The sequence below is a fragment of the Nuphar pumila genome, chromosome 6 (genome assembly GCF_984573655.1).
Source record: "Nuphar pumila chromosome 6, dmNupPumi1.hap1.1, whole genome shotgun sequence".
NCBI classification, from domain to species: domain Eukaryota; kingdom Viridiplantae; phylum Streptophyta; class Magnoliopsida; order Nymphaeales; family Nymphaeaceae; genus Nuphar; species Nuphar pumila.
The window spans coordinates 29,949,906-30,021,994 of record NC_143254.1 but is presented as its reverse complement, the minus strand read 5'-3'; the positions used below and the strand labels follow the sequence as shown (position 1 = coordinate 30,021,994).

The window sequence follows — 72,089 nt, the reverse complement described above, 5'->3', positions numbered from 1 at the left end:
ATTTCTTTACAGGATAACAAGGATACACCCAAGTAGAATCATTGTCTTACTGACTCATGAAAAGAAATAGGAATTCATGAATTTAGAACTAAAAGGTTCCTTCATCTTCACATCATGATTGGTGTGTGGGAAGTGAATATTAGGGAGGTTGGCAAAGGGGTGAAAGGAGCTTTCGGAAAAAGCCAAGCCACCCCCATCCATTCATCACCACTCTTTTTCGTTTCATGGTCTTTTTCTTTTATCATTTCTTTTGCTTTCCTTCACTGTTCATGATGTGAACGCTTAACCATGCAGCAGGAGTTGTTCATCAAAGAGTAAAGCACCCCCTTCAAGACACATGACTAGTCATAGATTTGCTACCATTTGCACTAGGGGGGCTCACATTGGCTTTACTTAGCAAAAAAAACCATATTTAATCTCATACTAAGAAGCGAAAGGTCATGAATGAGGAGAAAAGGTAAAGAGGCTGACGTGTACCCACTTGGGGATGAGGTGGAGATGGGCCCACAAGCAACTGCTACAACCTTGGATCAATGCACATTCTTTTTAGATTTTGGGCTTAAAGCTTAAGGAGGACAAGATAACATGAGCACAAAGCTTATGCATCTTGGAAGGGATCATGATCTGGACCATCAACTTTGAAAATCTAAGTGCCCATACTCAATCACTTTTTGTCAGGACCACATTTACCCCCATATGCACATGCTATATATAAGATTATATCTTATTCTTAACCTAAAAATCACGTTCTTTAAGATCAATCAAAGATCTTGTCTTTCCATTCTGGGGATGAAGAATAGAAAATAGAAGGAATAATCTTTGTTTTTTCATTCTTCTCTGTCTTTCAAGAATATGAGATCATCACAAAAACTTTAATGTTGTTGGCTTAGCTCATCTAATGTTAGCAAGAGTTAGGCCCACGGAATTTTACACTGCCAAGATAGTGATCCTAAGTACAGTGGGCAGAGCCAGCGCGGTTAGGTCTCTGATCTTTGGGGCCGTTTCTCCATGTAAATATAAAAAAAAAATGAATAGTTGTAACAAGTAGAGTGTATGTGCATACACAATAGGTGTGAACTATGTGCAGGGACGTGAAAAAAAAGAAAAAAGAAAAACAACCTTAAGCCATAGTTTCGACGGTCATTAAAGGTCGTTTTTTTAATCAATGGCTGTTGTGTGTCCGCACCTAGTTCTCACTTGTGGTGCTCGTATTTACACCCTACTCTAAATGTAACTATCTAAATATATAGTTAGACCAGCAAACAATCTACATCTTGGTGCAATGGTTCTTGGTTATACACTTTTCTACCAATGGACATACAGGAATTTGATAGCATAAAATCCATTGGATGGATCCAAATTAGATTTTGATGCAATCGATTAATTGCAATATACAATTTCAAGACTTTATTACATTGTGTTATTCAGTTTAACATGGTCTCTACCTAATCAAACAAGAACAGCAACAACACCAACAACTTTGTGACGGATTAAAATTAAACAGGAAAAGAGAAATGGCCAAAGGAGAATGAGGACTCTTGAAGAAGAAAAAGAAGATTAAATCAGAGAAGATGTCCTTATTCAAGGTTAGAAGGAGAGGGGATCTTGAAATAGGGGTATGCATGCTTGGTTTTGGAGGGTGGGGGGCCCACGCAAGCGCTTTTGTGTAGGCTCGTGATATTGTTAGTTTGTTAGCAGACAAAAGTAGTAGAGAAGCTTCTTATCCCCCCCCCCCCCCAATGGTGGGGCTTCCATCAAACGTTTGCGAGAATCTACAAAAGGAAAGTGACAACCTCGAGGTTACAACCCTACACCATATTCTCTATAAGGCTATGCCCTTGTTTCTTCATCTCTTCACATAACTATCCCTTTCATTTGGAGTTCATCGTTAGTAGTACATGTCCAGCCAGGGCTTGTTTTTAAATTAATAAAACATAAAATAGATATAAAACTGTAAAAATATGCAACATAAAAATATGAATTAAAATAGCTTTTTGTCTTGTGCTATGTCGGGATAAAATCACGATATTTTCAAAGTAGATAATGTTTTTAAAGTGTCTTATTTTTTTTTTTGGAAAATTTTCAGCCTTTGAAAAAAAAAAAATCGCAATATGTTCAAAATGTCACGGGCAATTGTGATATATGGCTTGGACCTAGTCAAGAAAGTCAGGTTGAACCACTAGGTCAAGTGGATCTCAATGGTCCTTCCACTCTAAGCCAGAAGAATTAAACTTCAAAATAATATGATATTATTATTGAACAAAATTCTCATGATTTTATTGCAATATTTACAATTTTTTGAAAAAAAATAGTATATGTTATTTTCTTTTTAATTATTTCTCAATTTTTGGTTAGTTTTATATATATATCTTTTTGATAAAAACAAAAGGAAATAACCTGGATTCCACTCAAGAAATTGGCTGCTGTTATTTTGTATTTTTCAACTTTTGCCATCACCCAGTTCCACAAAAAAAGAAAAACCAAAAACTAAAGGTACCATCATAGTTTTTCGAAGAAGTAAGGGCAAATTCAAGTCATCAACTCAGGCCACCCTTATCAACGCCTACACACCACCACCATCCTCCACTTTATAACTCTCTCTCTCTCTCTCTCTCTCTCTCTCTCTCTCTCTCTCTCTCTCGTGCAGGCACTAATGTCTCCCATCACTCTTCCACCGGGCTTTCGTTTCCACCCAACAGACGAGGAGTTGGTTGCATACTACCTTGACAGGAAGATCCATGGACTGTCCATCGACCTCGAGATCATCCCGGAGGTCGATCTCTACAAATGCGAGCCGTGGGAGCTACCTGGTACAATCCCCAATATCTCTCCCAAAGCCAGCCATTACTGTCATATTGTACATAGATGATCATCGATTATATTTATTGCACGCCGCATATCTCATTTGAGAACCGGGCATCTTACTTGGGATATGCGAAAGCAGGGCCGCTACCTATGCCTCCATCAAGTGAGATGAGGGGTGGTGATGGAATATAATCAGTCATTTGGTTATATACATTATGACCGGTAACTGTTTTCCAAACAACCAACGTAAAAGTTTGCATTCTTTTGAATGCAGCACAGTAATCAACAGTGCATCTCGATATGGACAGACATGTCACATGATGACTCTGTTGAAACAATGATTGTGCAAATATGGCACTTCATTTTTGAGATGGACAATTTGGCTATCGTTCTTATTTATTCATATAAAAAGAAAATCATGGCATCTTGAAAAGCAAACACCAACAATTATTTTCCTGTTCATTTCTATCAAAAAAAGTTTGTACAGATCTCACAAATGGTTTGTTGGTACAAAAGAGCCTTCCAACTTGTAAAACTTTGAGTATCCACTGTTTGGAGATAACTATATGTAAGTTTTGTTAATTGAAGACGTACTTGGATATGTAGCATTATTTGTATCTACGTCATTGTGCAGACAAGTCATTCTTGCCCGGGCGAGATCTAGAATGGTTCTTTTTCAGCCCCAGAGATCGAAAATACCCCAATGGTTCAAGGACAAACCGTGCTACTAGGGCTGGATACTGGAAAGCCACAGGCAAGGATCGTAAGGTTGCTTCTCAATCCCTCCCACATACATGTCCAACCTCAATCGGCATGAAGAAGACATTGGTCTATTATAAAGGGCGCGCGCCGCACGGTATTCGCACAGGTTGGGTAATGCACGAGTATCTCCTCATCGATCACGAATGCCATATTAGCTCTTGCTTGCAGGTAATTGAACAGTGTAATAGTGGTAATTAAATAGTGTATAGTGGTTCTAATAGTGCATTGTTTACAGTTTCTTTGATTTTCTAATACTGAATCATGAATTATTCTTTTTCGTATCCATGTCTAGTACCAGAACATGTTTTCAGGTGCTAAGTTTTTGGTTTTAAGCTTCTAATAGATTGATGGTGATTATGCAGGAATCATATGCACTCTGCAGAGTTTTTAAGAAGAGTGCCTTGAATCCTAAAGCTGGAGAGCAACATGGTGAGCCTTTTGAAGAAGGGTCATCTTGGATTGGTGATGAATATCTGCTAGAAAATTCTGTTGGTAGAGACATAAATAATGAGTACTACTGCTCCCCAGTATTGCAAAGCCCTGTCCATAAATTTGCAGTGAATCACCTATCTGATGCCTCTTCATCAGAAAACATCAAAGGGTGTTTCGGAGAATATGATAAAGGGCCATCTTATGCGGTAGATGAGGCAACCAGTTGTTCTACTGATCTAAGAAATTCACCATTATATCAGCAAGAGGTAATGACATTGCATATCCTTAGCTGCTCTCTGTTTCTCTACCCTAAAGCAAAGGTTTGTTTGGTTGCAAAAGCATATTATTACAGGATATTTGCCTCAATTTTTTGCATTCCAATAAGTTTCCTATGAATATATATATAGGGTTTAGATTTTGGTACAATCAATTGTACCTACAATCTAGTTTGAATCTCATGATATGAGTTGTTTTAACACAATCTAACCTCATAGATGTGTTCAACATGCTCAATTTAGTAGGAATAGACTCTTGGGTCATGCTTTTATAAGTCCAGAAAAATTGATGCCTTCATAGCTCTTGATTTTTTTATTGTTGGAAAAGACTGTATACAGGTTGGATTCCGGTGATCCAAAAGCCAGTTCCCACTAAAGAAAACCTGTAGATCACATCTACTGTGTGTGATGTGAGAAAAAAATCCAAACAAGAGGGTCGTTCTGCCCAATTTGCTAGGTCATTTGAATATATATTTATATATATATAGAGAGAGAGAGAGAGACGTGTGCATGGATTTATCTGTGAGCATAGTAAACAAGCTAGCCCATTCTCGCCAAAAATTTTCTTTTCTTTTTTTGTTAATTCGAACCATACAGATGTGTTTTACATGACTGAATTAGTGGGGATCAGCTTTTGGATCATTCGATTCTAACTCTTAATCAGGTATTAAGGGTTGAAAAATCAATCACCAATAAATTTTTAAAATGCAAGACATTAAGAATCATGTTTTCTCATTGAAATGAGTGAAATCAATCCTAAAGCAGTAGGCCAATCATTTGTTATTATCCTATTATCCTTGTTGTAGTACATTGTTAGTTGCATGAACCAACATTTCATTTCTTGGGTTATTGGTGTGTAGTAATTACTAACTCTTTTGCAAATTAATGGGATGTTTCAGTCCAAGATCAGACCAAAAGGAGAATTTTATTATCCACCATTGGAGGTAGAAGACTTTCCCCAGATGGATACAATGGAGTGGAGGCAATCACCCCCGAGGAACATAGAAGAGTACATAATGGATGGAAAGGGCAATGACTGCGTAGACGAATCAAGAATACTGGAAGCGATCTTGCATCTCCCAGCATGCGCCGCTCAAGATGCAACTCACTCAAATTTACTATGCATGTGGAATGAGAGGTATCCTTTGTTGGACAATGATATCAATTCCCCAAACCAGGGACTTGAGCTCAAATTCCATAAGTAGTGGTATATAGGATTGGGATTATATGTGGGCGAAATTAGGTGTGAACTGCATATGTACGGGGCACTTCCGGTTTGCTTTATGCAAATCTAACCCTGCATGTGTTTGATATCGTCAAATTGTTAGGAATCAATACTTGGATTGTATTTTCTCAAAAAAAAAAATACAATTTTTTTTAACCTTAATTATTTATAAAAATGGTGGGCCATTGATTTTTTAACCTTATAAAAAGTCTATGCACATGTTGAAATAATAGTATCCAAGAGTCAATTCCTCTAAAATCAATATATATATATATATATATATATATATATATATATATATATATATATATATATATATATATCACATTTGTATGGTCAGATTTCAAAAAAAAAACATGAAAATATCCCTTCATTTGTTATTGGCACCTAAGTCTGTTCATATCTATACCCTACTCAATACGTGTGTGTGCATTATTGAAGAGAGAGAGAGAGAGAGAGAGAGAGAGAGAGAGAGAGATTTATACAACTGTGCAGAAAGGCAAGAAATGATTTTATTGTTGGAGTCGTTGACTTGAAGGTATTCGCCAGAGAGCTGAAATGAAAGGGATTTGTTAGAGAGAAGGAGAAGCTCGATCAGATGTCCATAATTTTGATCTTTTGTTGTATACTAATCCATCTGTTAATGTTAAAATAATCAACTTTTCCAGCAATTTCCCCCTTGACTGAGTGGTGCAATTTGAATTTGAGAGAGAACAAGCTGCTTAGATTGTGTAGAATGATCAATCCAAGAAAGTTGAGGCAAATCACGGTCATATTGTATACAACCGATCGTGGGTTATACTCGATCCTCACCATTCATTTCACTTGGGAACTGTGAGTGAAAGTGGGCTCCATTCAGACTTCTTTCGAGTGAGATATGCAGTACTGTACTGGTGATGGAATAGGACGTCATATACAGTATGATGTCTCTCGCTGATTCCATTTTCTGAGAATCAATATGTATCACCAATCATTAGGTAGTTGCTTTTTCTCTTATAGACATGTTACCAGTCGTGGCAGTGACATGATTCAGCTGAGCTGAGGGTGCATTAATTTGTACGCACTGCGTGAGCACAGTAAATAAGCCCATCTCCAAGATGGAGGGTGATCAGGTGCAGCGGCACTTACACTAAAAGTGTGCAGTCACATTGCACCTGATCATTAATCCCACCTTAAAATTTTCAAGTAGATGCAAGTTTCACTGAGCTCTGGTCTCCAGTAACTTCCAGAAGATGTGGTTCGGTCAAGTTATGATCCAACGTGCTGATCTAATAAGCTTTACTTTAAGCTTCAGAGGTTTTGATCATGATATGGTCTGTCAGTCAGGATCTCTCTCTGTATCAAAGAGTCTATGCTTGACCGGATCCTAAGGTAGCATGTTTGGACAGTCAAAGCTTGATTTTGGTATATGAAGTGTACTAAAAAAAGATTTGTGATTCCCTATTTCACAAGAACTTTTGACATTGGTGTGCTATTCCACCAATGATGCTTACAAAACATAATGGTCATGCATGCATGGTACTGCTACGGCGATCAACCGTACGCGTCTGAGATGGCTCATGCTTTGTGTTTTACCAGGGCAGTCAGGTGCAATGCGATTGCACACTTCTAACGTGCTACTGCCCTCACACACCTGCTGTTGTGTCCTAAAGATTAGGTTGTCAGGTGTAGCAGTACACTAAAAGTGTCCAATCACATGTAACCTGATCCTCCCTCTGCGTTTTACAATTTGTTAGAATAATTGAGTTGGATTGGACAGGTTTTATCCACACCCAAAATTTATAACATTGTGATGCATGTGTGTGGGGTGGGGGGGGGGGGCAGGGGAGGGTGCATTCTTGTCCAAAACTTTTGTATATGGAGGCATGTCCAGTGACTGGGCTGAGTAGCCAACAAGGTACTGAGGCCCTCGAGATGCAACATGTGTCTCCTGTGCTGCCCGTAGGGATGAAAACAGATCGGATTCCAAACAGCTAAATACATGGGAGAGTTGGATCTGGAGCGGGTTATACAGCCAAAATCAGAAAACCTTAATACTGGATCCGACCCATTTACATCCCTAGCTGGCCCCGCACTGCCCACGTGCTACAAATGTCTTTAATAATATTTTTTACAAGTCACTAAACCTACCGGCGATTCAAAAAATTAGTAAGCATAACAAAAAAAAAATCCTAAAAATTACTAAATGGAAAAGCAGTGGTATATTGTAAACATAACAGCGACCATTTTCCAATAAAAGTCCTTTAACATACCAGCCAATTTAAAATTTCTGGTATGTTCCGCAACTTGCATAAGACATTTTTAACGACATTTAGAGATGGAAACGGTTCTGATTCTGATTGGATGTGGCCAATACCATATTCAACTAATCAGATGTTGGCTAAAGGGATTTGAACCGGGATTCAGGTTTCACTACAAGAAAAATGCTAATTAGTGACGACAATTTGCGACGGATTTTTTTCGTCGCAAATTTGTGACGGATTAGCGAGAGAAAACTATTTGTCGCTAACATTCGAAATATTTGCAAAATTAATGACGAAAATATCTTCGTCGCTAATTAGCGATGGATTAGCGACAACATTTTTCTGTTGCCAAAACACTACAAAAAAATGCTAATTAGCGAGGAAATTTTTATGTTGCTAATCTGTCGCTAATTAGCGACAGTAAAATTTCCACGCTAATTCCATCGCTAATTTTCGATTTTAACCGTCCCACCTGAGGCCTGAAATTTTCCCTCTCCCCGTTCAAATTTCTTCCTCCCTCCGTTTTTCCCTCACCCCGTTCGATTTAAACCATCCCCACCTAAGGCGCTTCTCAGGACGCCAGAAGCTCTGCCCTTCCTCTGACGACGCACAACGGCCTCTCGCACCACAAAGGGCAGTTGGAAGAGGGCGTTGAGCCGACTGAACCACGACGTGGGCAAGAGCAGGGTGGGCCGCTACTTCAAGCTCGAGGAGCACAGGTCCAGCTTCACCACCAAGATCAGAGCGGGGACGACCACGTTCCTCACCATGGCCTACATCCTCACTGTTAATGTCAGCATCCTTACCGACTCCGGTGGGCCTTGCTCTATCTCAGATTGTGTGTCGCTCTGCAGCGATCCCTCTATCTTTGTCTCCTCCTGCTCGGGCACCAACGACACCTCCATCCTTCGCGTTGTCGTCCAGCCTGACGCCTCCTACAAGTTCTCCCCCGTCAACCCTGGCTACGCCGCATGCCTTGACCGCATAAGGAAGGACCTCAGTGTCGCCACCATCGCTTCATCGCTCGTCGACTGCCTCATCATGGGAACCCTCGCCAACCTCCCTCTGGCCCTCGCACCCGACATGGACACCAATGCCTACTTTGCCTACACCGTCGTCAGGTTTCACGACTCTGGTAACATCCCCTACAAGAGCGCCCTGGTCGTCGTCTTCGTCGAGGGTTTGCTCTTCCTCCTCATCACCGCTGTGGGCCTCCGTGCGAGGCTCGCCAAGCTCGTTCCCAGGCTCGTCCGTGTCTCCTCCTCCGCTGAGATCAGCCTCTTCTGGCATGACAATGGCGTCGGCCCCCGGAGATCAACTCTCGTCCGCGTCCGCCGTGACTGGCTCACTGCGAAAGAGCATCCTGATGTCGGAACGCACCGATTATGTGCAAAAAAAATTGCTCCATGCCGGAGAACGAGCCGACAGAGAGCAATTTTTTAAATTTTTTTTTTAAATTTAACGACGGATTAGCGACATATATTATCCATCGCTAATTTAAAATAGTGAAGGACTCGCGATAGATCATGTTTGTCACTAATCCATCGTAAATTAGCGATGAAAGTAGTGGCAGATAAGTTATGACACTACTTAGCGTCGAAAAAATCGCGATGAAAGTTATCCATCGCTAATCTGACGCTAATCTATCACTAAACTGTTTAGTGACAGATTAGCATCAAATTAGTGACGGATTTAGGTCGTCACTAATCCACAGGTTTCTTGTAGTGTTTGGATGGTGAAAACCTCATATCAGTTCATCCTAATATATATATATATATATATATATATATATATATATATATATATATATATATATATATATATATATAATGCTACTGTTCTCCAAGAGCACCTACTGGCACATACTAGAAATCATAGTTGTAGGTTGTATCTTTTCAATCAGGCCTTACCGATGTACTCAGCATAGATTGTTTGATAGGAATCATGCTTTGAATCATGTTTTTTTGACATAAAAAATATGATTTTTTAAGTCTGGAATTTTGATACATTATGAGCCATTGATTTTTAAAGGTCTTAAAAGTGTACATGTATGATATAATCACATGTATCCAAAACTTGTTTTCTACTAAATAATACTTGTATATCATATCTATAGGGTCTGTTCAGGAAAAAAAAGTTTAAGAATTTCGAAAATCTACAGCTTTTATTAGGTGAGGAGCACCTTATCACTACTATATATATATATATATATATATATATATATATATATATATATATATATATATATATATATATATATATGAAAACTGGAATATGTAAACTCATATGAACCGAGATTTTTATAGGGTTTTTGCAAATCTAACACTACAGGTGCATTGGGTATGGTCCATTTGCTTGGATTTGACTATTAGATCATAGTAATCGGATGAAGAAATGTGATTTTTTATGCTTGAATATTTACAAAAATTCTGAGTCGTTGATTTTCAAGTCTTAAAATATCATTTTTGTACATCATAATCAGATGGTTTAAGAGTATGTTTCTATAAAACCAAGCATCTAGATCGCATATGTATGGTGAAATTTAAAAAAAAAAAAACTATGAAAATCTCGATGCATACCAGTTTGCATATTTTGCTGGTTTACATATTTCAATTATCCAATATATATAGTTTAATATTTGATTTTGTTGAAGGCATGAAACAATTGAGCTGAAAATCATGGGTTCAAGCTTTATTGACTCAATCTAACCACATAAATATGTTAAACATGGGTTTTTTTTTGCTAAGGATCTAACCTTGGATTGTGTTATTTATTTTTGTTTTCTATGATGAGCAACTCTCACCAAAGACAGAAAAACCCCAGGTGGGGATCCACGACCATCCTGTTTTGTGTGGCCACCTTTGAAAACTAGGGTGCACACCCATGCACTAGTGGGGTTTGATCTGGTACCTTACCTTAGCACCTTCATAGCCACCTTGCTGGCAACACTGGCCACCCCTACAGTGGTTTGGATTTGTTATTTTCATCTAAAATTTGAATTTTTGAGTCATGAAATTTAGTGCATTTTGGACCATTGATTTTTAAAGCCCTTAGCTTCCTTACATGTCACAATCACATGATTCAAAATTTATTTTCTACTAAAGCAAAAATGTAGATCACATTAAGAGGGTCAGATGAGCAAAAAAGTTGAAAAGAAATGAAAATATTATAGTTTTTTACTAAGTGATTCCTTAACCATGAAGGTAGCAAGCATTATATATATGGACTAGGCCTATGCCTCCTTCGGGCTGGCTCGGGGTCCAGAAGATGGCCCAAACCTGATCCATGGCACACTTAGCATGGGCCAAGACTCAATGGGCCAAATCCTAATGTCTTCTTCTTGTTACCCACGAGTCATCGGGCTCGCTGCCCAAACCAAGCCTAAGCCTGGTTCGAGCAAACTTGATGTCCAAAAATCTTGTCCATATATATATATATATATATATATATATGTGTGTGTGTGTGTGTGTGTGTGTGTGTGTGTGTGTGTGTGTGGAAAAGTGGTAACTGCCACTTTTCTAGCCTAGCCAACCACTTTTATAACCTACTAGGCTTTTGAAGGTATTTTTTCATGTGTTTTATATACTTGATTTTATAAGAATAGACTCTTGGAGAGTCTGATTCTAATATGCAAGTAGGTTTTTATAAAGTTTAAAAAACAACCATCTAAGATTTACATAAATATTAAAGGCTTAAAACATCAAAAATTTTATCAAAAAACATATTCCACGAGTGCAAATTGATCATGTCAAACACATCTATAGGGTCAAATTTGCAAAAATAAAAATCGAATACATTGTTCACTCGTGGTAAGCTAAAAAGTGATAGCTGCCTAATATATATATATATATATATATTGAGAGAGAGAGAGAGTGGTACAATTTCTGCATAAAACCTTTCCTGGCACACTAAAAGTGTGCGCTAGTAAAGGTCAACGACCTTTAGTCGCATACTAAAAGCACTAGTAAAGGTCCCAATTGCACTGCTAAAGGTCTCAGACCTTTACTGGGGCAAACTTTTAGTGCGCCAGTAAAAATATTTTTGCGAAAATTGACGTTAAGCATCCATCGCGTCGTGTGATGGACACTCAGCGTCATCCAACTGGCATTGCACTCCTAGTGATTGTATAACTATGCATCACTATTGATAATGTAAGAAAATGCATTTATTATTATTATTAAATTCATGCATTTATGTATCTTTTATTGTTTTGATGCTCATGTACATGATGTTTCTGGTGTCAAGGAGTCATGGTTCGAATTTCGTTCAATTCAGAACGAAAACACAAAGTTATAGCCATTTTATGGCTTTAGAGTGAATTTCAAGCAGAACCAGTTTCAGATCCAGTCAAAGTGGCATCTTATGGATATTGGATCTGATCCACACATGATTAGCAATCCACTTAACCTATTAACAAAAATTTTAAAATTCCCTCCTCATAGACACTACCTTGTTTTTTGTAATTTAGAATAGACCTAGGTAGTAGTTTGAAATAGTTTTTAAATTAAGAATAGTTTTTGTAATTTTAGTTTTAACCTAAAAGTCTAATATAAGTATTAGTTTGAGAGGGGCATGAATTAGCTTGTCCCTCTCTACAACAGTCGTCCCCCTCTGACTTGTTCCCCTCTTTCTTCCTCACGCAAATCCCAAATCCCCTTCTTTCTTCTTCTTCATCTATCAACATCTTCCTCTTCTTTTCTATTTTCTTTATTCTTCTCTTTTTCTCATTCTTCTTCTTTTCTATTTTTTGCAAGATCAACGTGGGAATCAACTCTAGAGGGCATCTACACAGTTCACGAGGCCATAGCTCGCTCTCTCCTCAACCCAATCTCTTGAGAGATGCCAGATCGGTTGGTTCGGTAGCTCCTTTCCTATTCCCTTCTATCATTAGATATAGTTTTTTTTAATTTCTGTATTTTCTAATTTTTTCTGTGTTGATTAGATTAGGTTTAATTAAATTTATTTTTCCTACATATAATCTGAATGTTTATTTGTGTTTCTTGTTGGAAAAAAAAGAAAAATCGATGGCTTGAATCAGCCACCGTCCAATTCAAGTCGTCGATTGGATCTAGTTAGGCTTCTTTTTGTTTTCTATATTTTATTTTCATATTTTTTTATTCTTTTTATTAATGAGATTGATTCATTTTCAATTTTTGTTAATCTGATTAGTTAGAAGTTAATTTTTTTAGAAAAATTTAATTAGAATAGTTATCGAGTTCTGATTTTTATTTTTATTTTTGATATTGTTCTATGCGTATCTGGAAATTTCAGACACATTTTTTGAATCCATCAATTGGGTTGGATTTCTGAATGATTTACATTATTTTTGCAATTTTTTGTCTGATTCTGAACTCATTTGACAGACTGTCGCACATTTTCTCGAAGTCTGCCCAGAAATGCACTATTTATCGATTTTTGCATTTTCTGTTTAGCGTAGTCATTTTTTGTGATTCATTGAGAGTTTTCCAATTCTGTAAATTGCATTGAAATTCTGAGTGTGTCAAGAACATATCTGCAAATTTTCATTAGGCTCCGACATTGTTTACTTGTCTGTTCGTCTGATTTACGAGAATATATCTAGATGGGAAATCCTCTAAATCTCATAGGACAAAATCATTATTTTAGCAGTTTTTAAGTTTTGTTTTATGAAATGTTTTTGTGGTGTCTTGTCCTAGAATAGAGGATACTCTATTTCAGATCATTACCTCAACCAGATCACGTTGAGGAGTTGTGTCTAGAATTTTTTTTAATTCTTTTATTTTATGTTTACTGCTCTTATTTAGATGTTTTGAACTAACCTAGTCGTGTGGTAGTTGTAGTTTTGTTTGCATGTTTTTACTTGTGAAGGTGGCTGTCATGAGTGAGAAGCAAGGTTAGGGACTTGATATTGAGGTGGATGGATTGAGATTTCTGACACCCTCATATAAGGATCATTGTTCGCAAGCAGAGGCATTTTTATTTACGCTTTTCTTTGTCTTTTCTTTAGTTATGTAGGGTCTTAGGCCACTTTTAATTAGGTTGTATTAATTTTCTTTTTGCTCAAATATCTTGTAATAGGTTTTCGTGCTTGCATGCTATGTTTTTTTAAGGCAATAAAGGTGTGTTTCTGTTTGTAATACTTACATTTCGTTCTTGTTCCCTGAGTTCGATCCGGATCTCACCATTAGTGTGAACCGGTTTTTATTATTTGGTGTTTGTTTTGCGCAAAAGTTTTATTGAAAATGTCCTTTTAAAAATATCTTTTATAAAACTTACACCAAATTTTTGGCACCTTTGTCGGGGAACGCCGCTCAAGAAATAAGTATTCATTTTATTGCTTGGTATTTGTTCACGTGATTTTAGGACTACTAGTTTAATTTTCTGTACTTATTTAGGACTGCTTAGTTTATTTCCTTGCTATCTTTATGTAGGACTATTTAGTTTGCTTTTAAAATTTATTTAAGATTGTTAGGATCGCGTTGTTTGACATCTTTAGAGCTATCTTACTTTTCTTGCCCGGACCACGTAATAGGGTACCCATTTCATAGGTGACCGTGCATCTAGTTTGAATTCTGCAAGATAACTGTTTGGGTGCAAGTGCATGTTTAGTTGTTTGTTTATTTATTTGATTTCACTTACTTGCGTGGTGTGATTTATGCGATTGTACGTTAGGATAGATAGGCAAATCATCCCTTAGGAAGGTATTATTACATGGGTCTCTACACAAGGTGTATGCAAGGACGATGCTCGCAAAACCTTAAGCTTATCAAACCTTTAGAAGGCCCAGAGTCCATCCTTAGGCGAGCCCGCATATTCAGTCACATGGCTGAAGATCAACAGATTACCCATCCTCTTACGGGGCATTTCATTTCTACTGAATATATTCTCACCTTCTGCATCGTGAGACCAGATGTAGGAGCGAAGCAATATGAGATTAAGGTCAGTGTTATCCAGACGCTACCTTCATTTTATGGCCTTAACAACAACGACCCCTATCATTATCTCGATGAATTCTTAGAGATCTGCTCCACAATGTGGATCAATAACTTTAAAAATAACACACTTAGGTTGACCATCTTTTCATTCTCTCTTAAGGACAAAGCTAAGCACTGGCTAAAGTCCTTAGATACGGTAATGATTGCCAAATAGGATCAATAAAAAAAGAAATTTTGAAAAAGTACTTTCTCATTGGCAAGTTGAACCAGTATCAAAAGGTCATTACTAGTTTTAGTCAAATCGAGAGAGAACAATTCCACGAGACCTGGGATAGGCTCAAAGACCTACTTAGGAAGTGTCTCCACCACCAAGTGCTCAAATGGCAGATAGTGCAGTATTTTTATGATGGCCTGACTGAGAAAGATATACAAATGGTTGATTCCTCGTGTGGGGGCACCAATTCACCAGTGTCAGGGGCCATCCAGCAACGTACGACATCTGAGGCACCATCCTTCTGCACTGTTGAGCGTCTGTCAATATACTTTGAACTATGGCCCTTGGTACGTGGCAGGGGGGTGTTAACCCAAATAAGTGGCTCAGTTGTGAGGCTTTGTCCCAAACTATGGTTCTGAAAGAAAGCCCAGCAACGTGAAGACGGGGTAAAGATAGGTGGGGTTGCTTTGAAAATATGATCACATGTAAGAAAACAGAGGGCTCAAAGACCTAAAGGGATACATTTTTGAAAACTTTGAAGAAGCAAACAATGTTTACACACAAATCCTAGATTGAGGAGGGTTGTATGAGACCTAAGTCTAAGTGAGCATTCATGCTTAAGAGCGAGGATGAGGCATGGGCCCTGTTTAAGATATTGAGAGAAAATTTAATGCACCATGAAGCAGCTTCAAGAACAAATTGGGCAACATCTGCGACTAGGGAACCCAAGAAAGGGGGGATATACGAGGTAGGAGCCTCCTTAGAGCTGCATCACAAGGTTGACATGCTGACCCAAAAATTGGATTAGCTTTGTTCTAACTCTTCCCCGGCTCAGTAGGTGTGTGCGTTGTGTGCTAGCCTAGCACACCAAATTATGAACTATCCCGCAGTGCCACAATACCTTAAATTTGCTCAGAAACAAGTTCAAGCGGTGCAAAGTTTTGCTAGGCCTGCCAATAACCCCTTCTCGCAGACCTATAACCTAGGATGGTGCATCCCAATTTTTCGTGGAGAAAATCATAAGGCCCACCCTCTGTTCTTGTTGAGACATAGGCTAGACCGAGTAACTTTCAACAAGGTTACCCAAGGCCCACATTCCCACAGGCTCCACCCCAGTTTAACCAACCTTCTCCACGGGAGCCTAGTGAACCAATTTTTATTATTTGGTGTTGGTTTCGCACAAACGTTTTATAATATGTATACCAGCATAGTTTGTTGGTTTGACCCAATAGGAGTCGTCTGATCTAGAGATCTAATGGCTCATGTTTTTTGTCTTTTTCTTTTTCCCTCCCACCACTACCCCTTCCTCCGCCTCTCTGCAACCCCATTAGACAGTCTCCCCATCATCCCGAAATAGAGGCAGTGGCACCCAACTGGGCACCACCATGCCCACGCCCCTGAACAACCTCAGCTGCAGGTTCCTATCATGGGATAGCTCAAATGGTGCCTAGTCGAGCACCACCATCACCGCGGCTTTGCTTGGCTGACACCCTCACCTGCAACGTATAGTCATGCCCACCATTTCTCACCTTTGCTCGGTTGGTGCACTGCCCAGAGGAACCTCTGACCTGTCATTCGTCCTTGCCTCTGGCACCTCCCGCCTCTGTAAGATCTACCTCAAGGAGCGGCTGGTGGTCCTCTGGAGAGATATATAGAGAGAGAGTTACAGAAGTGATTACATACTTAGAGCCATTTATTTTAAAGTTTTTGACATATAATCAATTTATCTTTCTTGACTCAAACATAACTGTTTGGGTGTTCCATCTCATCTAATCTTTATTATACGCATATGGGATGCATCTCCCATGTCTTTCATCTCGAATTTGAGAGATCAACTATGATTTGATTTTAGCAAGCATTTCATTTTTATTATTAGTAAGGAGAGTTGTCACCCCATACAAGGATAAATATTAGACTTTCTTTTACATTTACAAACATAAACACAATAATTGAATTTATTTGTGATATATTCAATTTTAGTAATAACTTTATGAAATGATAAATAATATTGACATGGTGATTGATTTAAACCATATAACGCTTTATCTTTATGACCCTTAACAACATATCATTTAGGTTGTCCTATAGTGATAATTTCTTTCATGTCACCGTTAGAAAGATTGTTTTAACATTTATTTTATGTAATTTAATATCACAATTAGCAGCTATTGCAAAAATAACCATGATGCATGCAAATTTTTGCTACAAGAGAATAAACATGTGAATAATCTAAGCTTTCCTTTTGTAAGAAATCTTGTGCAATCAACCTGGCTTTGAATTTATCAATGCCACTATCAGACATGAATTTTTTTCTTAAGATTCATTTATATCTAATGGGTTTTCTTCCCTTAGGTAGCTTTGTTAATTTTTAAACAAGGTTGTTAAAGCATCAAGGCAAGGCAAAGCGTTATAGCCTTGATGAAGCAAGACGTAAGTATTAAGGCATTGGAGCACAAGCATTATAACAATGAGTAGTGTAAGATAAAAAGACATGCAACTATATAATAAAATAAAAAATAAACAAATAATTATGTATTTTACCGTAAATAACCTATAAGAATAATATTTTTTCTCTTTTCAAGGATTATCATGGTCTTCTTCTTTACAATGAGCCCAAGTTGTATCTTTTTTTATCATTTTTAAGTCACGAGCAGCACAAAAATAAGAATATAGAATCTAACATAAATTAAATAAAGATGACATCTAAATACAAACACAGAGAACTAACTTCACAACTATGACCTTGATAATATGTCGTGTTAAACTAATTTATTTTTTTCAATTATGCACAACTTTGTTTGTGTGATGTATTGACTCAATACTACTGAGTAATTTGTTTCTTCTTAAATACGAAACATGAACATGTGACATGCTCAACTAATCTAGTTTTTTTATGTGAAATGAGAAGACACATTTTTCATTTTTCTCCTTCTCTGTATGTTTCCTCATTTAGAATTATTGCAAACCTGGTTTTGTTGGGCCAAAATCAACCTTCCACCATGCACGACTCTAGCATTCTGCCCTCCTTCAATTTGTGGCCTAGCAAAGATGCAAAAGAGGTTGCCTAATGAAATAAAAAATAGAAAGAGAAAAAAGATTAACTCGTACCAAAAAAAGTAAAACTAAAAGTCCAATTAGAAAAAAGAATATTAAAAGACAAAAAGCATCTACCTTTTTAGTTTTTACTCTGTTTTTCTTATTTTCTATACTAATGTTTCACTTTTCATTTTAATTTTGTAGACTTTGAGTTAAGTGATGCCAATCGAGACTTCTCATTCTAATTTTACCAACGTGAATAGTATTCACTCAGTGCATGATATGTCAAACTGTCAAATTTTACCTTTTTTATAGACATGTATACGAGAGATGGGCTTCTCCATAAGGCACACACCTTGAGCGAGGCGTGCACCTCACACACTAAGGTGCACGCCTCATATACACTAATGTCTCAATGCTGGGCTTTGAGGCATGATGACTCGCCTTGCACCTAAGTCATAAACTTCAAGCCTAGTCACATAAGTACTTTACAACATTGGTTTTAAACATGGTTTTTTCTTTTTCTTTTCTTTTTATGCAAAAGAGAATGACGAACATTTATGTATATCATTTTTTTTTATTGGCAACAATTATGTATATCTCGTCACGTATTCACAGTGATTTTATAGTATGGAACTAAATATATGCATTGCAAACACATGGGCCCCCATTGCTGGCCTGTGTCATCTTGGAAAACGTGATTGCTTTATGGTTTCCTGCATTGTCACATAAAAAAATTGATAACCACTCGTTCGTTCTTGTAGAAAAAAAGAAAAGTAAACAGTTTGAACTCTCAATGAAAACAGCTTAGTATCGTAATTTGACTTGTGATTTAACATGAGTAATAAACATAAGCCCTTGTTTGGCAGTTTTTAAGAAAACTGAGGTTATATTTGAAATTTCGAAAACATGAAGCCCATATTTGGCATTAGGGCTAAAAGTGTGACCTAAATGATTTTTCTTCTTCTTTTTTTCAGACAGTCAAGTAGCCGTGTCGATGACGAGAGGGTGGTGTATGTTCGCCCCCGATGATTCACTGAATCCCACGTCTGTGTTCGAGGCTTTGAATGAGCACCACGTATACAAGCACATGGGGCTCGTATTCCCGTGTATGTTGACATAACTTTGCATCGGACTCTGGTGTTGTTGCAAAGATTTAACTACCCTTTCTTGCTATTCTTCTCATAAAGTGATGGTTTGAGAAAACGACAAAAATGCCTTTTATTCAAAAAAGAAAAAACAAACAGTTCAAAAAAAGGACAAACATGTCCTCCATCTAGAAAGTCGAGGATGATGTTGACTCTTCAAAGTCTTCTTCTTCTTTCTCCGTAAAACACTGTAAAACCCTCTCTCTCTCGAGAAGAAGAAGAAGAAGAAATCAAGGGAGGCAAAGAGTTCTCCCTGGAGAAAGCCATAAACATCAACCCTCTCACTCTCTCTCCCTTCTCTCTCTACTTTTGTGCACATCCAACAGACGATCCTACATTGCTCTATCGTCATCTTCTTCTTCTTCCTTCTCTGTAAAACACTGTAAAACTCTCTCTCTCTCTCTCTAGAGAAGAAATCAAGGGAGGCAAAGAGTTCTCCCTGGAAAAGGCCATGAACATCAACCCTCTCACTCTCTCCCTTCTCTCTCTACTTCTGTGCACATCCAACAAACGGTCCTACATTGCTCCATCGTCATCTTCTTCTTCTTCCTTCTCCGTAAAACACTGTAAAACCCTCTCTCTCTCTAGAGAAGAAATCAAGGGAGGCAAAGAGTTCCCCCTGGAGAAGGCCATGAACATTAACCCTCTCACTCTTTCTCCCTTCTCTCTCTACTTCTGTGCCTGATTTAGAGTTTTTGCCCTTACAGAAGGGGGGTCCGGGGGCTCCCCCCCGACGCGAATCCCGGACAAAAATACTACCAAATTTTTTTGGGGCCTTCCAACAACGATTTGTAGTATTATCGGGCTTTCCTACAGCAATTTGTAGTATTTTTGGGTCTCCAACGAAACACTATAGTGATTTGCGGAAGATACTACAAATTGCTATAGCGATTTGCGAAAGACACTACAAATCACAAATCGCTATGCGATTTGTAGTGTTTTTCGTAAATCGCTATAGCGATTTGTAGTGTCTTCAGCAAATCGCTATAGCGATTTGTAGTGTCTTCCGCAAATCGCTATAGCGATTTGTAGTGTCTTCCGCAAATCGCTATAGCGATTTGTAGTGTTATTCAGTAAGCAAATCGCTGTAAATTGCTACCCGAATTAGGACAAACTTGTCAGGGCCATATCTCTCTAACCGGAGGTCATATTCCAAATCCGTAAAAAGTGGTGTCTTTGTTATTGAGTCTAGTTTATTTCTGTAAATTTTCAGCGATTTCTATTGTCATTTCATTCCTCATTTTAACTAAAAACCAGACCCCTATTATTTTGTGTTATTAGAGTTGCACAACACCATTCTCGCTTGACATCCACATCTTGATTCTGGCATGCTCCTTGTTGGATTTTCCATTTTTTTCTTCCAATCAGGCTCCACAACAGTCAATGTGCAGGTCAGCCGGTGCTTGATGAAGCAATGTAAGATCTTTTGTTGGATGTGCATAGAAGCAGAAAGAGAAGGGAGAGAGAGAGTAAGAGGGTTGATGTTCATGGCCTCCTCCAGAGGAGATTTCTTTCTCAGATAATCCTGCAGTGCAGAGACTAGGTCTTAAATAATCATCTTCGGGGCACAAAAATATGTCTTTCTCACCACGATACCTTGTGCATTTTTTGACCACGACACCCGGGACCCGTGCCGGGAGGAGCCCCTGGACCCCCCTCCTGTAAGGGCAAAAACTCTAAATCAAGCTCCACAACGAATCAAGTTGAACGATGCTACCCACGCTGGGAGGAGCCCCCAAACCCTCCTCCTATAAGGGTGTGATCATCGCAAAAATTTTTCTCTCGTAATATTCTCTCTCTTCCTTCTCTTTTCCTTTCCAACCCCTTATTTTCCTCCTTTTTGAAGGGAGAAAGATAAAAGACGGAAAGAAAGAGAGAAGAGAAAAGAAAGAAGAGAAGAGAAGAGAAGAGAAGAGGAACTCTTTTGCGGGTCTCACTTGACCTTAATTTTAAAGATATTTTGAAATAACTCGCCTCCGTTTTTGAAATATTCGCGGGAAAACTGGGAGACGGGATCCGCTCGTCGGTACGAGGTTCGACCATTCCTGATGCCTTTACTAGGGGTAATCGAACCAAGGGTCGAATTAATGCCTTTTGCTTTGCTAAGAAATTATCTAAGTATTTATCCTAAGTCTAAAATGCACAATGAATCATGCTTGTGCAAATGCAAAGATGTATGCTCTTTTTGAAAATGTTTTGAAGAAATCCCAAGTGAATCCGATAAAGTAAAGAAACATTTTCTAACTTAGAATTTAAGATTAAAGTTCTAAGTTTTTAGAATAATCAGGAGCTTGGAAAAATAAATCTGGAATTTGGAAAGTGATCTTGAAGTCTTGAAATAAAAAGAGAATGAAGGAAATTTTCAAAGTCATACATGGACTTTGAATTTAGAAGTTTTGAACTTGGATGAATATTTGGAATGGAATTGAATTCCACTTTTGAAGTTTTGATTTTAGAAGGAAATGTGGGAAATCTAAAGGAATTGAGGAATGGGATTTGTAACAGTTGGAATTTCAAGATGAAATCCGAATCCAAGTTCTGGATTTTGAATAGAGTTTTGAGTTGATTTTGGATTTAGGATCTGAAATGGGAACTTGATCTGAAATTTTGGAATGAAATGGAATTGGTTTTAAGAATTGGAATTTAAAGTGAAATTTGGATTTGGAATTTTGAATGGAATCAGATTCAAGATTTGGAATCCAAGATGATATTTGGATCCGAAATCTGAGATCCAAGATAGGGTTGGATTCTGGATCCCAAGATGAAATTGGATCTGAAGTCTGAGATCCAATGTAGGATTGGGTTCTGGATCCTAAAATGGATTTGGATCTAAAGTCTAAGATCCAATGTAGAATTGGTTTCTGGATTTTAAGAATTGGAATTTGGATCTGAATCTGAGATCCAATGGTAGAATGAGGATCTGGATCCTAAAAGAAATTGATTGGAGATCCAAAGTGGAATAAGGATTTGGATCCTAAATGGAATTTTGGATCTGTAACTGGAGATCCAAATGGAAATAAGGATTTGGATCCTAAATGGAATTTGGATCTGTAATTGGAGATCCAAAGTGGAATGGAGTTTTATACTTGGAAATCTGGATCCAAGTTGAGACTAGGATTTGATTTTGGATTTGGTTTATGAAAAATCCAAATAGGACCTTTAAAGATGAATCTGGGTTTTTTGAAACCCAAAATTTAAGTTTTGAGATTTAAATCCAAACCTTGATTGAAGATAAAGGAGGTGAAGTTGACCTTTTTAAAATCAGAAGATAACTTCAAAGTTAAATTGAACTTTGAATTTGAATTTTTGAATTGATTTTGGAAATTTGAACTTTGAATATAAAATGATTTTGGAATTTCAAAGTCGAATTTGGCTTTGAAATTGAATTTTTGAGTATTGAAATGAGATAGAATTGGATTTGGATAAGATTTGATCTGAGAAATGAAGAGGGATAATCACTTGGAATTTTGAAAAGGAAATTTTTGAAAATATGATGCAATTCTATCCTATATGATGAATGAATTTGAATAAGTTTGAATTTGGATTTTGAAAAGCTATTTCATTCTTTAAATGAATTAAAATAAGATTGAAAATATAATACATCCTTGACTATGGTCATTGAATGTATTATATGATAATCTATATTTAAATTCAAAAGAAGAATAAAACACATTTTAGTGCTTTTATAGAATTTAAAATGAAATTAACCCTCAATATACCCTGACAATGGCCATTGGTATATATTTTCAGTTAATTTTAAGTTAAATTCTGATAAAAGAATAAAATATTTTAGGAAAAATATGATGAATTTCTGAAAATGGATCCAGTGTGGATCCAGTGTTATTTTGTAAAAGATAAAAATTCTAAGTTTTGTTTACACCCCGACTATGGTCGTTGATGTAAATCGTCAACTTAGAATTAACTTACCTCTTACAAAATGGTGCACGTGCCATTCGTGTTTAATATTGTGAGAATTTAAGAAATAAAGAAAAAAAATACATGAAAAACCCGCAATTCATGACATTTACCATGCTTATTCATTCTACCTAAAGCAGGAAAATGGAAATTTTCATCATGATCTAGCTATTACATCATTGGAATTCAACTAAAATGATAGAATCCTAAATCAAAAGGGAATTTCAACAATTTGTGCATATTTCCTGTAAAATTAGCAGAAAAAAAAGAATTTCAGAGATTACATGGAAACTAGAGTATACATAATGATATCTGAATAAATAATAAAATATATATATAACAAAAAAAAAGAAAGTATATAGGCAATGCATTATGATGATGAGAAAACACATACTTCAATGTATACATAATATGCTAAACTATTGAGAGAATGAATGCTAACATACATATATAACATCCTAAACTAATGGTGAGAATGAATATTGAATGCATATATTAAATCTTAAACTAAAATACATTCTAAGGTATATAATACACTACCTTGATGAAAAGGCACGTATAATTCATATGGTATAGTGTACATGGCTATGAATGTCATGGAGAAGGCTTGTATATGATATCTGCATTCGACGAAAACATGCTTATGAACATGCATGAGCAAAACTAATGTTGATAGGAAATGCAATGCGAAAACAAAGGTGTAACCATGTGTATAGCACAGAATATTGAAATGGGTGCTGTAAAACAAGGGGTTAAATGAAATGTTTGTGCAGGGGATTGTATATAAGCTGTGAGAGGATGCAGTGGATATGCTGTGGATTTGTGCACGTATAGTGGTGCGAAACATGCAGCCAGAGTGGGTTGATGAACTACTCTTGGCAAAATTGTCTTGCAATAAATTGATTGTTCCCAGCAAGCCAGTCTTTGCAAAATAACATTACTATTATGACATATTATCAATGAAAATGGGATGACAATTACACCTGAAAGCTTCACTTAATGACTCGATGTGCATGGTGAGCAAATAATGAGGGTGATACACAGTCATTATGCAGATAAGCGTAGGCTGCAAGGTGTAGCCGAAACAAGATATGGGAATGGCTATATATAATAACAGAACTATGATGACATGAATGCATAAAACACAATGGAACTGAAAGTAGAAAGGAAAACATATTAACAAACATATCATCCGTAAGGATTGCCAAGAGAATTCTTGGTAAAGAGTATCTGGTAATGCTTTTGCACTTCATGCCATCTCAATTTAGCAGATATTCTTCAGCTGAAACAGATTAATAAGAGATAGATTTGCCGCCTACCAAGAGAAGATGTCACGAAAAGTATATACATATGTACACCGAGCCATGACCACTCGTGGGGTATGTGCAACATATTCCTGTATGACCGCAAGCGGCATCAAGGCAGGAAAAGGTCACCTGATTTGATGTTTTAACTAGGGATCCCAATAGTCACTTGTGCATTTCATACATCCAGTAACACACGATCTGGATCAGGAGCTGTCATAACTATTGGATGAAATGACCTCAAGTCAGGCCCTCCTGGTCTCTCTTGAAATCTCATTCCTTGCTGTCATCATCACCCGCAGCGTCAGTAAGTTGTCCCCAGCTTCTGACCTTAAACTAACTTCATCTACATTCTGCAGTAAACAGAGAATCCGATATCTGGTTAACTCCATACAGCTCATTCAGATTATTTTACCCAACCTGCGATGGTGATTTTGGAGGAGATACGTGAAGATGCTTTTAGCTGCTTCATCAAGATGTTTCTAATCAGTGTATCGAGTCAGCCATATTGAAATGGCTCTGCCCTTCATATCAGATTGTCAAAAATACATGGGGCAATGTGGTTGCCCATAATGAAAGTGCCTCAATGGCACTGTGCTTACAATAGAGATGCAGTGATACAGGGAGAGAGCAGCATACAAAAATGGACTGTGTGCCAGTGCAACAAATGTATAGCTAACTACTATACAGGAAAGAACAATAAATGTAAAATGAGAAAATGCGATGGATGCTGATATATAGTATCATGATTAATATACATAAGAAATGGGTAGTATCAGTGCAGCAACCACGATGTTTCTTAAATACAAAGATGAGGAGTTTGTGCACAGAAAACGCCATCACATCCAGAAAACGATTTCATACGGTTGTGATTGAATCCTATTTGGTATGCCAAAATGGGCAAACAGGGGTTCTTGGACCTATAGGTATGCAACTAACATCCGATCAGAAATGGATTTATTAGATTCACTTGCTACGAAGTATAGGATACACAGATGCAAGGACATTGCATCGATCATTGAAAGCCACCACCTAAATTGCTTTCGTTGGCCTATCGTGAACTGGTTTTAACTGCATTCAACTCCAGCGAGAGGCCAATGCTTAACGGCGGGTATTCATCAAACTATGTGGGTGCGAGATGTGCGTGAAACAGGGTTGCTGATGTGAAACAATACAGAGGAATAACTGGAGTAATAGTAATGAAACAAGATGCATAAGTTGCAGCAACATCCAAAAATCAAAACAAAGCGCAAACAGATGAAGTGAGAGTGGGAATGTTTCTGTGATGCAATTGCAGAAATAACTATGCGATACGATGCAGATAATTGGATAAATAAAAAAAAAGAAAACAAAAGCAACGAGATCCGATGCATATTTCAAAGTGAAGATGCATTATGGCAATACCATCGAATGGTTTTCTCTCTATAACTAACTAAATCTATTAATGGATATGAAAGCAAACGAACAGAATACAACAACGAATAGGATCTTGTACTGATCTCTTTTCCTTTTGCAGAGTATTGAATGGCTCTCCAAAGCCAAGCGTATGAATGAGTATTTATAACCAAATGAAGCAATGATGTTACAAGGATCAAATAGATAAAAAGTAGAGGACAAAATATATTGAAGACATTTATCAAAATTGCAGGTAAACAAGCGAAAAGAAGAATACGAGTTGGAAAATCCAGTCATTAACAGATAGAAGCCGTCAAGACAAAAATAAGAAAATCATATGAGATTTCTAAACATAAAAAGGAATTAAGACCCGCACAAAATGCACATTCATATGACAATCAAAACCAGTAGAAGAATGATATTTTTCAGAAAAAGAGGGTCAGAACATCATCATAAATCGTAATGAACCCAACAATAGATTGTAAACAGGGGAAAGCAAATGTTGGAATGGGGATTTTCCATTAATATCGCACATGGATAGATCGATGTTGCTATGAGCAACTCGATGCTATCCAGAGTGCTTCAGTGGGGCATCAAATAAAGAGAAAGGTAGAAATTACAGAAAGGAGAGAGAGCACTCACCTGCGGTTTGGTTGGAAATCTGCAGCTGGAAGATAATCGGACCGGGCCTTGACAAATTATTTGGAATTCCCGTTTTCTGTAGAGGGTGCTTCCTTACGCTGCAGAGCTTTTCTCCAGTTGGTCGATGGTGAAGAGAAGGAAATCGCTGATCGTTGTGTGATAAAAAGAAAATGGATCCCCCCAATGGCTGGGATGATAGATCGTCTTCCTTCAACTGATCAGAAGGGTGGAAACCAAGATAATGGGAAGAAGAAAAGAGGCAGATTATAGTAATGGTGGGGTGAAAGGCGGTCGTGCATGAAGAAGGGTGCGGGGGTGAGAAGCGGTGCCAGAGAGGGTCTCCCGAGTCCCTTCTTAAGGAGGAAGGAGAAGCTTCAGGAGGGGGTTTGTTAGAGATGAGCGGTTCGGGAAGGTGTGCGATCGGTGGAAACGGAAGGTGGAGATGGAGAGAAGGAGCAGAGAAAGAGAAGGGCGATGAAGAAGGGCGCGGCCATCCTTTTTCCGAGGTTTTCCCCAAGAGAAACCCTAAGAAGGTTTCTTTTGTAAAAAAAAATTTGGTTTTTCCAAAAAGAGGCTCCGTGTAAAAAGATTTTTCATAAAACAGTTTTAAATTGATTTTTTTAGCAAAATTGATTTTAAAACGCTTAAACCCATTTGTTTTTCTCATAACTTTCCTAATTTTCTTGGTTTTTGTGTTATTTTCAATTTTTTTGTATTTTTAGAATAAAATCCTAAGATTTGCGAGAAAACAAAGGTTAAAACTAATTTTTTTGGTGTTTTTGCAAAAATATTTACAAAAGAGAATTTTTTTAAGAATTTTAAAGCCATTTTGAGAAAATTTCTTCAGAAATGAGTTAGGATCCGGGTTTTGAGGAAATATGGATTTAAAGCACCGGATTTGAACCTGAAAACGATTTTGAATGGATCAATATGGTTTTTAATCCAGAAAGTCTGAAGAATTTTGCTTTGATTTCTCAGAAGATGGAGTTAGGGGCAAAAGGGTCATTTTGCAAATCTTTGAAAAATTTGGGGTGTTCACAGATGCCCCTCTTTGCTACTAAGCCGGTTGAAAGCCGAGCTTAGTGGCAAAGACAACACTCCAGATTTTGAAAATGCCCCAGTCGACAGATCTGAACTGGGTGTGGAAGAATTTATTTGGGAAATGTGGCTTCTCAAGCTTTGAAACCTTATCTTGAATGGTTTTGGGGGGGACGAAATCCTCGAAAAATGATATGATTGAGTAGAGAGTGACGAAATCGTGATGGGACTTTGGACAAAAATCCCGAAATGGTGGAAAATCAGAATTTTGATCAGGTCTCATGGGTGAGACGAGATATTCTTTTTGGAATGATTCAGGTTTAGCCCTTAACCTGGATGGGACGAAAATATATCAAGATGAATTTGAAATGAGGAAAGGAATACACGAGGACCTTGATGGGACATTTTGGAAAATGCCTTGTGAAATGAAGCTTAAGTGAAATCCTATCCTGGATGGATATACAAAGCATGGGTTCCTTTATGGGAAGAGCCATGATGGGACTTGGAAGAAAACATCTTGTCAAAATGAGGAATTTCATTGGAATGTGACTCAGGTTTAACCCAACCTGCAAGGAAGATACCTTGCGAAGCGAGGTTCCGGGTTAACTCTTAATCTGGATAGGAAATCTACCATACGAGTTTCTCAAAAATGGAGAAAGCACGATGGGACCTTCGGAATTTGGACGAACAAATCCGATAGGGGTTTTTGCGAAAGGAGGAAATATAGGGTTCCCTAAAGCTTTTGAAAAGGGGAAGAAATTGGGCATCTCATTGCTGAGACTGAAATAGCTTTTGAAATCAAATGATCTTCCGCAAATGGTTCAGGTTTGACCCTTATCCTGAGTGGGGGCACCATACGGAATCTTTGACTGAAGAAACCGCGATGAGATAGGAATAGATACTTCAACTGAATGAGGCAACTCTTCTGGAAGATATAAACAACGCTAGGTTGCATCAGAATGGATATTGAATGTTTATTTCATTCTTGGAATAGCTAGAAAATTTTGCCAATAAGATAAAATCATAGCAGATTCAGATGCTTCTAAATGTGTATGTATGTGAAAAGATATTCCCTCTTTTACCTAGAGTATTTCCTCTAATGAGGTTAGCTCCTCAGTTTTAAGAGTCAAATTCAAAAATTTAGCACTGATGATTTTCTTCAAGGAAGCTATCCATTTCCCTGATATGAGAATAAAAGAAATATTCTTAATTTCATAAAAGCAGGAAGCGAAGAGATATTGATAAAAGAATTTTGCATGAGAAAAGATGACTTCTGGCAATTTTGGCAGTTTGATATCTGGGTGTTTTCCCACGATGATCTTTTTGCACTCTTTTTGAGTCATTGGGCTTTCTCGGATTTTCCTCATTATCCTTCATTTGGATGTCCTGACTTTTTCTCTTTTTTCAGGGAAGGGCACGTCACAAACTCCTTCATCTTGGAGATGCTCCGATCCTTCTTTTATCTCAGGGGTTTTATTGATCTCACTGGCTCAAAAGGTCTTTAGACGATAGCAGAAATCAAATATCTTTTAGGGTTTGTCGATAGGTTCATCACACTCGCCTTCATCTCGACGGTGATCTGAACTTTTCCTGGAAGGATCCGTCACAAACTCCGTCATCTTGGAGATGTTTCAAATCTTCTTTGGCCCCAGGGGTCTACTCGCTTAATTTGCCTTCATCTTGACGACAATTGAGAGATCCCTTTTGCGGATATTTGATTGCAACTTTTTAAATGAAATGAGAAGATATGAGTTGAGTGGATTCTTTTTATAGCTCAAGATATTTCCACTGCCTGATTGCCAGAAAGTCATTTTAAAACACGCGCCATAGCCAAGATCAATATCAATTCGCTTCTGGCATTTCAACATCATTGAAGATTTCTTTTATTGATCATATCGAGGATATTTCTTACATCCTTTTGGTTGATCAACAGGAAAATATTTGAATTTTACCTCTTTTCGCAAAAAGTTTCACCTTTTGAAAGGAAATACAGGAGGTAATCTGAAAATTTCTTTTTGTGTAGTAAGAATATTTAGAATCAACAAATGCTTTTAGCAAATTGGCAAAGTTTTCATGAATTCTTTGTGCAATAATCACTCAATATAGATTTGATGAGACCTTGAGTCGCAATCTCTTGATTTTGGAAATACATGACCAGCGGAAAGCTGGAACCTTTGAAATACATGACCAGTGAAAGCTGGAACCTTTGAAATACATGACCAGCGAAAGCTGGAACCTTTGAAATACATGACCAGCGAAAGCTGGAACCTTTGAAATACATGACCAGCAGAAGCTGGAACCTCCTTGAAATACATGACCAGCGAAAGCTGGAACCTTTGAAATATATGACCAATAGGTTTTTGAAATTTTTTGAAAATGCAATTGGGAGATTATGACCCGAGGGTTGAAAAAATGTTGAAATTTTGAAAATATTTTACCCAGAGGTTTGGAGAATTGAGAGATTTAGAGATATGAAGATTTTGGAAATGATAGATTTGAGAGATTGAAACCCAAAGGTTTGGAAATGAGAGAACGGAGAAATCACACCCTGAAGGTTTGATTTATGGAAATAGGTTGAGTTGGGAGCTCGACAATTTGAGCTGGGACCTTTTGAGATACATGACCAGCGAGAGCTGGGTCTTTTGGAAATACACGACCAAAAGCTGAGTCCTTTTTGGGAATACATGACCAGCAAAGCTGGAACGTTTGAAATGCGTGACCAGCGAAAAGCTGGAACGTTTGAAATACTTGACCAGCGAAAAAGCTGGAACGTTTAAAATACATGACCAACGAGTGTTGGATCTTTTTTTGGAAATACCTGACCAGCGAAAGCTGGAACGTTTGAAATACATGACCAGCAAAATGCTGGAACGTTTGAAATACATGCCCAACGAGTGTTGGATCTTTTGAAATACCTGACCAGCAGAAGCTGGGACGTTTGAAATACCTGACCAACGAGAAGCTGGAACGTTCAAAATATATGACCAACGAGTGTTGGATCCTTTGGAAATACCTGACCAGCAAAAGCTGGAACATTTGAAATACCTGACCAGCAAGAAGCTGGAACGTTTGAAATACATGCCCAACGAGTGTTGGATCTTTTGAAATACCTGACCAGCAAAAGCTGGGACGTTTGGAATACCTGACCAGCGACAAGCTGGAACGTTTGAAATACATGACCAACGAGTGTTGGATCTTTTGGAAATACCTGACCAGCAAAAGCTGGAACGTTTGAAATACTTGACCAGCGAAAAAGCTGGAACGTTTGAAATACATGACCAACGAGTGTTGGATCTTTTTTTGGAAATACCTGACCAGCGAAAGCTGGAACGTTTGAAATACATGACCAGCAAAATGCTGGAACGTTTGAAATACATGCCCAACGAGTGTTGGATCTTTTTAAATACCTGACCAGCAGAAGCTGGGATGTTTGAGATACCTGACCAACGAGAAGCTGGAACGTTCGAAATATATGACCAACGAGTGTTGGATCCTTTGGAAATACCTGACCAGCAAAAGCTGGAACGTTTGAAATACCTGACCAGCAAGAAGCTGGAACGTTTGAAATACATGCCCAACGAGTGTTGGATCTTTTGAAATACCTGACCAGCAAAAGCTGGGACGTTTGAAATACCTGACCAGCGACAAGCTGGAACGTTTGAAATACATGACCAACGAGTGTTGGATCTTTTGGAAATACCTGACCAGCAAAAGCTGGAACGTTTGAAATACATGACCAGCAAGAAGCTGGAACGTTTGAGATACATGCCCAATGAGTGTTGGATCTTTTGGAAATACCTGACCAGCAAAAGCTGGAACGTTTGAAATACATGACCAACAAGAAGCTGGAACGTTTGAGATACATGCCCAACGAGTGTTGGATCTTTTGAAATACCTGACCAGCAAAAGCTGGGACGTTTGAAATACCTGACCAGTGAGAAGCTGGAACTTTTGAAATACATGACCAACGAGTGTTGGATCTTTTGGAAATAAATGACCAGCAAAAGCTGGAACGTTTGAAATACCTGACCAGCAAGAAGCTGGAACGTTTGAAATACCTGACCAGTAAAAACTGGGACGTTTGAAATATATCAGCTTTTGGGAGATTTTAAATCAGAACTTGAATTTTGTAGAAGAAAGGATTTTGATCAAAAGATTGAACGTAGAAAGTTATTGGTGCGAGGACCGGATTTTCTAAATGAGCTCAACATATGATTGAAAATTTTGAGAAATAGCTAGTGCGAGGACTGGGTTGGGAAGATGAGCTAGGAAAGTAAAATTTTGATGAAAGATTCTGAATTCAATGGACTGTCACATCCTAACTGCGTGGTGGTCTGTTTTCAGGATTTATCTCCTTATCCTGAACTGGGAAGGAAGGAAAGAAATACCTCGTTAGCGGGAGGCATCAGGTTTATCCCTTAACCTGAAGGGGGCAACCCGAGCTGGAACTCGATTTTCTAAAGAAACGATTGATTTCCAATGCAAGGATTGGATTAAGAAGGAAGTCCTGGTCGGAACTCAGAACTCCGAATGAAAAATAATGGAAGAAAACCCGAGCTAGAACTCAGATTTCTAAAGAAACGATTGATTTCCAATGCGAGGATTGGATTAAGAAGGAAGTCCTGGTCGGAACTCATAACTTCGAATGAAAAATAATGGAAGAAAACCCGAGCTGGAACTTGGATTTCTAAAGAAATGGTGGATTTCCAATGCGAGGATTGGATTCAAAAGGAAATCCTGGTCGGAACTCAGAATTTTGACTGAAAAATAATAGAAGAAAAACCCGAGCTGGAACTCGGATTTCCAAAGAGATGAAGGATTTCCAATGCGAGGATTGGATTCAAAAGGAAGTCCTGGTCGGAACTCAGAACTTCGACTGAAAATAATAGAAGAAAAACCCGAGCTGGAACTCGGATTTTCAAAGGAATGAAGGATTTCCAATGCAAGGATTGAATTCAAAAGGAAGTCCTGGTCGGAACTCAAAACTTTGACTGAAAATAATAGAAGAAAAACCCGAGCTGGAACTCGGATTTCCAAGGAGATGATGGATTTCCAATGCAAGGATTGGATTCAGAAGGAAGTCCTGGTCGAAACTCAGAACTTCAAACGAAAAATAGAGGAAAAACCCAAGTTGGAACTCGAATTTCTAAAATAATTGATTTCCAATGCGAGGATTGGATTCAGAAGGAAGTCCTGGTCGGAACTCAGAACTTCGAATGAAAGATAATGAAGGAAAAACCCGAGCTGGAACTCGGATTTCTAAAATGATGGATTTCCAATGCGATGATTGGATTCAAAAGGAAGTCCTGGTCGGAACTCAGAACTTCGAATGAAAGAATAAAGGGAGAAGCTCGAGTGAAAACTCGGGTTTTTGACAAGAGATTGAGTTTTGGAAATTTGCCAGTGCGAGGACCGGACCTGAGATTGAGAATAACCATTTAGGGGACTGAATGATCTGATTGCCCCCTTATCTTGATTGGAGAGAAAATAACATTTAAAAGAACAAATGAGAAGAGATAGAAATTGATGGGAGATTTGACGAAAGAGAAGAATCAAGGAATTTTTATGGAAATAATTCTCATAGGTAGTGTTGTTGCTCCTATGAGGGGTTTCAGGATTATCCCTTATCCTGAATGGGAAAAGAATAAAATTTAGGCAAAAAGTTGATGAAAAAGCTTTAATAAAGAATTGGAAGAATTAAAACTTAATTAAGAAATAAAACTGATAAAATTGAATGAAGAAAAAGATTTAGCTTTAAAAAGAAAAAGACATTCAGGACTATCCCTTATCCTGAAGAAAGAAGGACCTCGTAGGATGAGGTTTCAGGTTTATCCCTTAACCTAAAGGGGGGATAAAGAAAGAAGAAAAAAGAAATACCTCATGGGAAAAGAGGCATCAGGTTTATCCCTTAACCTGAAAGGGTAATTTTTGAAATAAGAATCGAGGAGAATTAATAAAATGGATAATAATAAAAATGAATAAAAATTGATAAAACTGATAAAAATGGATAAACAAAAGGTTAATAGAAGTTTGAAAAAAATAATTTGATCCTGCCTGCATGTGGGATCTTTTAAAATGAGAGAAGATGATGAGAAAATGATTCTGGAGGGAAGGATTAACCATGAGGGCTAATCTTTGAAAGGGGATCATTCATGAGAGATCATCATGAGGGCTAATTTTTGAAGCAATGATTTGAAAATCAATTTGTAGAAAATATGATCAACCCGAGGGTTGATATTGGAATGCAATGATTCAAAATCAATTTTTAGAAAATATGATCAACACAGGGGTTGATCTTTGAATGCAATGATTTGAAATCAATTTTTTTTAGAAAACATAATCAACACCAGGATTGATTTTTGAATGCAATGATTTGAAATCAACTTTTTAGATCAATACAAGAGTTGATGTTTGAATGTAATGAAATCAATTTTTTGGAAAATGAGATCAACGCAAGGGTTAATCTTTGAATAAAATGAAATCAAATTTTTGGAAAATGAGATCAATACTAGGGATTGATCTTTGAATGAAATAAAATCAAATTTTTGGAAAATGAGATCAACACAAGGGATTGATCTTTGAATGAAATCAAATTTTTGGAAAACGAGATCAACACAAGGGATTGATCTTTTGAATGAAATGAAATAAAATCAAATTTTTGGAAAATGAGATCAACACAAGGGATTGATCCTTAAATGAAATGAAATCAAATTTTTGGAAAATGAGATCAACACAAGGGATTGATCTTTGAATGAAATGAAATCAGATTTTTAGAAAATGAGATCAACACAAGGGATTGATCTTTTGCAAATGTAATGTTTTGAAGACCAAATTTTTAGAAAATATGATCAACACAAAGGTCGATCTTTGAAATGCAATAATTTCGAAATCAATATGATCAACATAAGGGTTGATCTTTGAAATGCCATGATTCAAAATAAATTTGTAGAAAAATAGGATCAACACAAGGGTTGATCTTTGAAAAAGGTGATAATAAAATATTTGAACTAAGATTTTCATGGGGTTTGAAGAGACCCTCATAGGTAATATCATTTCTCTCATGAATGGTGTCAGGATTGTCCCGAAAAAAAGAAATTTTAATGCCCCAATATAGCAAAAGGAAGAAAGTATTGAATATCAAAGATATAAAGAAAATCGACATTTCATTGATAAGCAAAAGTTGATGACAGAACTGAATATTTACAAGTATTTTAACTAGAAAGAAGTCACAAAGACTGGGCTGACTTGCCCCTACAAAGCGACTGACAGAAAGGGATGAAAGCGAAAAACTCTTGGCATTCTCAATTCTCTGAGTAGTATGAAAATGGTTCGGGCGGAACTGCAGTCTGCTCTTCTCCTTCCTCTGGTACCAGAAGCTCTTTATCAATGTAGTCCTGCACAATGTTTTTGAGGACGAAGCAGCGCTCCGTGTCATGCCCCCTTGCTCGATGAAACTTGCAGAAGTGATCTTTCCATTTCCCCTTGGTGACAGAGGGATCATCCTGCTTTGGGAGTTTGATCATGCCTTTCTCGAGTAGGTATTGGAGAACTTCTTTGATTGGCTGGCCTAGGGGGGTAAGCTGTCGGTCATAACCCCAACCTTCATGCTTTGCTTTCTTAGGCTTGCTTGACTTCCACTGAGTGCGGACCCCTGCCTGATAGCTGGATTGAGCTTGCATGTTTAGGAGATCTGGATGCCTTTCTTCTTCGTTTTTGACAAAGAGATTCTTATTGAGGCAATCTTGAACGATATTCTTGAAGATGAAGCAATGCTCAGTGTCATGCCCTGTTACTTGATGGTATCTGCAGAACTGGTCTATATATTTTCCCATGACTATGGAAGGGCTTACGGCTTTTGGGAGCCTGAGTAATCTGTTGGCCATCATATATTCGAGGATTGTGTCGAGCGGTTGATCTAAAGGAGTGAAATCTCGATCCTTGCTCCAATTCTTGCGCTTTGGTTCTTCCTGCTTCTTGCCTTTCTGCTGAGCACTGTATTGAAGAGGTCTATTATGGTTTTCACAATATTTCCCAATCTGGCTTTTGTGTTCTCCCAAGTAGCTGCCCTGGTTGCCTTGATGGATGATCCTGCTGGCTTTAGAGTTTCCTGCACTGATGTGGCTGTGTTCAGTCAGAGGGAAGGCGACGAGTGTCTTTCCTTCTTCGGGAGCTTTTCCGCAATTGGCTTCAGCTTGTTCAGATAATATCTCCACCATCATCTTTTTGAATAATTGATATATCGCAGGATCGATCTCACTTTTGCTGTCCTGAACCCCTCTTTTGACAAACTTTTGAGAATCCATTCCTTACTCTTTCTGCTTATAACTGGGATGTTAGAGCAGTGTAATCTCCTGAGCTTTGCCAGTCTCAACTGATAACGCTGATACTCTCTGTAGAGCATAAACGGGTCTTTTTAGAGAGGATCCAGGAAGAAATTTTAATAAAGGAGGAAATCATAAAATGAAAACATCCCATTACGAGGGATTGGGTTGTCACCAAAATTTGCGACAACCGCATTTGTTTTTCTGAAAAGGATAGACAAGTAAAATGTGAATAAAGATAAATTTTGAAAAGGACATATCCTGACAAAAAGATGTTTTATTGTAAATGAAGGTAGGGAATGGAATATAGAAAAGAAAATTTTTGAAGAATTGCAGGCAGGATAAAAAAGAATTAGAAGAAATTTAAGAGAAGAAAAGGAAAATACACCTGGGTTTTAAAACAAGGAGGAAATCTTGAATAATATATACCCAGGGTTTTGGAAAATATAGGGAATATAAAATATCATACAATCATAAATATACAAACAAGGATGTACAAACATCAATCCCTAGAGGCTGACTCTAAATGCAATTTTTGAAATGGCTTGTAGGACCTTAATCCTAACTCTAGGGTTCAAATCATCTGATTCCAATCAAGACACGCCGATATACTCAAGCCGAAGCTCGAAGTACGTGGCATAGAAATATTCCTCCGGTTCTAAGGCAATGTCTTCCCAACATCCTTGAGCACCTACCGATATACCTCGGACTATGGCCCTTAGGTACGTGGTAGGGGGGCGCGAACCCAAATAAGTGGTCCAGTTGTGAGGCTCTCTCCCGAACTATGGTTCAGTGAGACAGCCCAGCAACGTGAAGACCGGTCAATATAGGTAAGGAGGTTTTCAAAAATATGTCCAACATGCAAAAAATCAGATGGCTCTAATGCAAGTCCTAAAGAGGTAGATTAAAATGAAGAGAAGCATACACTTGCATACATTGTTTTGCATTCAATCCCTAGAATTGAGGAGAGTTGTATTTCAAACCTAAGTCTAATGTGAACATGGAATAATCTCCTCAATATGGTCCTACCAAACCATACTTAGATCCTATATATAATGATGTCAGCTTTAGGACAAAGTCTAGGCTCCTAAGGTTTGCATGGAAATGAAGCTGGCATTTGAAGAATAAAGACCTAGATAATATCAAAGCAAAAGAAAAGGCATTAAATTCGACCGAACGAAAACGAGTCCCATCACGGTCGCCAAAACTGTGATCATCGCAAAAATTTTCCTCTCGTAATATTCTCTCTCTTCCTTCTCTTTTCCTTTCCAACCCCTTATTTTCCTCCTTTTTGAAGGGAGAAAGATAAAAGACGGAAAGAAAGAGAGAAGAGAAAAGAAAGAAGAGAAGAGAAGAGGAACTCTTTTGCGGGTCTCACTTGACCTTAATTTTAAAGATATTTTGAAATAACTCGCCTCCGTTTTTGAAATATTCGCGGGAAAACTGGGAGACGGGATCCGCTCGTCGGTACGAGGTTCGACCATTCCTGACCCCTTTACAAGGGGTAATCGAACCAAGGGTCGAATTAATGCCTTTTGCTTTGCTAAGAAATTATCTAAGTATTTATCCTAAGTCTAAAATGCACAATGAATCATGCTTGTGCAAATGCAAAGATGTATGCTCTTTTTAAAAATGTTTTGAAGAAATCCCAAGTGAATCCGATAAAGTGAAGAAATGTTTTCTAACTTAGAATTTAAGATTAAAGTTCTAAGTTTTTAGAATAATCAGGAGCTTGGGAAAATAAATCTGGAATTTGGAAATTGATCTTGAAGTCTTGAAATAAAAAGAGAATGAAGGAAATTTTCAAAGTCATACATGGACTTTCAATTTAGAAGTTTTGAACTTGGATGAATATTTAGAATGGAATTGAATTCCACTTTTGAAGTTTTGATTTTAGAAGGAAATGTGGGAAATCTAAAGGAATTGAGGAATGGGATTTGTAATAGTTGGAATTTCAAGATGAAATCCGAATCCAAGTTCTGGATTCTGAATAGAGTTTTGAGTTGATTTTGGATTTAGGATCTGAAATGGGAACTTGATCTGAAATTTTGGAATGAAATGGAATTGGTTTTAAGAATTGGAATTTAAAGTGAAATTTGGATTTGGAATTTTGAATGGAATCGGATTCAAGATTTGGAATCCAAGATGATATTTGGATCCGAAATTTGAGATCCAATATAGGGTTGGACTCTGGATCCCAAGATGGAATTGGATCTGAAGTCTGAGATCCAATGTAGGATTGGGTTCTGGATCCTAGAACGGATTTGGATCTAAAGTTTGAGATCCAATGTAGAATTGGTTTCTGGATCCTAAGAATTGGAATTTGGATCTGAATCTGAGATCCAATGGAAGAATGAGGATCTGGATCCTAAAAGAAATTGATTGGAGATCCAAAGTGGAATAAGGATTTGGATCCTAAATGGAATTTTGGATCTATAACTGGAGATCCAAATGGAAATAAGGATTTGGATCCTAAATAGAATTTGGATCTGTAATTGGAGATCTAAAGTGGAATGGAGTTTTATACTTGGAAATCTGGATCCAAGTTGAGACTAGGATTTGATTTTGCATTTGGTTTATGAAAAATCCAAATAGGACCTTTAAAGATGAATCTGGGTTTTTAGAAACCCAAAATTTAAGTTTTGAGATTTAAATCCAAACCTTGATTGAAGATAAAGGAGGTGAAGTTGACCTTTTTAAAATCAGAAGATAACTTCAAAGTTAAATTGAACTTTGAATTTGAATTTTTGAATTGATTTTGGAAATTTGAAGTTTGAATATAAAATGATTTTGGAATTTCAAAGTCGAATTTGGCTTTGAAATTGAATTTTTGAATATTGAAATGAGATAGAATTGGATTTGGATAAGATTTGATCTGAGAAATGAAGAGGGATAATCACTTGGAATTTTGAAAAGGAAATTTTTGAAAATATGATGCAATTCTATCCTATATGATGAATGAATTTGAATAAGTTTGAATTTGGATTTTGAAAAGCTATTTCATTCTTTAAATGAATTAAAATAAGATTGAAAATATAATACATCTTTAACTATGGTCATTGAATGTATTATATGATAATCTATATTTAAATTCAAAAGAAGAATAAAACACATTTTAGTGCTTTTATAGAATTTAAAATGAAATTAACCCTCAATATACCCTGACTATGGCCATTGGTATATATTTTGAGTTAATTTTAAGTTAAATTCTGATAAAAGAATAAAATATTTTATGAAAAATATGATGAATTTCTGAAAATGAATCCAGTGTGGATCCAGTGTTATTTTGTAAAAGATAAAAATTTTAAGTTTTGTTTACACCCCGACTATGGCCGTTGATGTAAATCGTCAACTTAGAATTAACTTACCTCTTACAAAATGGTGCACGTGCCATTCGTGTTTAACTATTGTGAGAATTTAAGAAATAAAGAAAAAAAATACATGAAAAACCTGCGATTCATGACATTTACCATGCTCATTCATTCTACCTAACGCAGGAAAATGGAAATTTTCATCATGATCTAGCTATTACATCATTGGAATTCAACTAAAATGATAGAATCCTAAATCAAAAGGGAATTTCAACAATTTGTGCATATTTCCTGTAAAATTAGCAGAAAAAAAAGAATTTCAGAGATTACATGGAAACTAGAGTATACATAATGATATCTGAATAAATAATAAAATATATATATAACAAAAAGAAAGAAAGTATATAGGCAATGCATTATGATGATGAGAAAACACATAATTCAATGTATACATAATATGCTAAACTATTGAGAGAATGAATGCTAACATACATATATAACATCCTAAACTAATGGTGAGAATGGATATTGAATGCATATATTAAATCTTAAACTAAAATACATTCTAAGGTATATAATACACTACCTTGATGAAGAGACACGTATAATTCATATGGTATAGTGTACATGGCTATGAATGTCATGGAGAAGGCTTGTATATGATATATGCATTCGACGGAAACATGCTTATGAACATGCATGAGCAAAACTAATGTTGATAGGAAATGCAATGCGAAAACAAAGGTGTAACCATGTGTATAGCACAAAATATTGAAATGGGTGTTTTAAAACAAGGGGTTAAATGAAATGTTTGTGCAAGGGATTGTATATAAGCTGTGAGAGGATGCAGTGGATATGCTGTGGATTTGTGCACGTATAGTGGTGCGAAACATGCAGCCAGAGTGGGTTGATGAACTACTCTTGGCAAAATTGTCTTGCAATAAATTGATTGTTCCCAGCAAGCCAGTCTCTGCAAAATAACATTACTATTATGACATATTATCAATGAAAATGGGATGACAATTACACCTGAAAGCTTCACTTAATGACTCGTCGTGCATGGTGAGCAGATAATGAGGGTGATACACAGTCATTATGCAGATAAGCATAGGCTGCAAGGTGTAGCCGAAACAAGATATGGGAATGGCTATATATAATAACAGAACTATGATGACATGAATGCATAAAACACAATGGAACTAAAAGTAGAAAGGAAAACATATTAACAAACATATCATCCGTAAGGATTGCCAAGAGAATTCTTGGTAAAGAGTATCTGGTAATGCTTTTGCACTTCATGCCATCTCAATTTAGTAGATATTCTTCAGCTGAAACAGATTAATAAGAGATAGATTTGCCGCCTACCAAGAGAAGATGTCACGAAAAGTATATACATATGTACACCGAGCCATGACCACTCGTGGGGTATGTGCAACATATTCCTGTATGACCGCAAGCGGCATCAAGGCAGGAAAAGGTCACCTGATTTGATGTTTTAACTAGGGATCCCAATAGTCACTTGTGCATTTGATACATCCAGTAACACACGATCTGGATTAGGAGCTGTCATAACTATTGGATGAAATGACCTCAAGCCAGGCCCTCCTGGTCTCTCTTGAAATCTCATTCCTTGCTGTCATCATCACCCGCAACGTCAGTAAGTTGTCCCCAGCTTCTGACCTTAAACTAACTTCATCTACATTCTGCAGTAAACAGAGAATCCGATATCTGGTTAACTCCATACAGCTCATTCAGATTATTTTACCCAACCTGCGATGGTGATTTTGGAGGAGATACGTGAAGATGCTTTTAGCTGCTTCATCAAGATGTTTCTAATCAGTGTATCGAGTCAGCCATATTGAAATGGCTCTGCCCTTCATATCAGATTGTCAAAAATACATGGGGCAATGTGGTTGCCCATAATGAAAGTGCCTCAATGGCACTGTGCTTACAATAGAGATGCAGTGATACAGGGAGAGAGCAGCATACAAAAATGGACTGTGTGCCAGTGCAACAAATGTATAGCTAACTACTATACAGGAAAGAACAATAAATGTAAAATGAGAAAATGCGATGGATGCTGATATATAGTATCATGATTAATATACATAAGAAATGGGTAGTATCAGTGCAGCAACCACGATGTTTCTTAAATACAAAGATGAGGAGTTTGTGCACAGAAAACGCCATCACATCCAGAAAACGATTTCATACGGTTGTGATTGAATCCTATTTGGTATGCCAAAATGGGCAAACAGGGGTTCTTGGACCTATAGGTATGCAACTAACATCCGATCAGAAATGGATTTATTAGATTCACTTGCTACGAAGTATAGGATACACAGATGCAAGGACATTGCATCGATCATTGAAAGCCACCACCTAAATTGCTTTCGTTGGCCTATCGTGAACTGGTTTTAACTGCATTCAACTCCAGCGAGAGGCCAATGCTTAACGGCGGGTATTCATCAAACTATGTGGGTGCGAGATGTGCGTGAAACAGGGTTGCTGATGTGAAACAATACAGAGGAATAACTGGAGTAATAGTAATGAAACAAGATGCATAAGTTGCAGCAACATCCAAAAATCAAAACAAAGCGCAAACAGATGAAGTGAGAGTGGGAATGTTTCTGTGATGCAATTGCAGAAATAACTATGCGATACGATGCAGATAATTGGATAAATAAAAAAAAAGAAAACAAAAGCAACGAGATCCGATGCATATTTCAAAGTGAAGATGCATTATGGCAATACCATCGAATGGTTTTCTCTCTATAACTAACTAAATCTATTAATGGATATGAAAGCAAACGAACAGAATACAACAACGAATAGGATCTTGTACTGATCTCTTTTCCTTTTGCAGAGTATTGAATGGCTCTCCAAAGCCAAGCGTATGAATGAGTATTTATAACCAAATGAAGCAATGATGTTACAAGGATCAAATAGATAAAAAGTAGAGGACAAAATATATTGAAGACATTTATCAAAATTGCAGGTAAACAAGCGAAAAGAAGAATACGAGTTGGAAAATCCAGTCATTAACAGATAGAAGCCGTCAAGACAAAAATAAGAAAATCATATGAGATTTCTAAACATAAAAAGGAATTAAGACCCGCACAAAATGCACATTCATATGACAATCAAAACCAGTAGAAGAATGATATTTTTCAGAAAAAGAGGGTCAGAACATCATCATAAATCGTAATGAACCCAACAATAGATTGTAAACAGGGGAAAGCAAATGTTGGAATGGGGATTTTCCATTAATATCGCACATGGATAGATCGATGTTGCTATGAGCAACTCGATGCTATCCAGAGTGCTTCAGTGGGGCATCAAATAAAGAGAAAGGTAGAAATTACAGAAAGGAGAGAGAGCACTCACCTGCGGTTTGGTTGGAAATCTGCAGCTGGAAGATAATCGGACCGGGCCTTGACAAATTATTTGGAATTCCCGTTTTCTGTAGAGGGTGCTTCCTTACGCTGCAGAGCTTTTCTCCAGTTGGTCGATGGTGAAGAGAAGGAAATCGCTGATCGTTGTGTGATAAAAAGAAAATGGATCCCCCCAATGGCTGGGATGATAGATCGGCTTCCTTCAACTGATCAGGAGGGTGGAAACCAAGATAATGGGAAGAAGAAAAGAGGCAGAATATGGTAATGGTGGGGTGAAAGGCGGTCGTGCATGAAGAAGGGTGCGGGGGTGAGAAGCGGTGCCAGAGAGGGTCTCCCCAGTCCCTTCTTAAGGAGGAAGGAGAAGCTTCAGGAGGGGTTTTTTTAGAGATGAGCGGTTCGGGAAGGTGTGCGATCGGTGGAAACGGAAGGTGGAGATAGAGAGAAGGAGCAGAGAAAGAGAAGGGTGATGAAGAAGGGCGCGACCATCCTTTTTCCGAGGTTTTCCCCAAGAGAAACCCTAAGAAGGTTTCTTTTGTAAAAAAAAAATTGGTTTTTCCAAAAAGAGGCTCCGTGTAAAAAGATTTTTCATAAAACAGTTTTAAATTGATTTTTTTAGCAAAATTGATTTTAAAACGCTTAAACCCATTTGTTTTTCTCATAACTTTCCTAATTTTCTTGGTTTTTATGTTATTTTCAATTTTTTTGTATTTTTAGAATAAAATTCTAAGATTTGCGAGAAAACAAAGGTTAAAACTAATTTTTTTGGTGTTTTTGCAAAAATATTTACAAAAGAGAATTTTTTTGAGAATTTTAAAGCCATTTTGAGAAAATTTCTTCAGAAATGAGTTAGGATCCGGGTTTTGAGGAAATATGGATTTAAAGCACCGGATTTGAACCTGAAAACGATTTTGAATGGATCAATATGGTTTTTAATCCAGAAAGTCTGAAGAATTTTGCTTTGATTTCTCAGAAGATGGAGTTAGGGGCAAAAGGGTCATTTTGCAAATCTTTGAAAAATTTGGGGTGTTCACAAAGGGCAAAAACTCTAAATCAAGCTCCACAATGAATCAAGTTGAACGATGCTATCCACGCTGGGAGGAGCCCCCAAACCCTCCTCCTATAAGGGCAAAAACTCTAAATCAAGCTCCACAATGAATAAAGTTGAACGATGCTACCCACGCTGGGAGGAGTCCTCAGACCCCCCTTTCTGTAAGGGTAAAAACTCTGAATCAGACTCCACAACTCTTCAAGTTGAATGATGCTACCCACACTGGGAGGATCCCCCAGACCCCTCTCCTATAAGGGCAAAAACTCTGAATCAGGCTCCACAACGAATCAAGTTGAATGATGCTACCCATGCTGGGAGGAGCCCCCAAACCCTCCTTCTGTAAGGGTAAAAACTTTGAATCGGGATCCACAACAGTCAATGTGCAGGTCAGCCGGTGCTTGATGGAGCAATGTAAGATCTTCTGTTGGATGTGCATAGAAGCAGAAAGAGAAGGGAGAGAGAGAGAGAGAGAGTGAGAGGGTTGATGTTCATGGCCTCCTCCAAGGGAGATTTCTTTCTCAGATAATCCTGCAGTGCAAAGACTGGGTCTTAAATAATCATCTTCGGGGCACTTAAGTCTTTACAACCACTCCTTTTCAAGAATCGTCATTTTTTTTGGCACCAATGGAGAGGGTACTTAAGTTTTTGCAATCGCATCAAACTCCAATGCTAATTAATGCTGACAAACATGGAGATACGAGACACACATGCTTACATACGTGGTGCTCTTTGGGACCCCCGAACATGAGATGTAGCTAACTGCCCTGTTCGGGGGGGGGGGGACATATAACCTGCTTTGGTCGATGACATATTGGTAAATCAAGCAAATCCCCATATTGCATGTGTGTCGTATCTGTATGCATGTGCAGGGGCTGCAGGGACCAATAAAGAGGCTCCTGAGAACAAATAAGGAGGAAGTATGCGTGCACCTCCAAGGAGTATAGTAAGAAAGCATCGACGCCAAGAATGGTGGTGATGGCGGGAGGAAGAGCCTTTCTTAGTAGTCGGTACTGCTCTGTGTTTCGTGGCGCAGAAGTATTGAGTTGAGGACTAAGCGCAATTGGGCAACATTGCTGCCCCAAATAGAGGCACCAGAAGGCGCCTGCTAAGCCTCTCTTTCTCTCTTTTTCCATTGACGCCGAAGGAGGACGCCCATTTCCATCTCTCCGAGGGACCAACATCCTTTTTCATAATACCTAGAAACGTATGGTATCTATAACAACATTACCCATCTTCTTATTCTTTCTTTCCTCCTTGGTTCCTCATCGTTTTGGCCGAAATCATGCAGGTGGGTGATAGGCGGATTGATGCTGCCTTTGACGCCCTTCTGCCGTGGGGTTTCTCGAAAACCCATATTAGGAAGACGATTGAATCTTTGAAGAAGGTCCTGAGATTGTTCAGCGGGTTGTTTCTGATGCCCCTGTTACTGCATTTTGTTGGAATCTTGATTTTTCTTTTGTTGGTTTTTGTGAATCAAGGTGTGTGGTGGTAATGAGGCGTGGTCGTTCATCGAATAAGGCTCGTACAGGATTTTGGTTGAGACTGTTTTGGAGAACCAAGAGAAAGTTATGATGAATATCAACACTTACTCCTTGAAAGTTTCATGACATTATAATTGTTATTGTCTTGATAAGTAAAAACCTTTTTATTTGAAGAGTCCGTAGTGAGGATGGAAAGTGGGGAATTTCAATTCTGAAGTGCTGCATGAATTTTGTTTCATGGTAGGTTATATGTCATATATTTTGCTTTTAATAACTGAAGTTGGTATGTTCGTGGAACTTTTTGTTGGACATTTTGGGTTATGGGTCCAACCCACAGTGTGACTCGGTTTGACACCTACTAGTGGGTCACGTAAGTGGCCAAATAGTGGGGTTAGTGGGTGGGAGTTACGTGAATGTGGAGATACCACATTCACGTAACTGCCTTATTCCCCCATTATATAAAGGGTTAGGAGGCTACGAAGATGATGAGTGTTCATAGTCATTATCCTGCCCAAATTCTATTCTGCATTCAGACTTAGCGGAAAGGGTCCTGCTCACCATCGACCTAAGGCCTGGGCTCATTGTGGGCGTCGACCGGCTGAGGAGAACGCCGAACTTCCTACACGAACAATGGCGAATTCAGGTACGCTCCCTATTCATGTTGATTTTACAGGGTTTCATCTACATTGGGTTATGGGCCTACATTGCCACGCATTTCCGCTGCGCATGGCTGTGTAGGCTGTTTCGGCAATTTGGCGTCGGTGGAGTCGTCGTGGGGTGACAACCACCGGTAAACTGCAGATTGTCGCCATGGGGCGACAGTCTTCACCGGCTACTGTCGCCGAAAAGGGCGACATCAATTTCCGGTTCAGGCAAACCTCATAAAAAATATTGTTTTATACCTGTGGACGTTGGGCTGCAGGGAGTTTTTTTGCCGTCGTCGGAATCATCGCCGGAGCCGTCGCCTGATAATGTGACTGGCAGATGTCGAAAGGGGTTTAAAAACCCCTTTTCTCTCTGTTTTCCATTTCAGTCATAGGGCAAAGAGCTTTTGCCGGAAAACTATAGGTGACAACGGCGGTCTTGCCGGCGCCACAGATTACCCCCCCCATCGCCGAAGTAACCTGCAAAACCGGCGACAACAATAAAAAAAAATGTTTAACCCTTACCTGTCGCCGGAGGAGTGGGTTCGTCGGGGTTCTCCGTGGGGCGTTTTGTCGGCAAGGGCAGCCATTGGTCGGCGGCATCCTTTCTGATGTCGCCCGGGCTGCCGCCAGACTGGCAGGCGCTGCCGGTCTTCTGCCATTGGACGACGAAGTCACGAATCATCGCCGTGGGGCGACATATTTTGACAAGGGGGGCTGTCGTCGGATCGGCGTCACCGTGGGGTGACGCAGGTCGCCGGCAACCGGCGTCAGTCGCCGTGACGGCGATGTGGGTCGTCGTGGAACCGAAAAGGGCAGAAACCCCTTTTCGGTTTCCCTAAAAATTAAACAGAAACCCATCGGGTTTCTGTTTCTATTTTTATCTGGGGACCGGATCGGGTCCCGAGTGAAAAATCCGATATCAGACCCGATCCAAACCCATTTTGGGTGGATCGGGCCTGCTGATTAATTTTTGGATCTGACCCAGACCCATATAGTATCGGGTCTGGGTCTGATCCGAAAAGGATCGGGTCTCCATTTGGGATCGGGTCCGATCCTGACCCATTAAGAACCGGGTCGAACCCGGGATCCGTTTTGGACCGGGTCGTACCCGGGGTCCGGTTTGGACCGGGTCGAACCCAGGTCCATTTAGGACTAGGTCTAACCCTGTTCTGTTATGGACCGAGTCGAACCCGGTATCCGGTTTGGACCGGGTAGAACCAGGGGTCCATTTAGGATCGGGTCTAACCCGGATCCGTTTTGGACCGGGTCCGACCCGGGTCTATTTCGGACCGGGTCTAACCCGGGTCCGTTTTGGACCGGGTCTATTTTGGACCGGGTCTAACCCGGGTTTTGTTCGGACCGGGTCCGACCCGTATTAAGTTTGGGTCAGGTCAGACCTGGATCCCATTTAAACCGGATCAGATCCATGTAATGCAGGATCCAAACACTATTGAGACTGAATCGAATCAGGAACCTGATCTCACCCCTTTCAGAACCGGTTCAGAGTCATTTTTGACCGGTTCTTTCCAGTTTTTCACCAGTTTCGAGATACTGAGACCCTGTTTTCATAAATATAAAGAGATACAGGGATTTTGGCATACGATTATAGGGTTTTATGAACTTTTGTTCATATTAAGTATCGGTTTATAAGGTTTAGAACCGGTTCGGACCCTTAGATGACCGGTTCGGGGCGGTTTCGGAGCGGTTCAAGGTGTTTTTAGACCGGTTCCTACTTGTGGACCCTGAGTTTTACCCATATGAGCATATTTTTGTTATTTTTCATGCTTTATAAAATATTTATTTTGAATAATGCATGACTTATGCATGTTAATTCATGTATTTTGCATTGGTTAAGTTGTGCATGATGATTTTAAGCATGAATTGTAACTAAATTCATGACAATTAGTTTATGCATATTTGTTGAAGTATGAACTTATATTATGTCATGAATATACATGTATTAAAATGTGTGCATGGGCGTGCTTCATAATACGAATAGGATTTTCGGTAAAAGATCTTGATTGACCGATTCATGTAATCACCAAAGTGATCTGAATCGTGTTAATTAAGGATTCTTTGGACCGTATTAAGATTCGTAATTATGGTTGTGTGTGAATTTATGAAACATCGATTCTATCCAAAGGTAGGTCGTTGTGTTCCAAATTTACACAAGGTGTTATAGTAGATGTGTATTTCAGCCCATGAAGCATGTTTGTACCCAAAGGTACAGTGTTGAATTGCCTCTGGATTCATGATCTACTAGTTTCACCAACTTAAGTCAATTCCTTGAGAATTAAAGAGACGAAGTAATTATGAGTATTGTCGTTTTTACCAAAGTGAAACGATAATGGCTCAACTATGCTTGTCTCAGAAAAGGTGAAAATAAAGGGTCTCACTTTTACCTTTTCAACATGAGTCTCGTCTGAGCAATAATAGTAATGTCTTTCCATTTTCGTTCATTGATTTATCAGGTTCCTTCCATATCGACGGTTCAAGTAGTATCCCTATCTTAGACGGATCAAATTTTTCTGATTGGAAAGAAATCGTGTTATTCACTTTGGGCTATATGGATTTAGATCTGACCCTTAGAATTGATGAACCTCTCGCTCTTACAGAGCAGAGCACAGCCAATCAGAAGGTTGCCTCTGAGAAGTGGGAGCGCTTGAACAGACTTAGCCTGTTGCTTTTACAATCTCGAGTGGCTAAGAATATTCGAGGCGATGTTCCTCATTGTAGGACTGTGAAGGAATTTTTGGGAGCCATTGAGGCTCAGTTCGTCACTTCTAATAAGGCAAGGGCCAGTACGCTCATGTCCAAATTAGTGTCTATGAAATATGTTGGTGACAGTCACATCCGACAGCACATTTTGGAAATGAGGAATATTGTGACTCAACTGAATGACATAAAGTTCGCCATCTCTGACTCCTTCTTGGTCCATCTAATCTTAGCCTCGTTACCTACTGAGTATGGACCCTTTAAAATCTCCTACAATACACATAATGATGAGTGGTCTTTTAATGACCTATTGGCCAAATGTGTTGAGGAAGAGGAGAGATTGAAGGGTGAGAGGGTGCCAAGTGCACATATGGCCTCTCATAAGGATAAACAGAGGTCGAGGCAAAGAAAAGCTCTTTCAAAAGAAAGAATCAGAAGAGAGCCACTGGGCAGAGTTCAAACTCTCAGGCGAAAGCTAGATCCTAGTCAGGAGGCCCTTCTATAAAGTGTTTCTTCTGCAAAAAAGAAAGGGCATAAGAAGGTGGACTGTTTGAAGTTCAAGAAGTGGCTCGAAAATAAAGGTAATAGGTCATTCATTTCTCATGAGTGCAATCTAATTCATGTTCCATTGCATAGTTGGTGGATTGATTCTGGTGCCACAGTGCACATTGTCAACTCTTTGCAGGCATTTCTGAACAAAAGGGAACCAGCAGAGCATGAAAGAAACATCTTCTCAGGAAATAAGATGTGTTCGCATGTCAAGTGTGTTGGGACCTGCAAAATTATGTTGGAGTCGGGATTTATATTGAATTTGGTTGATACTTTTTATGTTTCATCTTATAGTCTGAACCTAATTTTAATTTCAAAACTTGATAAGTTTGACTTTGTATTTAAATTTGAAAAATCTGAAATTATTATTATGAAAATTTCAATGAATATAGGTTCTGCATATATGTGTGATGGTTTGTATCGATTAAGAACCAATTTCCAAATTCAGGAATCTCAATCCATTGAAAACACAATGATTGGCAATAAACGTGGCCTAAAGGATGATCAATCCTATTTGCTTTGGCATCGAAGATTAGGACATATCTCGAAAGAGAAAGTCCAAAGACTCGTGAAAGAGGGAATCCTTGGATCCCTTGATTTTACGAATATAGAGCCATGTGTTGACTGCATAAAGGCTAAGCAGTCTAACACATATAAGAAAAATGTCAAACACAACAATGAAAAGTTAGAAATAGTGCATACAGATGTCTGCGGCCCTTTTTCACCGTGTTATACGGGTGAAAAATATTTTGTCACCTTTATAGACGATTACTCACGGTATATGTATCTCTACTTATTATCTGAAAAATCACAAGTCTTTCAGGTTTTTAAGGACTTCAAGAAAGAAGTAGAGAAACAAATCGGTGAAGTTATTAAGGTTGTCAGGTCAGATAGAAGTGGCGAATATTATGGTCGTTTCACTGAGATGGGACAAAAGGAAGGACCATTAGCACGATTTCTAAAAGAGGAAGGCATTGTACCTCAGTATACCATGTCTGGTAGTGCTTACCATAATGGTGTAGCTGAAAGGAGAAACCGTACGGTTAAAGAAATTGTTCGAGCGATGTTGAATCACTCAAACCTCCCTTTGACCTTGTGGGGTGAAGCTCTTAGGACAGCAATGCATATTTTGAATAAGGTTTTTACGAAGGCTGTTCAAAAGACTCCTTACGAGTTATGGATAGGTAGAAAACCTTCTTTATCATATATGCACATATGGGGATGTCTAGCAGAAGCTAAATTGTATAACCCACATATAAAAGCTTTTGATCCTAGGACAACTAGTGGTTTCTTTATTGGTTATCCAGAAAGATCGAAAGGCTTTAGGTTTTATTGTCCATCTCATACACCACAGATAGTGGAAACAGATAAAGCAAGATTTCTTGAAAATGGTTCTGTTGGGATAGATGCGTCTCAAAATATTAATTTTGAGGAAATGTAAGATTCAGGTTTCTCACCTGCTAAGGATAAAAACCCGATTTTCTCTATCATTGTTCCTTCGAGTAATGTAAGAGAAAGCCCAGTCAATGAATATCAATCCCAACTAGATCCGGTTGTTGATGAGGATATACAACAACAACAGGATATAGAAGCTCATTTTGAACCACCTGTAGCACCTGTATGGAGGTCCACCAGAATTAGGAAATCTGCTATCCATCCGGACTATGTGGTGTATTTACAAGAGTCAAATAATTTCATAGACATTGATAAAGATCCCTTCACATTTGCAGAAGTCATTGAAAGTGAAAGATCAACACATTGAATTAATGCCATGAAAGAAGAGCTTGACTCTATGGCAAAGAACCAAGTGTGGGATCTTGTACCTCGACCTGATTGAGTTAGACCTGTTGGTTGTAAATGGGTTTATAAAACCAAAACAGACTCTAAAGGTCATGTGGAGAGGTACAAGGCTAGGCTTATTGCAAAAGGTTTCACACAGATAGAAGGCATTGATTATAATGAGACTTTTTCTCTTGTCTCAACTAAGGAATCATTGAGGATAATCATGACCCTCGTAGATCATTTTGATTTAGAGCTACATCAGATGGATGTGAAAACTGCCTTCCTGAATGGGGATCTGAATGAGGAGGTATACATGCAACAACCTCCTGGTTTCAATATAAATGACTCGAATAACTTAGTTTGCAAATTGAATAAGTCAATTTATGGACTTAAACAGGCCTCCCGCCAGTGGTATAAGAAGTTCAATCAGGTAATAATGAACTTTGGATTCACTAAAAACATTGTTGATCAGTGTATTTACATTAAGACTAGTGGGAGTAAGTTCATAATTTTGGTTTTATATGTTGACGATATTCTTCTTGCAACTAATGATTTGAGTCTTTTACATGAAACAAAAGACTTTCTTTCCTCTCATTTCGATACGAAAGACATGGGTGAGGCCACTTATGTCCTTGGAATCGAGATCCGTCTTAACAGAACTAAGGGTGTCATTGGCCTATCTCAGAAATCCTATATCCTTAAGGTTCTTAAAAGATATGGGATGGAGAATTGTTCTTCTAGTTCGGCACCTATAGTGAAAGGGGATAAATTGAGCTTAAAGGACTGTCCTTAGGATGATATTACAAAGGCTCAGATGGATGTTGTCCCATATGCTTCAGCAGTTGGGAGTTTATAGTACGCGCAGACTTGCACTCGACCTGATATAGCATTTGCTGTGGAAATGCTTGGTAGATATCAGTCAAATCCAGGCATTACGCACTGGAAGGCAGCAAAGAAGGTCATGCGTTATTTATAAGGAACGAACGACTATATGTTGACCTACAGGAAAGCTGACCACCTAGAGGTTGTTGGATACTCTGATGCAGACTTAGGAGGGTGTATTGACAGTAGAAAATCCACTACTGGATACATTTTCCTTCTAGCGGGTGGTGTTGTCTCATGGAGAAGTGGAAAGCAGTCTACCACTGCTGCTCATACCATAGAGGCAGAATTTATTGCTCTATACGAGACTACGTCATAGACCATTTGGATAAGAAACTTCATTATGGGTCTTGGTATAGTGGACTCTATTGAGAGACCACTAAAAATCTTTTGTGACAATTAAGCAGCCGTGTCCTTTTTAAATAACAACAAGAGCTCAACATCGTGTCAATACATAGAGTTAAAATATTTTGTTGTTAAAGAAAGGACTGAGAATCATCTGGTATGTATTGATATAATTGAGACGAAAGAAGTGACTGTGGATCCCCTTACTAAAGGGCTAGCACCGGGATTATATTCCCAACATGTAAAGGGGATGTGTCTTTTTTATTTCTTCTGATGTATGACAATACATTATGTGATCACATTTGTGTTTATGTTTTGATTCTCTAAGGTTTTGTGTTATTGTTGATTTTGCATGAAGAATCTCTCATATGGGTTAGAGAGAATAACAGAATAACAATATTAAAGGACCAATAGAATAGGTGAGAGACCAACCTATTCACGAAGGTAATTTCTTTACATGCCTAAGCACTGAAGGTGAATTGTAGAGTAGTACAAGGAAATATGACATTTCATAAAGGGGTGTTCATATCCTTGACTCATACGATTCATCCTTGTGCTAAAGGGTGTCATGTGAACCCACATAAAGAATTAAATCGAGATAACGGTATATACATCGATTTAGTACACTTTTGGTGTCAATGGGTCAAGTGGGAGAATGTTGGACATTTTGGGTTATGGGTCCAACCCACAGTGTGACCCGGTTTGACACCTACTAGTGGGTCACGTAAGTGGCCAAATAGTGGGGTTAGTGGGTGGGAGTTACGTGAATGTGGAGAGACCACATTCACGTAACTGCCTTATTCCCCCATTATATAAAGGGTTAGGAGGCTACGAAGATGATGAGTGTTCATAGCCATTATCCTGCCCAAATTCTATTCCGCATTCAGACTTAGCGGAAAGGGTCCTACTCACGGTCGACCTAAGGCCTGGGCTCATTGTGGGCGTCGACCGGCTGAGGAGAACGCCGAACTTCCTACACGAACAATGGCGAATTCAGGTACGCTCCCTGTCCATGTTGATTTTACAGGGTTTCACCAACACTTTTATCATTTTCAATAGTTAATCTTGTTCGCCCATAATTACTGAAATCTCGATGAAACTACATGCTTCTGCAGCTTTATGAGAAGCTTGCTTCGAAAAAGAGAAAAATAAAAGAAAATGATTTCTTTAGAGTTCCTTAATGGAAATGTCTTTTTTCATGTTAAAAGAATTCTACTTAATGAAATTTATGCTTATATTCTAAAATTTACATATATAATTGACATTTTTAATGGCAAGATTGAGATTCATTTAACACAGGAGTTTCAACTATATTTTTATGTCATCATTATTCATCTCTATCGTTGTTTCTTACATGCTTCCCGCGTGCTTTCTAAGCACTTCATGCTTCATGAATATATGCAATTCCTAAACACTCACTTCTCATTTCACTCTTTGCACATTGCTTCTCACACCTGCATCTTACTTGGTAACTATGTGTTTGCCTCCTTGGGACGTGGTGAAGGTTGAAGGATTTCTCTAAGCAACAAAGATTCTCTTAGACTTTTGTAACCCTTTCGACAAGCAAATTAAGAAAACCTGATGTCTCTCACATATGGTTTTATGAGAAGGAAAGAGACCATCATACATTGTAGACTAGGGCTGGATCAATTAGATTATGTATCTGATGCTTTCCAGCATAATAATGTATACAAAATCTAATTGCAGAGAAATTCTTACAGCCTGCTGTTGAGTGGATATCTGCAGTTGGTCAATTCTCTAGGATATGATAAATTAGTCCCAAACATTTTTTCTTTTTCACCATCTTATTATTTTCAAATGCAAACTTACCAATGTGAATTGGCAGCAGACATAGCCATTAGCATTAGGCTGTAGCCTTCTTTGTTTCATCTATGACTATGACTTTCTCATATTTTTGAAAGAAGCAAAATACAATTGTTCAATTGCAATAGAGGCCTAATGTCAACTATGCATTTTTTCCATCTAAAAGGTAGTCCTATAGTTAACAATTTGACTGGATGATACATCTGATAACCTCAAGCTCTATATCACTATTTTTTTTGGCAAATTTCATCTTGAATAAGTTAGTTGCCATGAGTTTTCCATTGAGTCCATATCACTGAATTCACCAGTATGCAGTCAAATTTATACTTGTTGCATAATTTTGGTTGAGGTTGTCTAGGTTGTGGTTTATCCTTAACATTCCCATCATGAGCAGTTCATGAAACAGAATGGTCATTTGTTGGGATGCGAATTTTTCTACAAACTGCAACATCTGCAAAATGGATCAGGTGAGATGGTTAATAACCCTGCCTTCCAAGTCAGAGACTCTTGCCAAGTTTGACTTTATTTTGTAAACTGTTGATGCTTATCAATTAAAACATTCTATTATGCCTATTAATTTGCAGTTTGTGTATCCAATTTGGTCCTTTGTTGTATACTTTTGCTTGTGCCTTCTCATGGCCGCCTAACCCCAGCTTGCCTTTCATAAAAAAAAGTTTGTCATAGGTGTGACCAATGACCAACTTTCACAAGCTATTGATTCTCAACCGAGATTCTTTAGCTATTGTGGTTTCATGAAATTATGTATTCAACCTTAGTAAAAAAGTTATCATTTGATATTTTATTTTTGTGATAAGGGCTTGTGCTTTTCCATACAAAAGCAAACGTGAGAAAGTTTGTTTATGAGCATGTTTATTACATTATCAACATTCAAAGATACATTCTCAAGGGCAAACTTTCACTTTTGAAACCTATAATCAAAGCAAACATACCTTAGAAAGTGAAAGTTGTGATTCCTTAGTCCACTTGAGAATGCACCTTCCTTGGAAGTTGAGAAAATTTGTCACAAGGCTGACCCAGTGGCGAGCTTTCTCCGGCTCATACAGATGTGACTAAGAAGGGGGTTTTCTCCACTAATTATGAGAATCATCATCATGTATACCATCATTAGGCCTTGTCATAACCATGTTGGGAGTGCCAGTCCTATCTTTAATCATCGAACAATTAAGAATATGTTTAAAATAAAAGGATAAAAGTAATCTTTTAAAGATAAAGAGAAGTTGGTATGCATTCAAATATGCATGCCAATGGATGGCAGGGCACGGGGGACATGAAATGGGGATGAAGGCAGGGATGAAAGGTTAAAATTATAACCAATGCCAGGATGGACTTAAGCATTTCCTCACCCTATTAGTAAAACAATTAAAATATCCTTTGATGGTTTAACTTTCTTCTTTAGGTATGGCAGAGATGGGGAGAAAATGGAGCTCCACCTCACCTTGCCTCGTTTAGACTGGGGATGGAGGACATGAAATGTGAATGAAGTCAGGGATGGAGGTTAAAATCAAAACCCGTACGGGGACGAAGGCAAGGATGGAGGGCATAATTTTGAGATGCGGCGGAGGTGGAGACCTTGTCCCCTGCATCTGCCCCGGTCCACTGCCATCCCTGTTCTACACAAAGGTAGGGGTGCAAATAGATTCGATACGGGATATATCATAATTCAAATCCAAAATACAAACAAGTCTGACTGCAAGTCTAAATCATCTTTGGAAACAGAAACTTCTTGGAGGAATGAGCAGTTCTTGGGGATATTGTTTAAATCAGACATGTGAACATAAAAAAAAAAAATTTGATAGAGTGGGATGAATGTGCAACCGTATAATAATAAAAAACCTACTTCTAGTTATAAAATTGCCTCCCAGCTAGGGGTAATGGTAGATTCATACGTGGATCTAAATATTGAGATGCAACTGATTTGAAAAAGGATCTGAACCAAGTCACACGTGAAATTGAATCAGGATCCAAAATCTAAGCAACCATATGGGATCCATTAAAAACAAGGTTGAAAACAAAATGATTTTTTTTATTAATTTATAACCCAAAGAAACCACACCCAGCACAAAGACCTAGTTGCGCTGGCTCAGCCTGCCATACCTATGGTTGTCGAGCCCGCAGCATAAAACTATGAGGCTAGGATCCCTATCCTCGGGGCCTATGCTACCCATTGTCTTACGCCCGAGCAGGTTGTATGTTACCCCCTGAACACGGGGCCGCGTGTTCAGGGGCCTGAATGAGTGCCACGTGGTACTCATTCGGCTGGTTGTGTAGGGAGGAAGGAATATTGCAAAACCCAAGATCTTCTTCCGTACATAACCAGCTGAATGAGTGCCACGTGGCACTCATTCGGACCCCTGAACACGTGGCCCCGTGTTCCAGGGGGAACATACACCACCCTCTCGTCTTAGGCTGAGGAGCCATGCCTATGAAAATCAAACTTCAACTGCTAGTCTAGCAGCCAAGGCCCCACCCCACTAAGCCAACCCCCTTTGGGCAAAAACAAAGGATTTACATGTAAAAATTGCAAATATATCAGACTGAATGTAGGTATGACATAAAGTATCGATCTCGAACTGGACCTAAAGCCCAAAAAATCTCTCTCTCTCTCTTTCCCGGGTATGTTTTTAGAAATTCGTTTTAGGTTGCTGAATTATTGGACTTCATATTCGTATGGTTATTGTTTAGAAGTCCATAATGATGCAATAAAAAAAAGTGTCATTCCTATTGACTGGACATCAAAGTCATGTAGTAGTGATCAAGGGGACTCCATTCATCTAGGAACAGTTAGTTCACGTCACCATGTGTTGGGACATTGCAAATTCAAAACCCACTGGTATATGGGTGGTTGAATGACTTGTAAAAGGAGGAGGTCATGATCAAACCCTGCTGGTACACGAGTGTGTTCATAGTTTTTAGAGGTGGGTCATGGAAGGCAGGGTGTTTTATAGGAACAGCTTCAGTGAGGTTCCTTATCATAAAAAAAAAAGAAAAAGAGGAGGCCTTAACTCTCCCAACTCTCCTATAGAAAAGAAAGGTCATGTAGGTAGTCAATCAGGTGGAGAGAGGGTTTAATATTTGTCTGAACGGATAAAATTCATTTAAGGGATGGGACAGTAGCACATTTTTTGCAGCACATTTTTTTGTGCCACTATATTATACTTGGGGAATGAAAACCTCCTCAATGAAAAAATCATTTTATTAGATTTTTGGTATTTTTTCAAAATTTTGAAGGTACAGATATGATCTATATGTTTGTTTTTATAGGAATCAGTTCTTGAAGCATTTGATTCCTAATGCACACGCATAGGTTTTTCTAAGATTCCAAATCAACAACGTACAATTTTTATAAATTTTTTAGGCTCCAAATATTATTTTTTCTATCCAAAATTCATAATCAATCAAACACATCTGTACAGTCAGAATTTTGAAAAAGAAAATCCATTTGGAAGGGTTTTCCATTGGGGAGGTTTTCATTCCCCTATTGTATCTAATCCTTGAGCCTTCTCCTGCTCTTAGATAATTAGATATCCTAAAATTTAAATATGAAGTCCTTATTTTGGGTTGATCTTAGATTTAGGCTCTGTCTGATAGCCATGAGTCAGAAGAAGGTGTGTTGCCATATCACCCATTGTTCTCATGCTCTTTGCTGTTTGAGAGCAGTGGTGTTGCCAAAATGCCGCATTGGAGATGGAGTTGCAGCCCAAACACCATTCAATATTTTGACAACACATGAAAATAGTGTTTCTATCTCAATGCAAGACTCCCAAACAAAGCCTTAGTGTTTGCATAACAAGTGTTTTAGCATGGCCTTACACCAAAATTAATACACGGTTTTGAGTTCCAATGTATTCAGACTTACTAGTAGAGAAAACATATAGTTTTTTTAGGAAGTTTCTCATTCTAGGCTCGCTCTCTAACTAGTAACTGACTTGGTACTGGTTTTTGGCTTGGTTTTTTACTTTGAACCGCAAGGAAGTATATCAGAAACCATACTTGACTCTTCTGGATCTAAAGAGCATAGTTTTGAAACCCAATGACTCGTCTATGATTGACTCATGACTCCGCCCGGTCATATTAACTTTATATTTTATATAAATTATATAAATATATGTATATATTATGTATATATTATGTATATTTCATAATATATTATTATATTATATTTGATATGTATTATATAATATTTTTATAATATATTTAATGTATACTTTTATTAATATATGTATAACCATCTTTTTATGTATAATATATATGACTCAGCCGAGTCATGATCTGACTTGAACGATTCATGCTAAAACTAGACCTTGTCAGCCCATGACTTGAGTGAGTCATGTATTGGTTTGACCAAATAAACAATTGAGTCAAACTGAGTCACTCAGTGAGTTTTTAAACTTTGTTGTAGAGGCACCTTTCCCTACTTGGGAGTTCATTACTTTGGTTTCAAGAGTCGTTTATCAAAGCAGGTTATATCCCCCCCCCACCCACCCACTACAAGAAAAACCCTTATTAGCGACGGATCTTTGCAACGGATTTTTTCCGTCGCAAATTAGCAACGGACTTAGCGAGAGAACATTATCCGTCGCCAATCTTTGAAATATTTTTGAAATTAGCGACGATATAAATTCCGTCTCAAATCTGTCGCTAATTATCAACAGATGGACGACAAAAATTTTTTCCTGCAAAACTGTAGGAAATTAGCGACGGAATTAACGAGGACATTTTTCCGTCACTAATCCATCGCTAATTAGTGACGGATTAGCAACGAAAAAATTCCCTCGCTAATTCCGTCACTAATTTTTGATTTAAACCGTCTCACCTAAGGTGCGAAATTTTCCCTATCTCCCCCGTTCGAAATTTAAACTGATGTTCGATTTAAACCGAGCCTCGTGCTCCCGCTGGTCGATGAAGCCGAGCCTCATGCTCGCCGCAGTAAGGCTCACCGGATGATCCTGTTGGACGATGTCGACCGCCGCGACTGCCATCGCCCAACTCCAACGCAGCAGAGGAGGGCGGAGGAATCTCGATGAAGGGCATGCGGATCGCGGGGCGGCCGTTGTACCTAGACATGCAGGCGACGTCACCGGTGGACCCGCGGGTGCTGGACGCGATGCTGCCCTTCTTCACTGGCCGCTTCGGCAACCCCCATTCCCGCAATCACCTCTACGGTTGGGAGTCGGACGAGGCGGTCGATCATGCTAGGGAGCAGGTCGCTTCCACGCCACCTACCTCCCTGTCAGCTCTGACGACCTCCTCGACCACGATCGCCTCCGCGACGTCATCCGCCCCGACACCGGCCTCATCTCCATCATGGCCGTCAACAATGAGATCGGTCCATTCCGACCTCTGCGAGACCCAATCGGAGATCTTGGGGTCGAGGGAGTACGGCTTGCTGGGATCCGGTGGTGGGTCATCCTCCTCCTCCGTCGTCGCCGACGAATCGCTCCAAGTCTGGCCTATTGCTGCCGGAATACCTCCCGGCAGCGAGCAATTTTTTTTTTATTTTTTTTTAAATTTAGCGACGGATTAGTGACAGATATTATTCGTCGCTAATTTAAAATAGCGAAGGACTCACGACGGATATTATCCATCACTAATTTTAAATAGTGACATACTCGCGACGAATCATTTTCGTTGCTAATCCATCGCAAATTAGCGACGAATTAGCGACAGATAAGTTTTGTCGCTACTTAGCATCGAAAAAATTGCGATGAAAGCTATCTGTCTCTAATTCGACGCTAATCCATCGCTAAACTGTTTAACAACGAATTAGCGATGGATTAGCGACAAATTTAGGTCGTCGCTAATCCACAGGTTTCTTGTAGTGCCCCCGAAGCTGCACTATTTGCTACAGTGCATGTTCGGGAGTCTCAATGAGTGCCGCATATGTAAGCATGTGTGGCTCGTATCCCCATGTTTGTCAGTATCAGTTAGCATCGGAGTCCAGTGCGGTTGCAAAGACTTAAGTACCTTTTCTGCCATTGGTGTCATAAAACGATGATTCTTGAAAAAGGAGCGGTTGCAAAGACTTAAGTACCCCAGAGATGGTTATTTAAGACTCAGTCCCTGCACTGCAGGATTATCCGATAAAGGAATCCCCCCGAAGAAGGCCATGAACATCAACCATCTCTCTCTCTTCCTTCTCTTTTTGCTTCTGTGCACATCCAACAGATGATCCTACAGTGCTCCATCAAACATTGACTGACCTGCACACTGATTGTAGCATAGTTCAACTTGATGAATTGTGGACCCTGATTCAGAGTTTTTTCCCTTAGAGGAAGGGGGTTCGAGGGCTCTCCCGATGTGGGCTCCACTGTGCGTTCAGTGAGTGGGGGTCCAGGGGGGAGGGGGGTCTTTGGGGAGCAGCAGCACCCAGAAGAATTTTTTTTGGGGCCTTGTATAAATTCTTTCTTTTCTTTCCCTCTTATAATTGTCGAAAAAGAGCAATAAAGTAAATCGATATTCGATTTAGCAATTTTTTATTTTTTTTTGCTACTCGATTTAGCGATTTTTTGTTTTTTTTTTCGCTATGCAATTTTCGTAAATTGCTACTCGATTTAGCGATTTGCCATTTTTTTTTGCTATGTGATTTTCGTAAATCACTAGTCGATATAGCGATTTATGAAAATCGCATAGCGATTTGCCATTTTTTTTTTGCTACGTGATTTTTATAAATCGCTACTCGATTTAGCGATTTGCCATTTTTTTTGCTATGCAATTTTCGTAAATCACTGCCATTTTTTTTGCTACACGATTTTCGTAAATTGCAATGCCGAACTCTGCCCCCTTGAACACAATCTTCGTCGTGATCAGGCTGTAGTTGTTAGCCGTCCTGATGGCAGTCTTGAGGTCTGTGATGGGAAAGCTGGAGAGGAACGTGTCATTCCCGACGTTGGCGGGGAGGTGAATCCTGTCAGAGAGCACGGCGCCGAAGGTCGAGATGAGGACCTCGCAGTGCCAGAACCTGACGAATGCCCGCCAGGACTTGAGAGTGCAAACGCCCGTGTTGAGCAACGTCAGGGTAGCCTGGAAGGTATAGCCCTGATCGGAAGTATTGTCGACGTAGGGGTAGATGGATTGTACTTTGAAAGACTCTGTTGTAAGTGTACTGGAAGAAGATTCTGTTGTAGGTGTCCCTCGAAGGCAACAAAGGGGCCGCCGTAGTCAGTTGCTCACTGGACGAGGAAAGCATTTCGGCCACTGCTAGCAGAAAGAGGACGACGATAGTTATCGGACCGCCGACTCTTTGCCTCCCTTAATTTCTTCTTTAGAGAGAGATGGTTTTACAGTGTTTCACAGAGAAGGAAGAAGAAGAAGATGACGATGAAAAGTTCAAACGAAAAAGAAAGAGAGAACGCTTCAGGTTCATTTCGTTGTTTGGACTTTGAAGAGTTAACATCATCATCGACTTTCTTGATGGAGGACATTTTTATCCTTTTCTCGAAACATCATTTTTCCTTTTTTTGAATAAAGGACATTTTTGTTATTTTCTTGAACCTTCATTTCATGGCGAGAATAGCAAGAAAATGGTACTTAAGTCTTTGCAACTGCACCAGACTCCCATGCTAAATGATGCTGGCATACATGGGAATACATGCCCCACATACTTATACATGTGGTGCTCATTCGGACCCTGAACATGCACTGTAGCAAACAGTGCGTCTTTGGGGGAGAACACACAACACCCTCCCGTCATTATAATATAGGTATAGGCTGGTCACACCATGCCAAAAAAATACCTATAGTGAGGGCTTCAAGTAGTCACTATAGCAAAAACTATCACTATAAGTAACAGTACTGCGATTTTTCCGTTGGTTGGTTGGTGGATAATTGCTGCAGAATCGTGACTGGTGGCTGCAACACTTTACCAGATACACGTTTTTAGATCTCTATTCCCTAATCTGTTCAAGTGTGATTGCATGTTCAAAAACAAAACAGAACTTTACCTTTATTTTTACTATTATATCCAAAGTGCATGAGATAAAGGCAGTTCTTGTTTACTTATCATCTTGAATCGATTTAAATAGTGTTTAATCGCAAACCGGCAATGCGGATTTTCTTGGTTCTTTGACATGTGTAAGATCCGATATTTGCATGTTTAAATTTGATTTGTTGTTAATCTCACAACCTGATCTGGTATGAACTGTTACATCCCTAACGTGTACATCTTTGTTTATCGCTTCCTCATCATACACTCCCGTAGTCGGGTCGGGTCTTCATCACCAAGCCTGTCCAAACATAACCCACATGCATGGCATCCTTGAGACTTCAGATCATAAATCCAAAGTCTCAAGGATGCTCATCCTGGACATGTCAACTAAAAGTGAAAAGGAGATATTTGGAAATGCATAGATTTGAAGCATATCAAGTCTGTCCAAACATAATTAAATGGCATCCTTGAGACTTCAAATGAATTCGAAATTGTCAGTAATGTCATGAAACCTGTCCAAGTTCAAAATGAAAGCAAGAAAGCAATACTTTTCAGCTCAAGGATTAATGAGATCTCCATATGATTCTTTTCTTGTTTCTCTTGTGAAAGATGCACCAACTTTGATTACCCAATATGACAACGATGAGAGTAACTCACAAGGGAGACATCAGCCAAAAAAATGACTAGGATGGTGTCTCCCGGCAAGGGTGCCACCATCCTAACCATTTTCCAGCTGGTGGCTGAACAACTTAAAATAACAAAAAACAAAATCTCCGGTCATTTTTTAACCAGCCACCGTCCGAGAAATGGCCAGGGATGGTGTCACTCACCGCTTGCCTTGCCGGAAAGTGGTTGGATGGCCATGGATTTTTAAAAAAATAACACATTTTTGACTGGCCATCGGCTGAAAAATGACCGGACTAAAGCAAAGTGGGAAGAGACCTCTCGCTACCCTGGATGAACGAAGTTGAAAACTTGAGAGGAAGTGGTTTTATCATTTCATCATGTTGTCACAAAAACTTGGTTATGCAACCAAGTTTTGGCCTTGCCCAAATGGAACCAAAACCTGAGTTTCCACACAAAACCTGATTTACGCTCAAATCATCCAAACGGTACCTATTTCCATAATAAAAACATGAAAAGTGATCCAATTGTCATTCAATATATCGAAGCAGTATCCAAAATAAACATAAAGACCTGAGATGAGGAATCTCTAGCCTACACCTAGGGATGGCAGTGGACCGGGGTGGGGGTGGGGGGGGACAAGGTCTCCACCCCTGCCCCGTTTTAAAATTGGAACCTTCATCCCCCCACCGGGATGGATTTTAACCTCCACCCCCGCCTTCATCTCCATTTCATGTCCTCCATCCCCGGTCCAAACGGGGGTGAGGCGGGGCGGAGACCAGTTTCCCCTAGGTCTATAGTCATTCCTTAAAGGATTGGGGACGGGACGGGGCGAGGCGGGGGACAGCATAAGTTCATCCCTGCACGAGGATAGATTTTAATCTTCACCTCGGCCTCCATCCCTGTTTCATGCCCTTCATCCTCGGTTCAAAAGGGGCAAGGAGGGTCAGGGCCCGTTGTCCCCCGGTCCACTGCCATCCCTACCTACACCTCCTCCTTTGGTCCAGCCGAAAAAATCCTTTAATTTTAACGTAACCTGGCGGAAATTGGTGAGGAGAAAACACAAAAAAAAAAAAAGGGAGCAGCAAGGGTTGACTTGAGAAAGGACGAAAAAAGGAGGAGGGAGCTGCTCATCTCTTCCCCTTCGCTTGTCCTTTTCTCTCCAAAGAGAGAGAGAGAGGACCAACCGCCGTGTTTGGTATACGCTCTTTTGGACGTTGCTAACGTCTCTCTCAACTTCCTTTCTTTCCTTTCAAAGTCTGGATATTTTTTGATACGTGTAGTTAAGTGGACGTTAGAGAGAGAGAGTCCAGGAGGAAGAAAATTCCACCACCATTCCAACACGTCCAACTCTCTCTCTCTCTAACGTCAAGCACACGCAGTGTCCTCATACCACACTACTTCTTCAACTAAACAAATCCTAAATCTCAATCCGACTAAAATATTTCACCAAAAATCAACTCCTCTTCTTTCTCAACACAATCCATCACCACCACCACCAAACTATTGTGTTCTACTGCAGAAACCCATCAACAATGGCAAAAAAGCCAGTATCACCACCATCATCGAATCCCCACCTCCTCCTTTGCCTCCTCCTACTCTCAACCACCATCATCTCGGTGACCTCTCGCTTCGTGGTGGAGAAAAGCAGCATCACCGTGCTGTCACCGGAGAGACTCCGGTCCAAGCACGACGGCGCCATCGGCAATTTCGGCGTCCCCGACTACGGGGGCACCTTCATCGGTACCCTCTTCTATCCCTCCACCGCCTCCCCTTCCTCCATGGGCTGTGAGTCCTTCGATTCCCCTTTCAAGTCCAAACATCGCTGCCGCCCCCTCGTCGTCCTCCTCGACCGCGGTGGCTGCTTCTTCGCCCTCAAGGTCTGGAACGCGCAACTCGCTGGCGCCAAGGCCGTCCTCGTCGCCGACAACCGGGACGAGCCCCTTATCACCATGGAAACCCCCAGGGAGGCCACCGAATCCGAGGCCTACCTCAAGAACATCACCATCCCCTCCGCCCTCATCGAGCGCGGCTTGGGCGAGAGCCTGAAGAAGTCCCTGGCTCGTGGGGAGGAGGTCCTGATCAAGATCGACTGGCGCGAGGCCGTGCCGCACCCGGACAGCCGCGTCGAGTACGAATTCTGGACCAACAGCAACGACGAGTGTGGGATCCGGTGCGACGAGCAGATGGAGTTCGTGAAGAGCTTCAGGGGACACGCCCAGCTGTTGGAGAAGGACGGGTACGCCCAATTCACGCCCCATTACATCACTTGGTACTGCCCGGAAGCCTTCATCTTGAGCAAGCAATGCAAATCTCAGTGTATCAATCACGGGAGGTACTGCGCGCCCGACCCCGAGAAGGATTTCGATCGCGGGTACGAGGGGAAGGACGTTCTGCTGGAGAATTTGAGGCAATTATGTGTTCACAGGGTGGCTAATGAGAGTAACAGACCTTGGTTGTGGTGGGACTATGTGACCGATTTCCATATTAGGTGCCCCATGAAGGAGAAGAAGTACAATAAGGATTGCGCCGAGGAAGTCATCACGTCCCTCTGTACGCGGATCTTTTGCTGACCATTGTTGTGTTTGAATCTAATTTGATTTTTGAGCCTGTGTATAATTGTTTGATGTCGGTCTACGTTTGATTTGATCAGATTTGTCGCTCGATAAGATTCGGAAGTGTATGGGAGACCCGGAGGCCGATGCTGATAATCCTGTTCTGAAGTTGGAACAGGACCTTCAGGTTTTCGAATCCGTCTTCCTTCTTTCTCTTGTTGTTTGATCTGTGTGGCCAATTGGGAGCGATCGAATTAGACCATTGTATGTTGAATTCTGTACGCTATAATTTTTTTTTTTGGTTTTCAGGTTGGGCGAGGATCGCGCGGCGATGTTACTATTTTGCCCACATTGGTCATTAACAATGCGCAGTATCGAGGTGTGTATATCAGATCTGCTGTTGATCTTATTTGCACTAGTACTTCACATGTATCGTTTACCATACCGTGTTGGTAGTCAAGTTAGGTGTTTTCTATTTGTAATTATCTGTTTATTTCCTTGATTAATTGAAAATGGCATTGTTTATGGTATTTTCATATCCATAGCATACTGCATCTATTGTATAATGAACAATTCCATCTGAGGTTGATCTGAAGGTATATTTTTGTAAGCATTACACCGTGATTAACCAGGTTGCTAGTATTTTCTTTTAGGTTTGTACGGGAAAGATATTTATTTCATATCCAAAATACGAACCCAACCATATCAAATTATTTGAATTATCCCTTTCTCATTTATTATAAAGGAAATTTGGAGCGAACTGCTGTGCTGAAAGCTATCTGTGCTGGATTCGAAGAGTCAACAGAGCCTGCAGTTTGTTTAAGTGGAGGTGGTTAATCTATTCTTGCATTCCTTTGTTTTTTCCTTTTTTTCTAATGATTTGATATGACCAGTAATTGGTTCCTTGCTGCATCTATCCTGTGCCTTATCCATGCAGACATTGAGACAAATGAATGCCTTGAAAAAAATGGTGGCTGTTGGCAGGACACCAAAAATAATGTTACTGCTTGCAAGGTATTGTGACAATTAATCTGTTGGGTTTTCAATCTCTGCTGCATTTGGTCTGATTGAATCCTTATTTTTTTCCTCTCTTTCTTTTTCTTCTATTTTTGAGTAGGACACTTTCAGAGGCAGAGTCTGTCAATGCCCATCAGTGAATGGCGTTCAGTATCAGGGAGATGGTTACAAACATTGCGAAGGTCTGCCACTTGCTTAGCTTCTATTAAAATATCTTGATTCTTATCATTGTGGTGCACAATTTCTTTAGCTGTCATTGTTTACCTTAGGACTCAATCATCTTGCTCTGGTGTTTTCAGGAATATGTGTGCTTTCTTTGGAAGTGATTCTAATGATTCTGCTATTAAATATGTTCTGAGATTTGCTCTTATAACTGATTCAGTTTTATAATCTTGGAGCAGTTTGTTTTCTAGTTCCTTGTGAGTTAGATTCTTATATATTGCCCGCGTGCATGAAACAAATGTTCTCTAAGTTTCATTTTTACTATTTGCTGGGAATTCGGTTGATAGGTCAATAACTATTGTTAGATTGAACTTGGATTGGTGGCACAGATGGAGTGTATTTCCCATCCTATGCATAAATTGAAGCTAAGTTCTAAATGTTGTCCTAACATGATGGTAGATCAAAGCCCTTGCTTCAAACTTATTGCCTACGTGGTGTGGAAAGATGTGTACACAGGAAATATGGGATAAGGAGGTTTGGTGAGAGAGAGAAATACTAGAAAAATTAGCTGGGAACAAATCCTTTGTGGGTCTTTAATCGAGTGAATTGTTGGAGGCGAACTTGTTTTTCCTGTGGTTAGAGTTGTCGACATCTTATTCAGGATCTGATGTTCTTTTTTTCTTTTGAGAAAAAGTAGAATTTTATTCGATAGTCAAACAGCATGGAGGTACAATAGGTGACCAACTGATGGATAGGATAGTTCAATCGATTACCCCAGTGACCAGTCTTAGACAGAACTTTTCCTGGCCAATTGATTTTGGCACAAAGAAGGGCATCTGCAATGGAAGGGAAAATAGATAAGAAACTTGAGTCCCTTAAGCTTCTTGAGTTTCTTTCCATCTAAACTGCACACAACGTTGTAGACATCTGCATCTCTGTATCATTACCCATCCTCTGCTTTTCAATACATCAATCTTCATTCCTTCTAAGTTATAATTAACTTTAACTATTTCTATCAACTCAGATCAGTCCTATTGAAATAATTTCTGAAACTTAGAACACGACCAAGTTAATGCTTAGTTGTTTCTTCCTCAACCAGTCATTCATGCATCTGATTGGCAGTTGTAGCTCTTTCATCTTCAGATTTAACTGACACACTGGCCCATCTAGAGATGCTATCCATGCAACCAATTTACCTCTCCTTGATGGACTGAAGCTCCATATCATTTTCTTCGGAAAGGGCATTACTGTAGGCTCTAATCATGCATTATAAAAATCCCATAGAAAATATCCATTTGGGGAAATAATCCTGTTCAAATTTAATTGCAACTCTCTCTCGCACGCTATATATATGTGTGTGTGTGTGTGTGTGTGTGTGTGTGTGTGTGTGAAGAAAATTTAAGACATAAAAATATGTCATATATGCATAAATGGCTGCACCCTAAGTACCAGCATTGGCATGGGTATGCCAGGGACATTGGGCATCCGTGTTACACTAGGAAAGATCTTTGAAATGAATTGGAGGCATGTTCCAATCTGGGAAAGCAAAGAAGAATCAGATTGGATATGTTAGTCATATCAGTAATCATATAGTACAAATTTCTTTGTGATTTGTACTTGAATAAGAAGATTTTTGGATTAAAAGGAAACCCTTGAGTTTCAGATACTGTCAGCAGACTTTCAAGTTTTAGCTTAATAATCTTACTGGATAAAAAATGCACCTATTTTTTGAAAATATTCAAAAGTGCAGTTAAACTTTGTATGGTTAACAAGACGGTCTTGTCTCTGGAGTTTAAATTTGTATCAAATCTTAAATGTTACCTTTAAGCTTTATTGATCTCATTGTCTCTCTCCAAAGGTCAATATCTCTTTCTAATAAGTTTAACCAATTTGTTGTGGCATGGGAATAATGATGATTCTACAGATCAATATATTTTAAGGATAAATCAAAACCAATAAAATAAAAAATTGAGGGAAGAAGAAATCAATTTGATATTAATTCATCAGCCTTCTGAACCCAGGTTGATGTATGAGAGTATATTCTAATTATTGGAGGGTAAAAAATAGTATCTTTGTACGAACCCAATATAGATTAGTAGTATCTGTAGTAAATTTTTGAATAATTTGTCTTTGATATGCATAAACAAAACTTTGATGCCTTTCCTGAAAAATTCAAAAAAGGTTAGTGCATTTTTTAGTTATGTCAAAAAGTTAGGTTCCATTTTGAAAAATTTCCCATTATTTTTTTGAGGGCTCTCTTTAATTTACTTGTATATTTCTATTTTGCTAGCTGTTGGCCCTGCAAGGTGTGCAGTAAATCATGGAGGCTGCTGGTCAGAGACTAGAAATGGGCAGACTTTTTTGGCATGCTCAGTTCTGTCCTTCAATCCCCATATTTGAATGAGTCTTCATTGTTTAAGTTCTTTTATGTGCTTGTTTAAATTGGGTTTACATGCATCTTGTACTAATTCATCTTCTTCTACCAATTGTACTTATTGCATAATAGGAATCTGCTCTCAAGGGCTGCCAATGTCCACATGGATTCCGTGGTGATGGACATCAATGTGAAGGTGAATTTACAGTTAGAATTTATGCTATTATTTCTGTATTTGGTCTCATCCATGTTTTTTGCCATTGTCTGGCTGAATTCTTGGTTTTGTACTATATTCCAGATATTGATGAATGCAAGGAGCATCTTGCCTGTCAATGTGATGGTTGTAGTTGCAAAAACACATGGGGGGGGTATGATTGTAACTGTCGTGGTGGCCTTCTATACATAAAGGAGCAGGACACATGTATTGGTAAGGATTTTTAAAGAGTACACGGTTTGTTGTTTTACCATGTATTAGAGAATTTATGTTTGTTTTGCTTTGAGTTTTCCTATGGCCTATGAGGATATTTTGATCATAATTATGTTTTATTTTGCAGTATGGCATGCTTCTGTCTAAGTCTAATACCAGATATTGGTTGGTTGTAGATTGTGGATTACTCTTCTGTCTATGTTTTATAATTCTAGCTTTTAGCAGCATATGCCAATTTTTAGGTTATCTGATTGACTTGGCTTTCACTGAACATCTCCTCTTTAGTCGGCTTCTTCGGAAATTATTACAAGCATGCAATGAATACTTGCAAATTAGTTCATGAAAATGTCTGACATTTTTTGACTGCTTATACTTGTAATAGTAATAGTAATGTCACTAATAGCAGTAATGAAGATAACAATATTGATGTATTTATGCAGCCAAAAATTCTTCGCGATTTGGGTGGTTTATGACACTACTGGTATTATCTGGTTTCGTGGGTATTGGTCTTGCTGGTTATATATTCTACAAATACAGGCTTCGGGTATGTATTCTTGGCTAAACATTCCCTCGGTGCTGTTTACGATAAATAATTATATATACATCACTTGCATGAGTATTACCGATTTGCTTCTTTTTTTTTCAGTCATATATGGACGCTGAGATTATGGCCATCATGTCTCAGTACATGCCACTAGACAGCCAAAACAATGAAGCTCAACCTCTGCGACAAAGCTCTGTCTAAAAAAAGTAGGTGCCTTGATATTGATAATTGATGACGTTTCACCTAGGTGTTTCTAGTACCTAATGCTATCTTCATCCAGTTCTTTATTCTGCCATTCATTATACTGTATGAACCAGCTGAGTAAGCAAAGTGCATTTGTTACACTCATCGCAAATGTGTAATACCGTATTGGGGAGAGGCTGCCATGAGTAGATACCAGATGTGTCATTCATCGCAAACACGCAAAGTTATTATGCTGGTGTCTCTCCTGAACTGAAGCTTCTGCATTTGTTACACTCCATCTCTGCAGACCAGCTCCGTAACCTTTGTAGCACACATTAATTCTCCACATAGATATCGTAAGAGACATTACAACAGAAAGATATGAGAGAGAGAGAGATGTACTTGTTTTGGTCTTTTGAATAATAGCAGCTAAAATCTTTTTCAGATACATTCTGTATTACACGGACAAGGTATATTCAATGTAATGGTATTTTTTGGCACACCGAAATAAACATGTGGCTGCATTTACCTAGTTAATAAGAAGTATCTTTAGAATTTTGTTGTTCTATTTGGGTTTGAGTTATATTTTCTGGTTTTCTGAGCATTTCATGCACTAGTTTGATGTAAGGTTCAGTTACGCCTTTTCAAGATCAGGCCATGCTCTCATGAATATTTTTGTGAACACAATTAGTTTTACACTACTAACTATGCAGGTAAGCAAACAGAGATTGTCAAAGACACCCCTATTGTGTGCAACTGAGCTCAAACAATAGCCCTTACAACAAGCTTTCAAACACACTTGAAATCTCCCAAAACGCACTCAAGATCTGAGCCTTCAAGGATCGGCCTTCCTAGACTATCACAGGCCCTAGGGAGGTTCAGTGGCACCTGCTGCACGAGGCAGTTTGAGTGCACTCTTGTGCGTGTGTGAGTCGCGCACCCTTGTGAGTGTGGTTTGTTGCGACCTGTAGTGGTGTTGTGCACTGCTGTGCGTGAGTGGTGCTGCATGTTGTAGTGTACAATACCACAGCCTCGTGCTACTGTGGTTGATGGCACACGCAGTGGTGCGGGGTCCTGTACTGTGGGGTTGTGCAGCAGGCTGCTGTGGCTGCTATTGCACATGGGAGCGTGCAGCTGAGCTGCTGCTGCTAGTTGAGGCAACTCCTTGTGGCAGAATGTGTTCATAGCGCATGTGTGTGTGTGTGCTGTGGTGGTTGTTATGCTGCTGCTGTGGCACGGGAGTCACGGCCGATACTAACCACCTGACAGGATACTCAATCCTGGCAGAATCTTTAGGCGGCCTAGGGCTAGATCGACTCTTAATAGCCCTTGTGCCGATGAAAATCTAAAGTGCGCTGGAGAAAAGTGGACAGATCAGCCGGAAATGGCTGAATCTGATTGGAGGCCGCCACAGACGTGGCAAGCTGTTTCTGCTGTTGTTGTTGCTGTATGCACGCTGACAAGGGAGTCACCGGCACTAGGGCCACGGAGAAGAATTCCTCGACGGTCCTTTGACCAAAGGATGCACGAACCTTGGTGTGCTGTCCGAAATGCTGAGAATGCCAAGAAAATCATCTATGTTCGGCTGAAAATCGAAGAAGGCGGTGGTGCGTGTGTCCACTGGGAAGCAAGCATGTGATCTAACCATGAATTCCACACAGATCATGGAAATTGCTGAGAGAGAGAGAGAGAGAGAGTTTTAGATCTCTGATCTAAGCTAAGAATCATGCGAACTATGCTCAAATCCACAGAGATTGAGAATGAGAAACCCACCTAGAGTGCGGTAGAGCTCTCACCGATCAATAGTTGCTGGAAAACGATGAGGATCGGCTACTCCTAGCTAGGATCCAGTGCTCCTCAACTTCTACAGTGCTCAGGTTGTCTAATTGCCGCAGTTGATTGCATGAATTGTTCTTTCATTTGCCGGAAAGGAGGATCACATGTGTGTGATGGAGATCAGATGACCAGGTGCTCAAACGGAGTAGAGATTGATCTCTAGAGTAAAGATCACGCTCTAATTCAGCTAAGTGTGAGTGAATAGTAGTGCTCGGGTGAGAGGAAGAAGAGAGGAGGAAGAATATGAGAAGAGAAGAGGGAGAAAGAATGAAAATTCATTTCAAATTTAGAAGATACTTCCAATTGGTGCAATTGAGCTTATTTATATGCTCATATTCTGCCTACAATGGTCATGGGTCTAAAGACCTGCAATGTGTACCTATAAATCCCCATACACCCGCCAATTAAGAAATTCAAAGTGCAAAAGTTAAATCCAAACATTGAACCTCACCGAGCTCACAATTCTCAAGGGCTGAGGTCAAGATGATTGGGTATACATGTGGGGTCGTAACAAACCACCATTATCTACTAATCCATGTCCTCAAGGTATAAACTCTAAAAATCTCTCAACATTCTCAAATATCCACGATGTGGTGATTTTCCCATTGTTGTCCCATTCTTCAAGGTACTTCTTGACTAGCTTGTCATGTAGACATCTCTCACTTAATTTTGAGAATTAGGTTGGGCTTGACATGCTCCTCGTCTTCCAATGGTGTCTCAACCTCTTGTGGAGGTTCTCCCACATACGGTTTAGGCCTTGACACATGAAAAACT

General features: G+C 39.0%; 2 protein-coding genes across 4 annotated transcripts; both read left to right on the top strand.

Annotated features, from left to right (window-relative positions):
* The first annotated feature begins 2,653 nt into the window (after window positions 1-2,653).
* Window positions 2,654-5,479, top strand: LOC149834527 (NAC domain-containing protein 96-like). The gene is made up of 4 exons (XM_090009386.1): window positions 2,654-2,810; window positions 3,440-3,735; window positions 3,930-4,265; window positions 5,174-5,479. The coding sequence occupies exons 1-4, from the start codon at window positions 2,654-2,656 to the stop codon at window positions 5,477-5,479; spliced, it is 1,095 nt and encodes a 364-aa protein (XP_089865512.1).
* A 58,173-nt stretch (window positions 5,480-63,652) lies between these two features.
* On the top strand, window positions 63,653-70,045 carry LOC149834526 (vacuolar-sorting receptor 7-like). Of its 3 annotated transcripts, none has more exons than XM_090011464.1 (12): window positions 63,653-64,770; window positions 64,871-64,959; window positions 65,082-65,151; window positions 65,518-65,601; window positions 65,710-65,786; window positions 65,890-65,971; window positions 68,242-68,324; window positions 68,458-68,521; window positions 68,624-68,752; window positions 69,193-69,296; window positions 69,399-69,502; window positions 69,614-70,045. In XM_090011464.1, the coding sequence occupies exons 1-11, from the start codon at window positions 63,753-63,755 to the stop codon at window positions 69,495-69,497; spliced, it is 1,899 nt and encodes a 632-aa protein (XP_089867590.1). In that variant the 5' UTR covers window positions 63,653-63,752; the 3' UTR covers window positions 69,498-69,502; window positions 69,614-70,045. The 3 variants fall into 3 exon arrangements, with proteins under 3 accessions (XP_089867590.1, XP_089867591.1, XP_089867589.1); XM_090011465.1 differs by having other exon boundaries at window positions 69,577-69,716; XM_090011463.1 differs by having other exon boundaries at window positions 69,399-70,045.
* Window positions 70,046-72,089: the final 2,044 nt, after the last annotated feature.

What these genes read in the sequence shown, in the direction of transcription:
- LOC149834527 (XM_090009386.1), top strand. Translation starts at nt 2,654, where the DNA reads ATGTCTCCCATCACTCTTCCACCGGGCTTTCGTTTCCACCCAACAGAC. An exon ending in CGAGCCGTGGGAGCTACCTG is followed by an intron (nt 2,811 to 3,439) that starts GTACAATCCCCA and finishes GTCATTGTGCAG; the next exon opens with ACAAGTCATTCTTGCCCGGG. An exon ending in CACCATTATATCAGCAAGAG is followed by an intron (nt 4,266 to 5,173) that starts GTAATGACATTG and finishes GGGATGTTTCAG; the next exon opens with TCCAAGATCAGACCAAAAGG.
- LOC149834526 (XM_090011464.1), top strand. Translation starts at nt 63,753, where the DNA reads ATGGCAAAAAAGCCAGTATCACCACCATCATCGAATCCCCACCTCCTC. An exon ending in AGTTGGAACAGGACCTTCAG is followed by an intron (nt 64,960 to 65,081) that starts GTTTTCGAATCC and finishes TTTGGTTTTCAG; the next exon opens with GTTGGGCGAGGATCGCGCGG. An exon ending in TGGTTACAAACATTGCGAAG is followed by an intron (nt 65,972 to 68,241) that starts GTCTGCCACTTG and finishes CTATTTTGCTAG; the next exon opens with CTGTTGGCCCTGCAAGGTGT.